At 42.0% G+C, this 72,089-nt stretch overlaps 1 protein-coding gene across 1 annotated transcript; it reads left to right on the top strand.

The window, feature by feature from the left end:
- Window positions 1-26,649: 26,649 nt before the first annotated feature.
- LOC126161591 (glutathione S-transferase 1-1-like) lies at window positions 26,650-44,031 on the top strand. The gene is made up of 5 exons (XM_049917538.1): window positions 26,650-26,781; window positions 37,461-37,664; window positions 37,897-38,038; window positions 42,885-43,049; window positions 43,730-44,031. Exons 2-5 carry the CDS (start codon window positions 37,462-37,464, stop codon window positions 43,874-43,876), a joined length of 657 nt encoding a protein of 218 aa, XP_049773495.1. The 5' UTR covers window positions 26,650-26,781; window position 37,461; the 3' UTR covers window positions 43,877-44,031.
- The last annotated feature ends 28,058 nt before the right edge of the window (window positions 44,032-72,089 follow it).

The raw sequence follows: 72,089 nt of genomic DNA, 5'->3' as shown, positions 1-72,089 counted from the left end.
TTTGCCATTACCACGTCTCTCGACAGTATTGCAGGACTATTGGTAAAAGTTAAACACTGAAATATAAATTTTTGTAGCATATTGCCCCTGGTCATTTACATTGCGGTATTCTCCCTACAGACACACACTGACCGTAGTGTAATTAAAAAAATGACATAACGAAAACTTTGCGGTAATCTTAAATTTTTGATCATGCCGTTGATCAAGAATATAAGAGAGTTGTTAGAAAAAGTGCCTAAACAGACTCTAATATGTGAGTCACGAAACTCGCACAGATTTTCTGCCACTTCGCTACGGCAGGCCTGCCAAGCTGCTGTCCTGCATAAAAATAACATACTTTGAAACGGCTGTGTTTGTGTACATGGAGGGGAGAAACACATTCAAAATAGGGCTGTATTTTAGAGCATATTGTGGCGTTATAAACTGAAGCACCAATCAAAAATTAATTCGGAAATATCTCTTTCTAGATTTCGAATGGATGCTGAGAGGTAAGTCTACAATGTTATGAACAACAAATGCTCATTTTACAGTGGCTAGTTGCACCTTCAGGCATGCGAGAAAATGTTTAACATTTCCATTCACTCGTACTGTCTCAGAATTTCTGCTCTTAATGAGAATCGCAAAATCTTAACCGTCATTTCATGATGCTACTGTTGTATGAAAGTGGCTTGACGTTTTCCGATTGCAGATATCCAATAGGGTCTACTTAGTCTCATTTCAGTTTCGCAAAAATATACGCGACGATGTATCTTTGGGGTTACCTGCTAGATCGAATAATGAAGCGTGTAGTTGCAAGCAATTACTACGGTCGTGTATAAACAGCCAAGAAACTGATAAATTAGTGTGTTATAAGAAGTTCATGAAAGCATGGAAATGTTCTGGATTGCATTCGGCTACATCATGTGGGTGTAAACGAAGAGATAATTATAATATTTTACGGATAGTGTAAAATGTGTTGTTGTCCAGTAAGCATACGTTGTGGATTTTTTTACAGTAATCATTCATTTTCACTTCCCAGGAGTAAGAAGTGTCCGAAAAATACGAGAAAGTCTGATCTTACGAAGAATGATAGCATCTGTACGAGAACATTACAATTTCTATTTTTGAGGCATACCAGTTCATGAATGTAGACAAGAATAAATTGTTTGGTGTCCCAAATCAAGCCCAGTTACTTTACTTAAACACAAATTGCCAAACAGCTGCATTTTGCCAGCACAGAAATAGCAAAAATTATTTTCCTTATTTAGACAGTATGGTATTAAATACAGAGATGGATAACTAACTCTCTTTCTTCAAAGCGATTTTTAATAGTATGTACTTACAGATTTCTATAAGAAGTCAAAACAAATCCCAGAAACGTGTGCACAAGGACGTTCATTATCATTACTGATGTTTATTTTGTACTTCGAAATGGATATGAGGCAAGTATAGGACTATTATTGTTTAGCAAAAATGGCTCAAATGGCGCTGAGCACTATGGGACTCAACATCTGCGGTCATCAGTCCCCTAGAACTTTGAACTTCTTAAACCTAACTAACCTAAGGACATCACACACATCCATGCCCCAGGCAGGATTCGAACCTGCGACCGTAGCGGTCGCTCGGTTCCAGACTGTAGCGCCTAGAACCGCTCGGCCACACTGGCCGGCTGTTTGTTAAGGACAGAAAGTTATCACAGTACAATTAATTGCGGTGGTAGCAGGAACTGGGTTTTGTGCAAAATGTAATGGAATATGTGCTAGCAGTGTTTTAAGATATGAAGAAGAAAGCCTCACAGGTGGACATGCTGGACGATACAGGAAAGAGGTTCTTCAAAAGATAGATACATTTTTGTTGTGGATTGGCAAGACAGCCAACCCACTACGAGAGGAAGCCGAAAGGCACGCGTTTTAGCTCACGCAGGCTGGCGTGAGGTCTGGAACAGGACAAGGAAGTTAGACTTTAGCAAAAAAGGACGTAGCTGTTGGAATACTTAACTTTAATCCGTAAATGGTGAACATCGCTCTTGACGGTACATGTTTTACAGCATCAATAGTAACTGGTAATGGCGCCTTGCTAGGTCGTAGCAAATGACGTAGCTGAAGGCTATTCTAACTATCGTCTCGGCAAATGTGAGCGTATTTTGTCAGTGAACCATCGCTAGCAAAGTCGGCTGTACAACTGGGGCGAGTGCTAGGAAGACTCTCTAGACCTGCCGTGTGGCGGCGCTCGGTCTGCAATCACTGATAGTGGCGACACGCGGGTCCGACGTATACTAACGGACCGCGGCCGATTTAAAGGCTACCACCTATCAAGTGTGGTGTCTGGCGGTGACACCACAATTTTGATATCTGGAAGCAGGAAAGATAAGATGAGAAGTACAGGCAAGGCATAGAAGCAAGGACAAGGCGAAAAGGGCGTTTTTAAGGGGAAGTATGTTATCTCCAATGCTGTAAAACTCTTGTCTAGCCCTGAATCTATTAACATGAACGAGATATTCACTGAAAAAAGAAAGAAAGCAAGAAAAACACATGAAACGTACTACAATCAGCGCAAAACATAAGAAAATACACGCCAAGCACGCGAATATAATCATATGTTCATTTTGAACACAAACGCATCCGGCTACAATTCATGTCTGATCTTACACAATTTACGAACGTGCAATTATGACTCTGCCATAGTGAACCGTAGCCCCATGTACCACAAAAAAATGGGTTCAAATGGCTCTGAGCACTATGGGACTTAACAGCTGTGGTCATCAGTCCCCTAGAACTTAGAACTACTTAAACCTAACTAACCTAAGGACATCACACACATCCATGCCCGAGGCAGGATTCGAACCTGCGACCGTAGCAGTCGCGCGGTTTCGGAATGCGCGCCTAGAACCGCGAGACCACCGCGGCCGGCCCATGTACCACACTGCACTGACATTTTATTATTACAGACTGACATTGACAGGAGATAGGACATTACTTTAATTATATTTTCCTTTAGTGACTAATAAATATGGAAATTACAGCAAAGCTACTTGGAGCGCTAGCATCGCTTCAGCTGTCAAAAGGTTGCACTGGTGCCCTACAGATTTTCGCGACTGTTTGTCTTAGAGAGTGGCCTAAAAACATGTCTTTTGTTTCAACTCTGCAGAATTCTCATCATGTAACTGTTGGACTGTGTAAGTCCGCCTATGAACGGTGCCTCCATAACAAAATCTCAGTTATTAAATTAACTAGTCTCCTGAAGACACGTTTCGACTACAGCGCGCTGGTCCGCAGAGAGAACACTGAAGAGAACTTCTCCTGTGATATGGCGTGTAGCGATGCCAGCGGCGCCGGGCAGCCGGCCAAGATGACCCGTGACGTGGAGGAAGGAGGAGAGGGGAGCGGGGCCACTGCCAAGGACTCGCTGGCCTCGCCTCAGGGTCCATGGTCGCAGTCCGCTTTACGTCACACTGAAACTCATCTACATCTACATTTATACCCCGCAAGCCACCCAACGGTGTGTGGCGGAGGGCACTTTACGTGCCACTGTTCAAAAATGGTTCAAATGGCTCTGAGCACTATGGAACTTAACTACTGAGGTATCAGACCCCTAGAACTTCGAACTACTTAAACCTAAGGACAACACACACATCCATACCCGAGGCATGATTCGAACCTGCGACCCTAGTGGTCGCGGGGCTCCAGACTGTAGCGCCTAGAACCGCTCGGTCACACCGGCCGGCCTTACGTGCCACTGTCATTACCTCCCTTCCGTGTTCCTGTCGCGTATGGTTCGCGGGAAGAACGACTGCTGGAAAGCCTCCGTGCGCGCTCGAATCTATCTAATTTTACATTCGTGATCTCCTCAGGAGGTATAAGTAGGGGGAAGCAATATATTCGATACCTCATCCAGAAACGCACCCTCTCGAAACCTGGACAGCAAGCTACACTGCGGTGCAGAGCGCCTCTCTTGCAGGGTCTGCCACTTGAGTTTGCTAAACATCTCTGTAACGCCATCATGCTTACTAAATAACCCTGTGACGAAACGCGCCGCTCTTCTTTGGATCTTCTCTGTCTCCTCCGTCAACCCGACCTGGTACGGATCCCACACTGATGAGCAATACTCACGTACAGGTCGAACGAGTGTTTTGTAAGCCACCTCCTTTGTTGATGGACTACATTTTTTAAGGACTCTCCCAATGAATCTCAACCTGGTACCCGCCTTACCAACAATTAATTTTATATGATAATTCCACTTCAAATCGTTCCACACGCGTACTCCCAGATATTTTACAGAAGTAACTGCTACCAGTGTTTGTTCCGCTATCATATAATCATACAATAAAGAATCCTTCTTTCTATGTATTCGCAGTACATTACATTTGTATATGTTAAGGGTCAGTTGGCACTCCCTGCACCAAGTGCCTATCCGCTGCATATCTTCCTGCATTTCGCTGCAATTTTCTAATGCTGCAACTTCTCTGTATATTACAGCATCATCCGCGAAAAACCGCATGGAACTTCCGACACTATCTACTAGGTCAGTTATATATATTGTGAAAAGCAATGGTCCCATAACACTCCCCTGTGGCACGCCAGAGGTTACTTTAACGTCTGTAGACGTGAACGTCACAGCAGGAGTTGGGTACGAAAAAATTTTGTTTGTCTCGCCAAAGTTACTTCCAACACTTCTGTTGAGAGTTACAGAAATACACACACGTCCTCACAAATACATACAGCACCACCACCTGATCTCTCTCTCTCTCTCTCCTTACCTCGCGGTCTGTTTCTCCCCCCCCCCCCCTTCCCACTCACACCGAATCAAAAGCACACATATGCGCAGGTAACGGCAAGGAGGAGAGAGAGAGGAGGCGGATGAGGAGAAAATGAGGAAAAAGAAGAACTAAAAATCTGCGCACGGTGTTGGTAGCTATACTACTAAACTAAAATAAAAATATATGGATAGGTGGGGCAAAGGACTTCAGTCGGCACAAACTCGACAAAAGTGCTAAATGCTTCGTTATGTTCGCGTTAGGCTCGATACCTCAATAGGTAAATATCAGACTACTAATTCTATAGCTTTGACTTGGAGCCTGACCAGTTCGACAACTTGTTAACGATTACGTATACTCGAGCGATACTTTGTGTATGTGTAAAATAAATACACCTGCTATGACTCCACGTTAAGCTGTACGTCCCACAACAAACGGCTTATGAACTGAGTCCATCATCGGTTGCAGACGTATCACAGTCTTCATTACGAAGGCACAGCGTCGTTTCTACCAACCTTCTGTTGCATGACTACTTTACTAATGAAATTCATGGAGTTACGGTGAGTCAAATGACGCACAGCTCTTAGTTACCGTAATGTTTATTTTTTGTGGTGACAAGGTATTTAATGTAACACCAACTTTCTGCAGCCCTGTTCAACCACCGCAATTCCAGTGGGGGAGTGAGGGATGTACTTTATGCCCACATTTAGAAAATATTGTAATCTAATCAGTTTCTTTATATTTTAAAATATTGAAATAATATTTATTGTTTTTAATGAATTCTTCTAGTAGATTCCTTACCTGTTTGAAATTTTTCAAATAAACTCAACCCAAAAATTATGGTCTCAATAGTAGACGTCGCTTTCCCAAATTAATGTCGTATTCAGTATTGCTACTCAAAGCTCAGGGCCTTGCTTATACATCGGTAACTCTTTCAGAAGTATGTTGGGAGTAAAAGTCAGCAACAGTGAAGGAAATTTGCAGTTTTAAAAATTTTTATGGTGGTCATAAAGCGGGTAGTACACGTTATTTAAAGTGCATTGATACTACTGAGAGTGTGCTAAAAGGAATGTTCAGTTCTGGGCCTTAATTACACAGCACTACCTTTTTAAAAAGTATTTTACTAATATAAATCAACAACAACGAATTTTGTTTTTTAGTTTTTCTCTTGTATGTGTAAATTACCCCCGCCACCAGCCCCCCCCCCCCCCCCCCACATGGTAATGCACATTGTGGAGAATGCCTTCGTACTGCTAGCATGATACATATGATACATATGGGAATCACGGCGGAATAAATAGAATACGTGTAAGACGCGGATACAGCCTTCCATCCCTACTGTTCAAGCTGTACATCGAAGAAGCAATGACGGAAACACAAGAAAGGTTCACAAATGGTATTAAAATTCAATATGAAAATGTACCTATGATAAGAGCGACTGGTAACATTGCTATCCTTAATGAAAGTGAGAAACAGCTTGCAGGACTTGTTGAATAGAATGGTCTACGGAACACACTATGGATTGAAGGTATACTGAAAAAAGTCGAAAATAATGGGGAACAGCGGATAAACTTTAAACTGGCTACCAGTGGACGAAGTGACTGAATCCTGATACCTTGGAACCAAAACAACGCTTGAGGGAGGAAGTAAGGAGGACATAAAAAGCAGAATAGCGCATGCAAAGAAGGTATTCGTTTCAAAAAGAGTCTACTAGTATCAAATACATGTCTTAATTTGAGGAATAATTTCTGAGAAGGCAATTTTGGAGCACAGAATTATATGGTAGGGAAGCAGACATCTTTTGACTCCCGGAAAAGAAGAGACTCGAAGCGTTTGACACATGACGATATGGAAGAATGTGGAAAATTGGGATGACTGATAAGAATTAAGAAATGAGCAGTTCCTCTGCATAGTCGGCAAGGAGAGGAAAAAAACTGGTAAGAAGGGACATAATGATAGGATACGCATTAAGACGTCGATGAATAACTTCCATGGTACTACAGAAGCCATGGAGGGTAAAATCTGTAGTGGAAGAAAGAGATTGGAATATATAGAACATACAAGAATTGTCGCTGAGGGCAAGTGCTACTCTGAGATGAAGATGATGACACAGGAGAAAATTCTTGGTGGGCCGCAGTCAGAAGACGCTTGACACCAAAAAAAGTTCATGACTGCCACGGTCCTTTCGATTACTACCCCAGGTCTCATGGAAGCCCAGGTGAGTGTCTCCTACAGCATGACACTGTCCCTACAGGTCTGCGTCCGTGGTATAGTACAAGTTTGGAGCAGCCAATCGACTGGACGACAACAAACGCGGACACGACTATTAACGTGGTGTAACAAAAAAGTTTCATCAGACCAGACGACACGTTTCCACTGATCCACAGTCCAATTTCGATGATCCCGTGGCCACTGCCATCGTAACTGACGAAGTCATTGGATCAACGTGGAAACATGTAGGAGCTGTTTGCTGCAGAGTCAACGCTGAACAATATGCTCTAAAACATTTGTTCCTGCACCAGCACTGAACTCTATCGTTAGATCTGCCACAGATCGCCGCGTGTACTACTTTACAGAACGGTCAGAGTACAGGCCTCTGACCTCCACGTACTGTGATGAGGCGTGGGCGTGCAACACTTTATCGTCTACACATGGTTTCACCGTCCTTCAACCACTTCTCATAAACGCTCACGACAGTGGCACGCGAACAGCCGATCAGTTTCGACGTTTCCGAAATGCTGGTTGCCATGTGTCGGGCCATAGCAATCTGGCCTTTGTCAACGTCGCTTATGTCAATGTATTTCCCAGTCTGAGGTCTGTATCGTCACTAGGTTCATTCCTAACTCGTCTCTACTCTGGTTACATACTTCCCTTGCTGTGTCACGTTCTCACAACGCCACCAGCCGGCATTATATCTCGTAGTGGGCAGGGGTCACAATGTTTTGGTTCTTCAGTGTATGTTCCGTATAAAGTAGGACATGGTATCCGCGCCTGCCGACAATCCCATGGCAACGGAACGCACGGAATTGACAAAGTTGGTAGACAGCGAACTGCGTTCGATGGCTGTCGACAGTGGGTGCGAGCGCCCTGTGACCTGAAGAGGGCCTCTGGTTGCCGAGGCGCCAAGTCAAGGCGGCCGCCGACTCAAGACAGTTCTGTGTTCACTAGCTTAGCAGCTTGACGTGTGAGAACTCGGTCACTTACAGCTTTGCGTCTTTTGGCGAATCGCTTCTTGTTTGATCTCTTGACTGTATGCGCAGTAGATTGTTCTTGCTTGTGTTCTGGTCTCAATTAGTTTTTCCTCTACGGCCTTCAAATTCCGTCTGTTGGCGCCTTGATACCCATAGGATATGGTACAGGATACGTAATAACACTTTGAAGCACCTGTGATTAATTTTGCGTGGTTTCTGAAAATTTCTTATAAACGTATGGCCCAATTCCAGCTGAGGACGATCTATGCGGCTCCAGTAGAGAGAAGCTACCTCTGTAGCCATGCCTGTCCTTTATCCCCAGCACGCAGTCATGTGTTTAAAAGGCGTCCCACTTGACCATCGACCAGCTAGCAGCTGGAACGCCGTTGTTTACTGAATACTGTCTCACTCGGTTGTGCCCGCCTTATGGATTCTTTGCTGTTCGGGCTTGGCTTGTAATTAGGTGCTCAGTTTACCGTTGAGATATTGAATTCAGACTTGCTACTGACGAGATGAAAAACTAGATTTGAATTGGTTGACGATGACCTGTATATTCTCAAGTACTTCCGGCAGTCGTTCTTCCCGCGAACCATACGCGACTGGAGCCGGAAAGGGAGGTAATGGCAGTGGCACTTAAAGTGCCCTCCGCCACACACCGTTGGGTGGCTTGCGGAGTATAAATGTAGATGTAGATGTAGATTTATGTATTACCAACCGATAAACGTTGTTTTACACGTCTTTTAGAGACGTATTAGGAAAATAATACGGTACTTGTAGTATGTCTCGATTTGTAAAGCGTCAGTCCAAAGTAGGGGGTATGGCATTGGTGAGTCGCTAGTGTTTCTTGGTACTTTCACAGAAAACAGACTAGGACAGAATGGTACTACAACATGAACGCAGGCTGAACAACTATGCGTCTAGAAGCCACGCGGTCTCATCTACGTGATGCATCTAACGAACTGCTTTTGTACAACGAGTACTTATTATTCAGTCTAACCTAGGTGCTGCTTTCAGATGAAACTGTGTTTGGTATAGAAGCTCCTTTTCTCTATATGGTCAAACAAGAACATTCGCTGTCATTCGTGTGGTCGAAACGATGTGTGCCGCACGCGATTCTGCTGCCCAATGTAATCGTTCCATGTACGGCAAAGGAATCATTATATTGGAGGACCTCGACCGATCTCATAGATTACTACGTTCATCTGTTTTAATAAAGGTCTTTGGCACTGCTTTGGCGCACGAGATAGAGTTAAATAGAATCTGCTTCTGAACTACTTATCTTAACCCTGTTACTTACTGATAACAGGCGGAAAACTACTGAATTAGAAATTATATTTCACTTCTCACCTCGTCCAACATGGATAAATCATCTCTCACGATAATAATTAAAAAGAATGAAAGATCACAATCACAGCAAGGGAAATCCTTTAGTGTGCAAGGAAGTAACGCAATTTACTATTATTTCAATAAACTCCATCCGATTCAATTTTTTACCAAAGCCTTTTCCAGATAGCGTTTAGTTGTGTAATATGATTGACGGCTTCCATCGAGAAGCACAACATACCATGATCGAAATGTGATCACGTCCCTCCACTGCCCGGTCCGCGTTATCCCCCCCCCTCTCCCCCTCTCCTCCTCCTCTAAAAGTTTTAGCCCTGACTGTACCTGTTCCACAATATCACAATACTAAATTCTAAAAAGCAGAAATAATCGAAAAACTAACCCACTCGACGGTTCAGCCAGCCAATTTCACTCACCAGAATTGTAAGCCTGGCTCTTTGATATCTCTTGTCAACTGCAGCTTCTGAAGATCTTCAAGTGTAACCTCTCGGCCAGTCAGTATTGCTTTTAAGATGTGATTAGCTCCTGTCTCGGAAGAGACTCGTATCTACTAGGTGTTGTCTTCTGTTACTGCCATTTACATGATAACGTCTAGAGGAATGGAAGACCCACAAAGAACTAGAAGAGCCCACAAATTCTTACAACAGCATTTGGATTGGCTTGGCAACCTTCCAGAAAGATTGAGAGTTGCCGGAGCATAAAGTAGAACAGTCGTAGTTAATCACAGAAAATACTTTTCAGTGCAGCTGTTTGACTACCTCGGAACAATATAAATCGGGGCATTGAAGTGAATCATGTACCTAAAAACAGAAACACTAAACGCTGGAGAACTACAAAACGGTACGCTTTTTGTGACATATCCTGGTGAACTGACTTCTGGCGCCTATGTCAGTTCTGGAGGACTGAAGGAAAAATATGTAAGACGAACTGTGCTATAGGTAATGCATTTAAGATCTCGTACAAGATTTCAAACATCCAACGAGTTACTCTATTACAGTGTCGTGACTCTTATGAAGGAAATGCTTTGAAATTCCAAGAACCAGTACTTACGGAGCTTTGTAAAAGTAAACCCCTTGCCGGTCTGACGGTGTAGCCCCGCTGTGATTATAAAATGGCAGTGATTAAAGTGTGAAGAGAAGTGTGCAGGCAACCTGTGTTCACTCGCAGCTCTCTCAAACGGAACAAACAGGCGAGTCATGAGGACGGGGAGTGAGAATAACACAGACTCTATGCGTCTTCTGATCTCAGCAGACTGAATGCGGATGTGGGTTTGCAAATGGAACTGTTAGCAAACAAAAAAATGTCGGGAACAGTCTATCACCAATGTTAGAGATGGAGGATATAGCAGTGCTCTCTCTATAAATTTTAGTGCTACATCTTCATTCAGTAGAAAGCGGTCAAACGTGTTGGAAATGACTCGTCGATGTCAAAGGTTGTAAGGTCAGGGTGTGAAGAGGCAAAATGATCGACCATGGAAAATGAGCTTTGCACATCCTACAAGGAGTGTTGCTGCGTCATTTGATGCACATGTATAGATCCAGTGCTCTGAAGATACTGCACTGAGGCACTCAAAGTGACCGCGCCATGCTTGTTTGCCCCTAGTCACGTTTGCCATCTAGTCCCAATAAAGGACTATTCAGCTTCATTCACGGTGGTTGCTCGACGCTGGAACTTTGAGAAACACGTGGCATGTTCCATTATGTCTGCTGTGAAATGGACTAACGTAACGCAAGGCACTACGCCAGCTTTGATCAGAACCTAAAAACGTCCCAGTCTGGCCTGGGCTCGTGATTCCACCGCTGACGGGCTAAACTTAATTTTCAAACCGGCCTAAAATAAGTGTCGAGCGTGTTAGACGCTACTGTAGTTTGGAGGCCAGCTATGTCATGAAGGCAATCAAAAAAGCAACTGCTACATCAAGAAAGTAGGTCTCCTCTTCCGACAACTCAGTAGTGTGGTGAAGAACGTGCAAGCATTGTCCGAACTCTGACGGATACAACTGCTTTCACATTCTCCTGGCTTAGGATATGACTACTCGGCTACTTGTTCAAAAATGTTCAAATGTGTGTGAAATATTATGGGACTTAACTGCTAAGCTCATCAGTCCCTAAGCTTACACACTACTTAACCTAAATTATCCTAAGGACAAACACACACACCCATGCCCGACGGAGGACTCGAACCTCCGCCGGGACCAGCCGCACAGTCCATGACTGCAGCGCCTCAGACCGCTCGGCTAATCCCGCACGGCGGCTACTTGTTCGTACAGTCAAACAATCACTGTTGTTATTTTATGGATTCAAATATAGACAGCACTAAAAGACATGCCGCGGGAACATATCCAGACCAGTACTGATTCATTATGAACTTGAAGGGTAGGACGTCAGCATATGTGGCTTCACACTACACTGAATTCTCAAAATCACAGATTATACACAGTTCTGTAATCTTATTCAATTTGCATTGTCACGTAGCACATTCGTAGTACAAAGTTCATTTCAGTTTCACATATCCTTACCGGTGCCCACTTTTCACAAACGTTAACATTGAGATGAAACATGAGGATGGTGCAGATATATAGCCCACTACTTAACTGTTTCTGTGTCGCAGTTGCGAATATGGACTACCATCAGCTTTATAATGAAATGACGACGATGAAAATCTGTGCCCGACCAGGACTCGAACCCGGATATCCCACTTATCTGGAGCGATAGCTTTACCATTTGGCTATCCGAGCACTACTCACGGCCTGACCCAAACTTCCATACGTCGTCAACCATTTGTCTACATGCCGTACTCGTACAACCATTATGTACATCTCCGTACAGGGGAGAAAGTCGTTTGCTCGGAGTCGGCGGATAAATACATGTTGCAGTGCCTGTATTATTCCGAATTGCTATGTAAAGTTCCTTCGGACATGAATGCACGTAATTGTGAACACTGGGCAAGCGACTTTCAAATAAATTGTCTCCTCTGTACGGGAATATACATAAATGACGTACAACTACAGGAAGTATACAAATGGTTGGCGACGTATGAAAGTTTAAGTCTCGACGTGATTCGCGATCGGATAGCCAAATGGTAAGCCTACTGCTCGCGACGAGGGGGAAATTCGGGTGCGAGGCCCGATCCGGCACAGATTTTCCTCGTCGCCACTCCATTACACAGCTGATGGTAGTCCATATTAGCAATAGCGAATACATTTCATGTATTTCATGACGGCTGCAGTCGCTGCAGTGCTTTACATCGTAATTCGGAATAACACAAGCACTGCAATACCGCATTGTAATTCCAATCCCAAAGAAAGCAGGTGTTGACAAATGTGAAAATTACCGAACTATCAGTTCAATAAGTCACAGCTGCAAAATACTAACGCGAATTATTTACAGATGAATGGAAAAACTGGTAGAAGCCGACCTCGGGGAAGATCAGTTTGGATTCCGCAGAAATGTTGGAACACGTGAGGCAATACTGACCCTACGACGTATCTTAGAAGAAAGATTAAGGAAAAGCAAACCTACTTTTCTAGCATTTGTAGACTTAGAGAAAGCTTTTGTCAATGGTGACTGGAATACTCTCTTTCAAATTCAAAAGGTGGCAGGGGTAAAATAGAGGGAGCGAAAGGCTATTGACAATTTGTACAGAAACGAGATGGCAGTTATAAGAGTCGAGGGACATGAAAGGGAAGCAGTGGTTGGGAAGGGAGTGAGACAGGGTTGTAGCCTAGCCCCGATGTTATTCAATCTATATATTGAACAAGTAGTAAAGGAAACAAAAGAAAAATTCGGAGTAGGTATTAAAATCCATGGAGAAGAAATAAAAACTTTGAGGTTCGCCGATGACATTGTAATTCTGTCAGAGAGAGCAAAGGACTTGGAAGAGCAGCTGAACGGAATGGACAGTGTCTTGAAATGGGGATATAAGATGAACATCAACAAAAGAAAAACGAGGATAATGGAATGTAGTCGAATTAAGTCGGGTGATGCTGAGGGAATCAGATTAGGAAATGAGACACTTAAAACAGCAAAGGAGTTTTGCTATTTGGGGAGCAAAATAATTGATGATGGTCGAAATAGAGAAGATATATAATATGGCAAGGAAAGCGTTTCTGAAGAAGAGAAATTTGTTAACATCGAATATAGATTTCAGTGTCAGGAAGTCGTTTCTGAAAGTATTTGTATGGAGTGTAGCCATGCATGGAAGTGAAACGTGGACGATAAATAGTTTAAACAAGAAGAGAATAGAAGTTTCGAAATGTGGTGATAAAACAGAATGCTGAAGATTAGATGGGTAGAGCGCATAACTAATGAGGAGGTATTGAACAGAACTGGAGAGAAGAGAAATTTATGGCACAACTTGACTAGAAGAAAGAATCGGTTGGTAGGACATGTTCTGAGGCATCAATGGATCGCCAATTTAGTATTGGAGGGTAGCGTGGAGGGTAAAAGTCCTTTGCGCACCAACGTCATTGCAACGCTTCAATAGTGTAGATGTATACAGGGTGTTACAAAAAGGTACGGCCAAACTTTCAGGAAACATTCCTCACACAGAAAAAAAAGATGTTATGTGGACATGTGTCCGGAAAAGCTTAATTTCCATGTTAGAGCTCATTTTAGTTTCGTCAGTATGTGATGAAATTGTAAATTTTCACAATCAACATGTGTGGGCTGACGAGAATCCGCACGCAAGTGTGCAATCACGTCATCAACACAGATTTTCTGTGAACGTTTGGGCAGGCATTGTTGGTGATGTCTTGATTGGGCCCTATGTTCTTCAACCTACGCTCAATGGAGCACGTTATCATGATTTCATACGGTGTACTCTACCTGTGCTACTAGAACATGTGCCTTTACAAGTACGACACAACATGTGGTTCATGCACGATGGAGCTCCTGCACGTTTCAGTCGAAGTGTTCGTACGCTTCTCAACAACAGATTCGGTGACCGATGGATTGGTAGAGGCGGACCAATTCCATGGCCTCCACGCTCTCCTCACCTCAACCCTCTTGACTTTCATTTATGGGTACATTTGAAAGCTCTTGTCTACGCAACCCCCGTACCAAATGTAGAGACTCTTCGTGCTCGTATTGTGGACGGCTGTGATACAGTACGCCATTCTCCAGGACTGCATCAGCGCATCAGGGATTCCATGCGACGGAGGGTGGATGCATGTATCCTCGCTAACGGATGACATTTTGAACATATCCTGTGACAAAGTGTTTGAATTCACGCTGGTACGTTCTGTTGCTGTGTGTTTCCATTCCATGATTAATGTAATTTGAAGATAAGTAATAAAATGAGCTCTAACATGGAAAGTAAGCGTTTCCGTACACATGTCCACATAACATATTTTCTTTCTTTGTGTGTGAGGAATGTTTCCTGAAAGTTTGGCCGTACCTTTTTGGAACACCCTGTAGATAGGATCATCTTTATGCAAATGGAGCTCCTCCGCATATTGCACAGCTAGTGAAGCAGCTGCTGAAGAGGCATTTTGGAAATGCTTGAATTATCAGCCGTCTTTTTCCTACAGCCTGGCCATCCAAATCACCTGATCTTAATCCATGAGACTTCTGCCTGTGGGGTTAACTGAAAGATGCTGTGTTCAGTGCTCCAATCACAAATGTAGGTGAACTGAAGGCACACGGCCGGCCGCTGTGGCCGAGCGGTTCTTTGCGCTTTAGGCCGTAACCGCGCTGCTGCTACGGCCGCAGGTTCGAATCCTGCCTCGGGCATGGATGTGTGTGATGTCCTTAGGTTAGTTAGGTTTAAGTAGTTCTAAGTCTTTGGGACTGATGACCTCAGATGTTAAGTTCCATAGTGCTTAGAGCCATTTGAACCATTTGATTTGAAGGCACACATTGCGCAACGCGTTCTGAACGTGACTCCTAAGAAACTCCAATCTGTTGTGGAACATACTGTTTCTCGATTTCAACTTGTGACAGGAAACGGTGGACAGCATTTTGAAGATGTCTTGCGCCAGTCTCGCCGGTTTAAAAAAACGATTACATTGTTGCTTTTTACGCGGTTTTTGGCCTTAGGACAGTTAAAATGTGATTTTTTTCCATCCGATATCCGACCTTTCCGTGGCGGATGGGCTTACCTAACTAACAGTGCCACAACTATTGAGTGCCATACACGTGCTGTCATGCACATCGGACAGTTCGGTTAGCTATCGTATTGCGATGCATCTGTCATTTGTAGCCGGTATGGCCTGGCGGTTCTACGCACTTCAGTCTGGAACAGCGCGACCGCTACGGTCGCAGGTTCGAATTCTGCCTCGGGCATGGATGTGTGTGATGTCCTTAGTTTAGTTAGGTTTAAGTAGTTCTAAGTTCTAGGGGACCGATGACCTCAGATATTAAAACCCATTGTGCTCAGAGCCATGAGCCATTTATAGCCGACCGCATTTACGTTCTAGGCGGCCGGAGTGGCCGTGCGGTTCTGGGCGCTACAGTCTGGAGCCGAGCGACCGCTACGGTTGCAGGTTCGAATCCTGCCTCGGGCATGGATGTGTGTGATGTCCTTAGGTTAGTTGAGTTTAATTAGTTCTAAGTTGTAGGCGACTGATGACCTCAGAAGTTAAGTCGCATAGTGCTCAGAGCCATTTGAACCATTTGTTTACGTTCTGACGCTTAGAGCGCCATATAGTTGAAATTTTCGTTAAATATTTTTTTCCATAACGTTTATCCCTTCTTCAATAATATTCCGTTCCAATTTGACGTCATCCTAGACTGCGGTTCTTTTTTTACAGCGTTTTGAAACTGCTACTTGAATTAAAATCACCCTGTCGTATTCTACATATCAGTTCACGTTGTTGCAGTTTTGTTGGTCAGTGGTTTTGTTTACTAGTGTGTTATCCAAAATGTGCTTGTGTAGCAAAAGATAGCAAATGGCAGCATTTGTACAGCTGAAGATGTCTATTAAAACGACGGCAAAGGAAGGCGTGCTTGCATGTAGGCAAATGTATCCATGATTTCCAGGTGACATGTTTTACAGTTTTCATTCCCAGCAGTGTAATTTAGTTGTGCATTATCCAAATATTACGTGTGTAATAACAGCTAGGAAATGTTAGTATTTGTAGTGTTACAGCTGACTTTGAGACGACAGTAAAGGAAAAAATGCTTAAGCTTAGTTATTTGTCTTCTTCTCGACGGACGACCGAGGCTAATGACTCCATCAGACAAGCTGATTACCATCAGTAACAACAAGCTCCGTAATTGCCTACGACCGAGCGTTGTGACACAGCGGTAAGGCAAACGACTCTCAAGGGGAGGAGTGTGATTCAAATGTCTGTTCAACCTTCTTGATTTAGGTTTTCAGTCGCTTCTCTAAATCAGTTTTGAAGAATGCCGGAACAGATGTTGCGTAAAAGTCACCACCGAATTTCGTCGAGAAGTTTCCTTGCCTGATCAGACAGTTCACGCAGCAGATCACAGCGGTTTCCTCCGTCTCCTTCCCTCTTCTACCTTCTTCACTTTCCGACTCAACCACTGCTCTGTGAATTGACTACTTTGTACATGACTGCGGGAAGTAGTTTGACCGCTTCCACAAAATGACTACACGTATATACTGTATATCCAGATACAGAGAGACTGACAATCGAGTAATCAGTATTTCCACGGAAAGAAGTGATACTGCTGTCTCTCAACAATCGAGGCTACGTAACTCAACAAGATATTTAGCTATGAAATGTCAGTAATTTGATTTATTACTTTTGTAAGTGTAATCACTGATGGACACGGTATCGCAGACTGAAGGAAACGGGCGGGGAATTGTTTTGACCTCGACTTGAGCTGAAGCCGCCCACACATTCTTCGCGAACCTTGGAATTCCAGTAACACAATGGAATGTCAGGCGGTCATGAGTGCCATTTCACTTCCTGCAACACAAGAGGAGAGTCGGCCGAAGTGAGCGGTTCTAGGCGCTTCAGTCTGGAACCGCACGACCGCTACGGTCGCAGGTTCGAATCCTGCCTCGGGCATGGATGTGTGTGATGTCCTTAGGTTAGTTAGGTTTAAGTAGTTCTAAGTTCTAGGGGACTGATGACCTGAGCTGTTAAGTCCCATAGCGCTCAGAGCCATTTGAACCATTTGAACAAGAGGAGAACCGTCGTTCGTTCCAGTATGTCATTAGTATACCTGAAACGGACGTACCAGCCCATAATTGGTACATAGTTTTTACCGCGAGGAGAACCGTCGTTCGTTCCAGTATGTCATTAGTATACCTGAAACGGACGTACCAGCCCATAATTGGTACATAGTTTTTACCGCGAGGAGAACCGTCGTTCGTTCCAGTATGTCATTAGTATACCTGAAACGGACGTACCAGCCCATAATTGGTACATAGTTTTTACCGCATATGTCTACGAGGCACATGATCTAGTGCTACGACCGAAATGAGGCCAGTCGAAGATGACATTATTTATGATGTTAGATTCAGTCTTAGAGGAGTAGCTACACACAGCCAGCCCTCAACGAAAAATCCGCCTAAATCTTCGCCGCCACAGGAAATGGTGTCTGGAATTCCAGGAGGCGCTGTACTGACTCACGCTATATGGGTGCCAAGCACAGATTTCCGTAACAGAAAAATAGCGTTGCACAAAGCCATTTCCAAATTTTTAGTTAACATCACAACTGCGTCAGAGCGCATGGCCGAGTAGTAATTCGGGCTAAAGTTATGTGCTTGTAAAACAAGATGTGAATAAAAAAAATGCTCTTTTCAAAGCTATTGGTCACATAGCTACAAAATTATTTCTTTACATGGCCAACATACTATCAACACTTCGTCACGTTACTGTATTTCCATGTTACTAGTGACATGCTTTTTTTATAAAGAATTGTGAGGCTCAAAAGCTTTAGCTCATCGATTTTGTTTGTAATTCAGTTACGACTAGACAGAAAATGAATCGTGCAAATGGAACAAAAATTTGAGTGTGAAGGTGCTACATTATTTATTTCAAAAAATATTCACCTGTTAATCTAGTATTCAGTCATATTCCACGTATATAGGTGACAATGTAATCGTTTGCAGCGGATCTAATAACGTAATTGATTGTTTATTTAAGATTTTCAATGAACTTCATGAAAAAATTAACTTCGCCTATGAACTAGAAAACGAGAATCGTTGTCTTAATTGCTTATAATGAACAGTAAGATCTCTTTCGATATTTTTCGGAAGGAGGCCAGCACTGACCAAATATTGCCCTCCAGCCCGACACATCCCCAATCTCATAGAAAAAGCCTTTATTTTCCATTCAGCCGTTCATCTGGGTGTTTCAACACTTTCACCTACCGAAAAGTTTAAAGGTGTAATGATTTTAACAAAAACTATAGCAGTTTTTATGGTTATGAACCTGACTTAGTCTTTGATATTTGCAAAGCAAAAATTAACAGCAGAGTCACTGCTTTAGGCAACATGCTAATAATGACAGTGACACCAGCAAAAAATTTTGCTCAGTACCGTACTTAGGGAACATTCCCTTCAAAATTTGGTCTACTAGAAAAACGATACAGACGCAAAGTCCCCTTTTCCACTAATAACAGCAGAAAAATCTAATTTTTCAATCTGAAATCTTCGGTTACTTCTTTTCATAATTAAGGGCTTCATAAAATAACTCTACAACATAACCTGTGACGTTCGTCCAGTTTATTTCATAAGACAGATAAGAAAAGCCATCAGTGTCAGACATTAAGGGCATTTGTTAGGAAGAACAGGTAGTAATGTACATAATTCGTCCTTTGCTGATGATATGTTTATAAGTGGCCACAAACCGAAGAATTGGGAATTTTTAAGCATATGACCGTTAATGATGCTCTGATTCTTAATGAACAGCTGCAATTGCGAAATGAAAATTTCTTTAACAGCTTCAAATCCCTTTTTGCAACTTTTTGACACACTGCCGTTCTTTGGTTGATTGACTTTATACACATTTCTCAAACATAATTTTCTTCCTCTTTTAATTGCATTTCATGGCTGTTATTCCTACAACGTTAATTCTGTTCATTTCGAGAACTTTAACACTTTATGCACTAGACATATGGCGCATATCTACTGCTGTTTCATTTTGTAGCATTTCCAACACATGGCGCGCATTGCGCTGTTTCAACGCACCGGCGTACCGGTTGAGTACACTTTCAGACTAATCAAATGAATTCGCAATTGCGAATAACGACTGCCACCAGGTGTAGAATGGAATTACGACAGTGAAAATTTGTGCTGGACCGGGACGTGAACTCGGATCTCCCGCTTATCGTGAGCTGTCACCTTACCGTGCGGCTATCCGTGCACGACCCAGAGGCAGCCCCAAACTTCCATGCGTCTAAGACCTGGACTCGTGCTTCGATTACGTATACTCCCGTACAAGTCAGACGTTTTACTTGAAAGCCGCATATCTCCTGATTCTGTTTTTTAACTTTTCTGTAGGCTGCAGAGCGGCGTATTGTGCTGCTGCCAGCCCCCCCCCCCCCCCCCCCTCTGTAGGGGGAATCGAAATGCATGCATGTCCAAAAGAACTTTGCATCGTAATCAGAATAACACAGGCACTGCTATGCTATGCTTGTGGTTTTAATGTTGACATTACAAGAAAACTTTCACTTATTTGACTTGAGCACTTCAGCTCATTTGGTTTTATTCTCTCTCCATGCAATGTGAATCTATATACCGTAAGCAATAACTGTTCTATTTTAATACGTCTTGTACTACTTAAGGTTTCTGAAATGGTTGTTATTCTCATGTGTAAATTTAATAAAATTTTATTGTTAACTAAGGTATGATGAAGATCTTAGTCGGTATCGAAACCACGTCAAAGCAATAAAATCTGTGCAACCGGTTGGTTGTTTTCATTCTTCATTAAAATATTTCATAAGTATTTAGTATTGCAACAGACTTCTTTAGAGAGAATCACGGAATCTGCGAGAAAAATAGCAATGGATTTTCATCTTTGTGTTCCTCCATTAAGTTATGTTCATGGACGTTACGTGCCTTCATGCCGGTTAGTATGCACCTTTTATGAAGCTCGCACCTAACATAGGCTGCACGCTAGCGGAATGCAGAAATAGCGAAGGTGAAGGGCGAAGCTTGAAGGACAGCCCATGGAGAGCAGCCAACGACGTGCCTATCCTGTTTAAGTAGTGTCAGCTAGGTTGCGTTGTTAGTCCACCTAGTTTTCAAGCAGAGGAAGACAGTAACCCTATGGATCCAAGAAAAAAAAAGGTATAATAAAAACGGAAGGAAGTAACTATCACAGGCCTACAGGAAAACTGTAAACGCTCATCAACTTTGATTTCAACAAGGCTCAGGCCAAGACGAATGAGGACGGGCGTGGAAATCAGTCATTTCTTTTTCATGGACTCATCTCAAGTCTTCACAGTGTCAGTATGCTAATCAGAATTTGGTAGTGTTAGTGTTAATCTGAATTCGGTAATATTAGTGGGTGGAGGGTGGCGGAATTCCTTACCTCTCTGGCGCGGGGTAGCCGACAGGTCTAAGGCGCCTTGTCACGGTCCGCGTGTCTCCCCCCGTCGGAGGTTCGAGTCCTCCCTCGGGCATGGGTGTGCGTGTTGTACTTAGCGTCAGTTAGTTTAAGATGAAGTAGTGTGTAAGCTTAGGGACCGATGACCTCAGCAATTTGGTCCCATAAGACCTTACCACAAATTTTCAAATTTGCAACCAACCGCTTTCCTTGTACGGAAATTGTGTACTCTATGTCTCTGCGTCTAGTGCCAACCTATGTAAAAGTATGTGAATGTTTTCGAAATGTAACGCGAATCGTATAAATGAAGCGGAACGTGGGTACCAGCCCGGTATTCACATAGTTGGATGTAGACATCCGCATGAAGGTCACATCCAGGTTTGCCGGACCGTGCGAGGTGGCGCAGTGGTTAGCCACACTGGACTCGCAGTCGGGAGGACGACGGTTCACATCGGCATCCAGCCATCCTGATTTAGGTTTTTCGTGATTTCCCTCAATCGCTTCAGGCAAGTGCCCAGATAGTTCCTATTAAAGGGCACGGCCGACTTCCTTGCCCATCCTTCCGTAATCCCAAGGGACCGATTACATCGCTGTTTGTTCCCCTCCTCCAAATCAATCAGTCAACCAACCATGCTTGTCGGCACACCAGCCTTCGACGTTAATCGGCCACCGGATTTGACCCGGGGGCGGCACTCCTACCGAATCCCGGGAGCGGCGTGTTAACGCTTACGACTATCCGTGCGGGTAGGGAACAAACTGATCACGCCCACACTGAATGCCCTTTCCTGGCCTTCGTAGATTCATGGAAACTACGGAATATCTAAAAGAGGATGGTCAGCCAGCAATCGCCTCAAATGCATTGACCCTGCGCTACCTCGCTCGGTTTGCATCGTCAGTCCTGAAATTCGGACATCTGCCACAGCCGCTCTGTTGGCGTTATTTTCAAAGGGATTTGGACTAGTGAAGTCACGCATCGACCAAAAGAAACCGAGCTCTGAAGATAGGTTGCTGCGCTGACGTAGGTTTCCTATAAATGTGGTAAACAGTGAAAAGAATATACTTGCTCAATATTGATACTTCATGCCTTTCCGGAAATAAGGAAAGCACAAGAAAAAGTTACACGGAAATAAGAGATGTAATGAGAACACGAAAAACGAAATACCATGCAGAAGTAAGTGTGAAATTACTACTAAGTTACTGCTGTATCTCTGGAGACAAGAGAGTGGTGGGTACACTCATTAAAGCCTATTAATTACTTTGCAACGAATAACAAGATGTGGACGGGAGTCACTCGCGGAAGCAATGAAAGTGAAATGGAAAATCTCGTTCTGAGCGGATCAAGCAAGCTGATTGGAACGAGTTATTGCTAACTGCACAGGTTGTCCTACCTGGCCCCTAAAGCCTGTAAATGTGGTTCTATAACAGCACTGCTTTTTTGATTGACCACTGTGTGTTTAAGATAAAGTTTGCAATGCCTGCCATTTATTTTTAGTTTTCCCTGCACTGTAGCTCTCAATAGCTGAATCGTACCATTCTTTGTCCTGTAGGTACGTACAATTGTCTCCACAGACGTGACTAATGCAAAATTCGCAGTACATTGAAAGTAAGTTCTCCAGTAAATCTCTTAATTTGGGTTATAGTTCTGCGGAATAGTACCATACCGTAACGAATACTATTTCGTTTTTGCTACAGACTTTTTGATGATACCATAGAGGATGAAATTCATCAATAAACGTATTATTTCCGCTGCAATCAAGACAGTTTTTCTTTCGAAAAGCCATGGAGTGCGAAGAACAGGTGTTTTTTTTTTGTTTTTTTTTTTTGTTTTTTTTAAATGGCGACTCATATCTGATTCAGGGTGCCGAATAACACTAGTAATGCTGTCATGTCTTATTTAAGTTGAAAAACTGGATACATTTACATTTTGTATGGTTTTAGACCAACAGGAGACAAGGGATATTTGGAGAGTTGTTCATTGCTGCATAGGTGATGGCCAGTTGAATCCTGCAAAACTGTAATCAAAGAACTCTTCCTACAACGTGTTACAACACGCCACTGCCAGTGGTGGGCAGCGGCACTGGTTGAAGGAGACAATATCCTACTCTGCCAGCGAGGCCACACATGGGCACGGCATCACTTCCACAATAATGGCAGCTGGCAGTCACAGGACTTAACCTGAACTGACATGGACCCCAAACATTCGATCAGCAGCCAAGAACAGGTCGCATTAGCGTTCTATATGTGGTCTCCTACACGTTTTCAAAATTCTTCCAATAAACAAAAGCCTATCATTCGCTCTTCCTCCTACAAACCCCACATGCTCATTCCATTCCATATCTTACTGCTTTGGAAGAATTCGGTAGCACTGATACTGAGATTTAACTATCCCAATCAATGAAGTTTTTCTCAAGTATTCAAGTATGACTTCCAAGAACTGGGCTCTTGTTATTTACAAACACATACATATGTAGTAATTGATATTTCTTATACTACAATAATAATAACAATAAGAATAATAATTTATGCTTGCCTGCATTGCTTACGAGAAGTACTCTTTTTTTTCTAGGAGCTATCAATAACAACGAGAGTGAGGGAATGGATTGACATCACAGCTGCAAACATCCAACGGAATGATCTATTCTTCATCCCACCCCAGGCTACGATGCCTTTTTGCAGTACAAGTTCATGACTTATGTTACCAACTGTCGAGGGTCAGATAAGTGGGTAGTAATAGAATCATTTTTGCACTTTAGAAGGACAATAATTTTATACTTCCATGCATAGCTTAAGAGGCCTCTTTTGTTTCTAGGTGCACCCAATAACGACATTGCCATGGACGACATTGATCACCAAGCAAAGCTGAATGTTGCGCTAAGAGACAGCATTAATTGATGATGAAATGTGATCAATATATTCCAGGACGGAGGATGAAGAATTACTACGCAAGTACTAGATATTTTTATTATTCATACCTGCGTACGTTGATAGTGCTTTTTCGCATAATTAGGCCACACACATACGCACACACACACACACACACACACACACACACACACACAATATATTTACCACTTCTTCCTTGCACGAATTTGGAACTGTCTGATAGTGGGCTTGGGCAAACAACATTGCAGGTAATTTGAAGAGAAGGTCACAAATGAGACTGATCAGCAAGCAGAGCTGAATACGGTGACAAGATACAACATGGCAATAGGTAAGGAGATGGAATCCATGTCTTTTAATAATATGGACACTGACAATATTCTAAGGAAATACTAGAAAGTAGTATTTTGGTATTTTGTCGAAAACTGACACTCTTGTGGCTGTATACAAAATATAAGCTGACTCTTACATCGAAGATAACAGGAACCAGCCACTTTTTACAGTGCTGTTTATTTATTTAAACAGCGCCGTTACCGGTTTCGAACATAACAGGTTCATCTTCAGACGGCTAGTTCACGTTAAGATTCATTTTACATTAGCTTTCACTTTTTGTTTTCTCAAATGGTGAAATTTCCTTGAGGTTGTGGTGCTCTATAACCAAAACAGATGTAAGACAATATAGTTTTAACTGTAATTATGCCTCATAACTATTTTAAACGATGTTAATAAATCGTTACAGTGAAGATGTTTTGGTTACTTACGTTGAAAAATACGCGCCATTAAGTTCCAGTGCTGACTGTTTGTGATCATGTAGCAGCAAAGACTGCATGTTGCACTTTTTTTATGTATATGGCTACACATAATCTAAAGTACCGAAATTTCGCCACATGGAAGTATGTGTAGAAAGATGGCGATATTGCGACCATAACAATGCCAAAGACTTCCACTCTTGGACATGTTTCGGTACATACATATATATGACAGTAGGAATTTATAAATTACTAATGTTCAGTTACTTACTATTTGTATTACAAGAGAATTGATTAAAATTAAGATAAACAAATAAATCAGTCAATTTGTCATAAAGTGATACTACAGTAATATTATGTAAATTTTATGGTATACATTGCTTTGGTTTCAATGTGTACCATGATATTTGCATATCACTGTAGTAACACTTTATGATGAACTGACTGGGTTACTTGTCTATCTTAACTGTAAAAGATTTCTTTCGTTTCAGTGTGTATCATAATATAAATTTAAGTGATTGTTAATCAACCAGATAAAACTCAAGATTCTGAAAGCGTTACATCCAATTGAATTATTAGAGAATTGCACATCCTTGTGATATACCAGGTGATCAAAAAGTCAGTATAAATTTGAAAACTGAATAAATCATGATATAATGTAGATAGAGAGGTACAAATTGACACACATGCTTGGAATGACATGGGGTTTTATTAGAACCAAAAAAATACAAAAGTTCAAAAAAGTTCCGACAGATGTCTGATCAGAATAGCAATAATTAGCATAACAAAGTAAGATAAAGCAAAGATGATGTTCTTTACTGGGAATGCTCAATATTTTCACCATCATTCCTCAACAATAGCTGTAGTCGAGGAATAATGTTGTGAACAGCACTGTAAAGCATGTCCGGAGTTATGGTGAGGCATTGGCGTCAGATGTTGTCTTTCAGCTTCCCTAGAGATGTCGGTCGATCACGATACTCTTGCGACTTCAGGTAATCCCAAAGCCAGTAATCACACGGACTGAGGTCTGGGGAGCTCGTGGTCGCGCGGGATCGTTCTCGCTTCCCACGCCCGGGTTCCCGGGTTCGATTCCCGGCGGGGGTGAGGGACTTTCTCTGCCTCGTGATGACTGGGTTAGTTAGGTTTAAGTAGTTCTAAGTTCTAGCGGACTGATGACCATCGCTGTTAAGTCCCATAGTGCTCAGAGTCATTTGAACCATTTTTTTTTTCAAGCATGACGAAAGTGGTGGCTGAGCACACGATCATCACCAAACGATGCGCGCAAGAGATCTGTCGGACATTTTGTGAACTTTTTTTTGTTCTAATAAAGCCCCATGTCATTCCAAGCATGTGTGTCAATTTTTACCTCTCTATCTACATTATTCGGTGGTTTATTAAGTTTTCAAATTTATACTGACTTTTTGATCACCCGGTACTTAACAAGACATACGCGTGTTACACAGTGGGATTATTTGACAGTAAGAAACACACGAATAAAATTGGTGAAGGATCGAAATGGCGTCGTGCTCCTCCACCTTGCACGCTCGTCCAACCCTTAATGGGAACCAGCTTAATAGAGACAAGGAATCACGCAACATGCCGCTTACTACGAAACAGCAAATAGAAACAACTGAACACAATGGCTATCACAGCACGCAAAAGGTACTGCGGAACTGACGAAGCAAAACGGACAACAAAACCTTTAGTAGTGTTATGTACAACTGATATTAAAAAGTAGCTGAGGCAGAACACGAATTCAGCTGGCAGCATGAATTTTATTATACGATTTTTCACTGGAAAAGCTTTCTCTCAGTTTGTGGAGTAACCCCAAAATATGATAACGTATGACATAATAGAGCAAAAGTCAGCGAACTATGAGAGTTTTTTTCGTCATTATGCCTCCATTGTCACCCACTCCAAGAAGATGCGAAGTAGAGGTGCACGTATAATTTATTGCGACTAAACCTCCCTCAAAATCATGGTCAGATGTTGGTCATATACAATGAGACCATGATCAAATGTTGGGAGCCCTTGTTAATACCGCGCAACATTTCCGGGCAATGAAGGCTCAACGATTGACTCATCGGAGCACGCCTCGCAACCGGAATGAAAGCTTCAGTCTTCCAGTAACCTCCACTACTTACGCCCTTTCATTCTGAGTCGGCTGAATCGCCTACGCGCCCGCCGTATCTCGGCTGCCTGTGGGATCGCCAAGTCATACGCCCCGCGGGGATGCCGCCACGTGGTTGGTCAGCGTGCCGCCTCTCCCCCGCCGCGGTCCGCGGCTGCTGGCCATGGCCGCGTCATCAAATTCTCCTGATACTGTTCTATATTTAAGAGCGGCAGCAGACACGTTAGTTCTACAGTTGGATCGGCCGTGATATCCACGCAGTGCACTGTGGTAGCAGAATTCATCATGTAAGTGTTCACTTCTGTTGCTGTCAGTGAAATCTGTTGCGTTTCTACCTCACCGTCTGACGCAGAACGAAAACTTACTGAACGTTCGCGAGGAAGCGTGCGCGTGAATTTGCTGAATGACGGGGTGTATTGATATCATACGTTCTCACACTTAGGTTAGTCCCGGTGTACGTCATACATAAAAGAGCGGAGAATGGAATACAGCCCATATGTTAGGGATGCCCCAGTCTAAGCCGTGCATGATCTCATATAAAACATTATTAACCTCTTCATTTCCTCCGTCTCAGGAGCAGCGACGTAAGCGCAAAAGATTGCTAAGTGAAGGGATGCCTGGCGGGGTCGGAAATTTTCTGTGTGTAATATTCTCCTTACGTTCGTATAGTCATAACTGACAATACAGTGTTGAGATGGCTATATGAGCCCGTCCCGAAAGCCAATAAATTTTTAAAAAATAAAATAAAATAAATAAAAACAAATTCAGTTCCAGTGCTTATTTATCCGCTTAATATTTCTGTTAGTTGTAATTGACGATACAGAGTGCCAAAAGTTGTTGAAGTAGATAATGACACATAGCAGAACGTAAACAAATCATTAGCGCTTATATCTTTGGCGTTATATGGGCTCTGTACGCAGATACACATACAGGAAGCGAAGAGTTTAACATCAACCCAAACGTCTTTGCATATGATGCTGTTGAACTGTTATCCGATAAAAAGCTGCATAAATATTCATAAATATCTTCATCGGATTTCTAATTTGTACACAGATTGGCAGATCAGAAATTTAAACGACCAGAAATTTAAAATTGTGCTCTTCACAAGGCGCAGAAAAGAATTTTTCCTATGATTATAGTATGAATGAGTCACTGTTGGAATACAGTCTGAAGAGATATGAAATGGAGTGGTAACATAGGTTCATTAGTAGAAAATTCTTTACAATAACTCGTGCGACCCCGTCTATTGCTCAAACAGAACTAACGGGAGTATTGAAAGTTCAGAGGATGACAGTGCGAATGATTACACGTTTGACTCCCTCGAGAGTCACAGAAAGCGCGTTTTCACGGCCGGTATCTGCGTTATTGCTGATAATTCCATTGCGGGCATTACGTAGCGGTTCAAGGAATAATTATCTGTCTGGCGTTTCGTCTTCCCATGCTGCCGACATCATCCGCGGCTTTAACGATTCAGATAGGTGTTACAGTCTCATACAAGCTCAGCAGCCCGAACTATGAATCCACGCAACGGTCGGTTAGTGACGTCATCAGACTGCTGTCTAGCCCGCATCTCGTGGTCGTCCGGTAGCGTTCTCGCTTCCCACGCCCGGGTTCCCGGGTTCGATTCCCGGCGGGGTCAGGGATTTTCTCTGCCTCGTGATGGCTGGGTGTTGTATGCTGTCCTTAGGTTAGTTAGGTTTAAGTAGTTCTAAGTTCTAGGGGACTTATGACCACAGCAGTTGAGTCCCATAGTGCTCAGAGCCATTTGAACCATTTTTTAGACTGCTGTCTAGATGGCGGCTTGTTGATGGGAACTGGGAAGTGGGAGTGGGGGGGGGGGGGGGGGGGCGAGCTGGCACTCTGGCTTTTCAATCCATCTGCTTTCCTATGAAAATTGTTTTATGCTTTTTTGTATTTCTATGGCCTCTCTGTACATCCTAACGTAGTAACTACATATTAGATCTTGCTAAAACCGTAGTGTCGGAGAAGGGATTTTGTGCTTTCCCAGTCCTAGAGCGTGATCTATTACTACTGATTATTCCGTCTTACTCAGACGACAATTGCTCCTGTAATCCGTAAGGCGGGTGTTAATGCTTCTTTTCGTAGTTCTAATCTATACTTGGTCGCAAGTGCGAAGGGCTTTATGTACATCTGCTGTGGCGAGCGTCGTCCGTAGATTCTTTGCAGTGTTCAAATTTAGCGCACCTACCTTGTTCGTTTAAAAACTGTATCAATACCATGTATTCTGAGTGTTTTGCTGATGCGATCTGTGACAGGTTTTACAAATGGAAGGAAAGCTTCCCTTTTACTGTTTTTTTTGTATTGGAATTACTACGCCTTTTAGGATACAATTCTGGATTTATTTCTTTGTATGAGTAGTCGTTTCTTCTGCAGGCCATTCTTAAATCAAGGAGATCTTCTTCCAGGCCTGTAGTTCTTAGTTTATTTCAGCCCGGTACACCAATGTTTTGATCACTCCTATTTTCTGCTTGCGATGATTGTAATTTCTGTGAAGGTATCCAGTACTGGAAGACAAAACGCCTAGACTGAAGACTATGCCTTGGACCACAGCCTAATGCCTATAATATAAATATCAGCAATAACGCAAATACCTACCAGGAAACCCTGTAGTGTATGATTTTGTAACTTTCTTATAGACAGGTATGATCTGTGCTCTTTTCGTACAACTAGGCACATCTTTGTTCAAAGGAACAACGGTATATCATGGTTTAAATGGAAGCTAGGCGAGTTGAAAATTCTGTATAGAATTTAACAGGGATCCCGTTATAAAAGATAAAGCCTTCCCACCACCCAGTAAAGGTCGGAACTTTACTATAAAATGCGGCTTTGAAAGGTGTACCTATGGTTTTCCCGTAGCACCCGCGGGACTAAGCTGGCACATTGACGTCGAATAAGATGAATCTTGCAGTAGTGCCATTTAATCAAGAGTTATGAATAATTCAGCCGTGTGCTGCTACAGCTACAGCATACCAGTTGAATATGTGTGCAAGGGAAATCGTATTCACTTTACATGGAACTATTGGCAATAAGGCAAATAATCGTATGTTTTTGCAAAATGCTGAAGAATGCAGAGTTGCTTCTTGTAACAGACCAGAAGGTATCCCGTCTGCTTCTCTGTTTATTTAAAGTAACAACGTCAATGAGATAAAATATTAGGGCATGTAAACGGAGCGAATAAAGACGAATAACATATTTATAACGTGCAACAGCTGAGTGCTGCTGAGCTCACGTGGGACCAGGTGGTTCAGTACTTGTGACACCATACTCGTATTTTGCAGAAGTTGGGTTTAAGTCCCCATCAGATCGTGATAGGTAAGTTTCCCTGCAGTCGGTTATCTACATACAGGGTGTTTCACAATTCAAGTCACACATTTATAGAGGTTGTAGAGAGGACTTAGTAGATAACGTTTTACATAGAAACCCATGTCCGAAAATGTCATCCCACGACGCTACAGAGCATCAAAGGTATAAGCGCTGGCGCCTGTAAATGTCGGTTACATACTTGGTGATTTCGTGATGATACTACAAAATTTCTAGGATGATGGAGAAGGATAAATGTATCAATTTGAGATAAGGGTCCCTGTACCGGAAAAGAATTAGTCGAAAGTTATAAGGGAAAACCGTTCTGATACCTCTGACATTGGAATACATGTACTGGTATTGTTGTTGTTGATAAGATTTTAGGATAGGTAACTTTCAGAAGTGCTAGTACAGACCAAAGCAAGAAAAACTGTCCCATAAACATGGGCTCTAAAATGCATACCGGAGAAGTTAAGAGCACTTGTTCAATAGAGAAGATACACTACTGGCCATTAAAATTGCTACATCACAAAGATGACGTGCTACAGACACGAAATTTAACCGACAGAAAGAAGATGCTGTGATATGCAAATGATTAGCTTTTCAGAGCAATCACACAAGGTTGGCGCCGATGGCGACACTTACAACGTGCTGACGTGAGGAAAGTTTACAACCTATTTCTCATGCACAAACAGCAGATGACCGGCATTGCCTAAGGAAATGTTGTTGTGATGTCTCGTGTAAGGAGGATAAATGCGTACCATTACGTTTCCGACTTTGATAAAGGTCGGATTGTAGCCTATCGCGATTGCGGTTTATCGTATCGCGACATTGCTGCTCGCGTTGGTCGCGATCCAATGACTGATAGCAGAATATGGAATCGGTGGGTTCAGGAAGATAATACGGAACGCCGTGCTGGATCCCAACGGCCTCGTATCACTAGCAGACGAGATGACAGGCATCTTATCGGCATGGCTGTAACGGATCGTGCAGCCACGTCTCGATACCTGAGTCAACAGATGGGGACGTTTGCAACACAACAACCATCTGCACGAACAGTTCGACGACGTTTGCAGCAGCATGGACTGTCAGCTCGGAGACCATGGCTGCGATTACCCTTGACGCTGCATCACAGACAGGAGCGCCTGCGATGGTGAACTCAACGACGAATCTGGGTGCACGAATGGCAAAACGTCATTTCTTCGGATGAATCCAGGTTCTGTTTACAGTATCACGATGGTCGCATCCGAGTTTGGCGGCATCGCGGTGAACGCACATTGGAAGCGTATATTCGTCATCGCCATACTGTCGTATCACCCGCGAAACCATACATTTCAGCAGGATAATGCACGACCGCACGTTGCAGGTGCTATTCGGGCCTTTCTGGATACAGAAAATGTTCGACTGTTGCCCTGGCCAGCACGTTCTCCAGATCTCTCACGAATTGAAAACGTCTGGTCAATGGTGACCGAGCAACTGGCTCGTCACAATATGCCAGTCACTACTCTTGATGAACTGTGATATCGTGTTGATGCTGCATGGGCAGCTGTACCTGTACACGCCATCCAAGCTCTGTTTGACTCAACGCCCAGGCGTATGAAGGCCGTTATCACGGCCAGAGGTGGTTGTTCTGGGTACTGATTTCTCAGGATCTATGCACCCAACCTGCGTAAAAATGTAATCACATGTCAGTTCTAGTATATTTGTCCAATGAATACCCGTTTATTATCTGCATTTCTTCTTGGTGTAGCAATTTTAATGGCCAGTAGTGTATGTTTCGCAGCAGCGAAGAGGAGGAAGTGCTCATAGATCCTCAGGTATGCATTTTGGAGCCCATTTTACTGGACATTTTTATCTTACTTTGGTCCATACTACCATCCCTGAGAATTACCTACCTTACAATCTTGGCAACAACCGTAACAATATATGTAGTCAATCGTCAGAGGCCGGGTTCGATTCCCGGCGGGGTCAGGGATTTTCTCTTCCTCGTGATGACTCGGTTTTGTGTGATGTCCTTAGGTTAGTTAGGTTTAATTAGTTCTACGTTCTAGGGGTCAGATGACCATAAATGTTAAGTCCCATAGTGCTCAGAGCCATTTGAACCATTTGAACCAATCGTCAGAGGTATCAGAACGGTTTTCGCTTATAACTTTCGACTCGTTCTTGCCGGTACAAGGACCCTTACCTGAAATTGATACATTTATGCTTCTCCGCAATCTTAGAAAGTTTGTACATCATCAAGGTATCACCCTGTATACACATATATTCACTGGCTCTGTAGCATCGTTGGATGAGGCCTTCGGACATAGATTCCTGTGTAAAACTTGATCTACTAAGTCCCCTATACAACCTCTAGAAGTGTGTCACGTGAGTTGTGAAACACCCTGTATATACTTTGCAAGGCCGCTACACAGTGCATGTCGTAGGGTACTTTGTACCAAGATTAGTATTTTTGTGTCCCAGTCCATTCGCGTATTGATCGAGGGGAAAATGATGGTTTGTACTCATCTGAGTGGACCCCAGTATGTCTTATCATCATGATCCTTAAGAGAAGTATAGGGTGATTGCAGCAGGTTTGTTACACGGTTTACACTGTCTTCCTCCAATGCTGGCTCTTTAAATGTGTCCAACAGACTCTCTTGAGAATGTCATCACCTTTAAATGCATAGACTTCAATGGCTGGAGTCAGTTAGCATAAAAGTTTTCTGGGTATGGTACCACACAGTATGGAGAACAACAGTCACTGCAACCATGGACAAACTGGTCTCATTCAGTATCAATTATTTTCCAATATCACACTCACCATTCTCCCGCAGATTCCCATTTAAGCTCCCTAGGAATCAATTCCTTCTCTCTCTCTTTAATTTCTGTCTGTCTTTTCTCTATCTTATCTTGAACTAACAACTTGTTATGAGTCTAACAGGGCTTGTTTTAGTTTGTTCTGGGTCTGTTGTCATGCCCACTTCGTCGTTACTCTTCACATGAGATCCACACTCCACAATTGGTTGTTTCTGATTTGCGTTACAGAGTCGTGGCACTTTCTCAAAACCTTTACAATGAATCTAGGTTTTTCATCGATTTTCCTTATTAGTGACTTCACTTGTTTCTCACATTTCATCTCACTGCTTAGCGTTAGCCATAAATATGTAACTGATGTGATAATTATTTGAAAGCTGGGATGGTTCCTTTGAAACAGACACTGAAGCTTCCCTCCCAGTCCTTGCCCTGTCAGAGCTAGCACTCGGTGTCTAATGACTTTGTCATATTCCTTCATTTTTTCCTTTGCTATCTACACAGTAAATATTAACCGTTGACAAAGGTAATAAATTAAGTTTAGTGTCCTATTTTGAGTTTTTTATATTCAGACCTGCAAAATTTATAATTATTCTGATGACTCCACAAAATTCGTTTAGGCTGTTGTTGAGCATCCTCAGCACTCCAGCAGTGCTAGTCCAGTAAATAGTAAAGCTCTTAGAAATTGTGCTTATTAACATAGATTTGTTAAGAAGATACCACAATGTTCGCTTCATTGACAGATTTTTTTTGCACATGAATAATACTTTATTACTGGTCTGCTGCTTGAATTTCAATAAATTCCCAACAAAATAAATGTTTTAGGTGTAACTTATTTTTTTCAAATATCAGTACAAGCCAAATTGCACACTCCCATTTCTCTGTACTGGAATTAATGGCAGCACTTCAGAACAGTTTGTTGCAATCTGTTTGTTATATGCATGTACTTTCAGGCCTATTATTCATTATATTTTTGAAAGTGTTTTATCAACTGAGTGGGCAGGGACATGGTTTGCAACGAAGTTGCTTTATGGCACTGGAACAGGTGATTTTCTTCCGTCCAGTTGTCAGTGGAAAAGTTTCACTTCATAAAGGGAAGCAGTTGACATAATATACGGAATTTTGTTGATGTTCGGAACATACAAACATGTTCAGTTGTACTGTATTGCTTTGTCTAATTATCACCCAAACAACATAACAATCAATCTAATACTTTGAGACTAATTTTTAACTCTTTCTGAGGAAAGATTGTTCATTTGCTCCTGTTAATACTAAACTTACTAAATAAAGCACAAATTAAGTGATTACTAAATTCTTTGGCAAAAATCTGGATCCATAATTGCAACGAGTCACCTTTATATTGTTTCCTGGTCATCCTAACTTCTGTAATGTCAGTTCAATATATTACACTGAGGTGACGAAAAGTCATGGGATAGCGACATGCGTATATACAGATGGCTGTAGTATCTCGAAGACAAGGTATAAAAGGGCAATGCATTGACGGAGCTGTCATTTGTGCTCAGATGATTGCTGTGAAAAGGTTTCCGACGGAAATCAACAGACTTTGAAGGCGGAGTGGTAGTTGGAGCCAGATGCATGAGACGTTCCATTTCGGAAATCGTTAGGGAATTCAATATTCCGAGATCCACAGTGTCAAGACTGTGTCGAGAATACTACATTACAGGCATTACCTCTTACCACGGACAACGCTGTGGCCGCTGGCTTTCACTCAACGAACTTGAGCAGCAGCGTTTGCATAAAGATGTCAGTGCTAAACAGACAAGCAACATTGCCTGAAGTACCCCAAGAAATTAACTTAGAACGCATGACGAATATGTCCGTTAGGACAGTGCGGCCAAATTTGGCGTCAATGGAGTACGGCAACACACTACCGACGCGACTGCCTTTGCTAACAACACGACATCCCCTGCAGCGCCTCTCCTGGCTCGTGGCCATATCGGTTGGACTCTAGGCGACTGGAAAACAGTGGGCTGGTCATATGAGTCCCGATTTCGGTTGGTAAGAGCTGATGGTAGGGTTCGAGTAGTGTGTAGACCCCAAGAAGTCATCCTACCAATATCAACAAGGCACTGTGCAAGCTGGTGGTGGTTCCATAATGGCGAGGGCTGTGTTTACATGGAATGGTCCAGATTCTCTGGTCCAACTGAACCGATCATAGACTGGAAACTGTTAAGTTCGGCTACTTCCAGACCGTTTGCAGCCATTCAACGATAGATTTTTTATGTATGACAATACGCCGTGTCACCAGACCACTACAGTTCGCGGTTGGTTTGAAGAACATTCTGGACAGATCGAGAGAATGATGTTGCCATCCAGATCGCCCGACTTTAATACCGTTGAACATTTATGGGATATAATCGAGAGGTCAATTCGTGCACAAAATCCTGCACCGGCAACGCTTTCGCAATTATTGACAGCTATAGAAGCATCATGTCTCAGTATTTCTGCAGGGGACTTCCGACGACCTGCTGAGTTCATTCCACGACGAGCTGCTGCACTAGATCAGGTTGTGACCTCACTGTATACCCTTTGATTACACATTGTTTTCTTTCAGAACGATGTAGTCAGTACCATCTTCCTTCCTCTCTAAGGCTTGGACTAGTGGTGCTCTAGAAACACAGCATTTAACATGACACTTAAAACTGTGTGTCAAATGTTTGTAATTTACCAACTGCTGGGGCTTTAGTTATTATGACTGAGCTCACGGAATTAGAGAAGGCAACCTGATATCATGCGAAATATTTTTGAAGGTGAGAAGGCAGAAAATGTGTTGAGTTGGAACTAAATGTTTGGCTAGATGAGTGGAATGTTACATTGCTTGATGGGAAACAATGTAAGTGGCCAAGTGGACATAACTATAATATGGCTTTATATCAGTTAAAAGTTTTTATTGTGTGCAAATGTTTGAGAAGAAGATTACTTAAAATTTTCAAATGTTAAAGATGTTGGACATGGAGAAGTATTTTCTCCTTTTCTGTGCTAAAACTTTACTCTTTGACTGTATCGTTTCTGCGACTTATTCTCTACAGCCGATTCACTGCTGACAACCTAGATCGGTCACAAGACGTCGATTCTGGCTTCACTCGCTATAAATAGCTACACTAAATAGCATAAAGTAGCTACCTATTCAGATGGGTCATTACTGTAGTTACACTTTCCAGCCGTATTACTCTTCATCACACCACTAACAGTACCAGATATCCATCTAACTTGCATGGATAAACTGCTAAGCCCGTTCATTGTACTACTGACAGTGTGCTATCCATAGTAGCAGACAGTAGCTGATACTATAAAGCAGTTACCTAAGTAGTTCATGTTCACAGACAGAAGAAATAATTTGGCTGTCCAGCAGTCTGTGATGTTTGTGACAAGTGCTTACTTCTTTGGTGACGGATGGTAATTGTTTTACCAGCTGATCTGCAATTTGCATCTCATGTACTTCTTTCCATACTGTATGATGTTATTGTCAATGTTCGTGTAGCACAATAAATAATTAAGATGACTTATTCTCTGTATCAATGGTAAATGCAGTTGTAAATGCGGAATACTCAATTCTAGTAACACGTAATGATGTTCTATGACATGAAAGGTTACAAATTAAAAGTACAACACCATTAAAGCATCCTTAATTGAGCTTTGCTATTTTCAATAAAAAGAAATGTAATTTTTCTTTAGGGCTTTGGCCCCACACACTTTAGTTTTTTGATAACCTGTCATTATTAGAATATTATGTTTCACGTACCTTTCGTCGTTTGCAGACGCGCAGCGCCGCTCTGCAACACGAAGCTGAAATGCTGTGTTAAAGTGCACCAAAATCTTGACGGTTACGTGAAAGGTTTTGATTGTTGTGCACGTAATGTTAATTTCTTTTCAACTGCGAGTTTAAGCAGTCTAGCATGTTTGTATTTAACGTATAAGACATAAAATGTAGCAAAGCTAAATGTAGCGCGCATTAAAATCCGACCAACTTCATTGTTCTGTTAATGAGAAGAGACTCTAGGATTTCTGAGAGGTCAGCATTGAAATCTTGTTATAGAACTGATTAAAATTCTTCGAAAGCGAGTGACTTCTTATTTTTAAGCCGTGTGGCGTAATGAAAAACTTAAGATTAAAACTGCAAATTGTTCAGTAATAATTATGAGATGCCTTTCCCTACACTACTGAAAGGAAAACACAAGTTTACGCATTTATAGAATTAATTATTATTATCATGAGAATTCATTTTCTTACACTATTAGTAATAAAAGCATACCGGTACCATTCTCATCACGAATCGTCAATGGTGACCTTCTACAATCAAGAAAAAAACTAAGAGAGTTTTTTCTCTTTCTTCCTCGTTAGAGGACTCTCTATTCATTTTTATCTTTGTTCACAGATTACCCTTGAAATACAAAGTTTTCGTATTTCATAGTTCTTTTTCTATATTATTTTACAGTATTTCGTAGCAATAATTAGAACACATCGTCTTTATGGCTTTTATCAATATTTTCGTTATTACGATTGTTTTTATATCGTCGCACTAGTTTCGTAAATTTTCGTAATAACGTCATGGGGATGGCACACTCAGTAGTCAACATTTCCCTACCACGTTTTCTCTCATTTATGGCATTACTGTACTTGATCTTAACAGTACATTCTAAATAGAGCCCTGCACCTTCTTTAGTTTATTTCATTTCTACGACTATCAGTATTATTACTAGATCTCCTACTACTACTGACAGTGTTGAGTTTCCACAAGGTAACAAAAGTTTTAGTAGCAGAAAATTACATGCTAATATAATGATTGCAACATTAGGCAAACATTTTAACAGTGTCCTATTTCCCATTCCAGTATGCCTTCTATGGACTTGTATTATGTTCCGGGCAGTGCTCCTTGCAGAGCAGTCCAGATGGTTGCAAGAGCTGTGGGTGTTGATCTCAACTTGAAACATGTGAATCTTGTGGCAGGAGAACAGCTTCGACCAGAGTTTCTGAAGATGAATCCAATGCACACAGTTCCTACAATTGATGACAATGGCTTTTACCTTTGGGAGAGGTAATTATCTAGTTTTCTGTTTTCTTTAAGTTGATATAAATAGGTCAGAGGCGAAATTCTTAATGCTACTGTGAGACACATATAGGCTAACTATAAAATAATTGTCTTGTTACAGTTAAGGAGCAATGTATACCTGTAAGAGAGTGATAATAATCTATTTGAATACAATCCTTAGATCTTTGTTTGAACTTTGTATTTTGTGACACCCTTCTTACACCATAATTTTCAACAGCCGTGCCATAATCGGTTACCTGGTGGATAAGTATGCCAAAGATGATTCACTCTATCCTAAGGAAGCCAAGAAGAGAGGATTGGTGAACCAAAGACTGTACTTTGATGTTGGGACACTTTACGCTAGATTTGCTGATTATTATGTAAGTCATCTCTGATACTTGCACCTAACAAGGTACCTTTTTATAAGGCACAATGAAAGTATTGTTAGTATGTGAATAGTACCAAATTCTGCAAGCCATATCAAAATTTATAATTGTCGTCTGGTAGAATATATTATTTAGGACAGGGTGTCAAACTTGATGTGTAACAAAACCTTTTATTTACCAAATGCTACTAATCTACAAATACCAGCCCCCTCCCTCCCAGGGGGCTCACAGCTCTCTTTCTGAATACATGTGTGACAAGCATTTGGCTCCTAAGTCACTGTGTACATTTTCTGTTCCATTCCTGTGCTGCAAATCGTACTCTCTGATTGTATTGTTTCTTCAACTTATTCTCTAGAAATGATTCACTCCTAAAAACCTAACTTGCTTATAGGACATTGATTCTGTCTTTGCCCACTATGTTCCATTATTTTACACTAAATATTTGAGTTAATTTATGTTTAGTGTCCATGTGGGGAAGTATGCGCTGTACCCAGAATGTCTGGATGCACCAGATCTCTGGGCTCTAGCCACCATGCCAAGTAACCAGCGCCGTGTGGTGTCTAAGGGAAGAGTCACCATTTGCAGTAGGCGGCATTATGGCTTATATTTGATGTCGTGAAGTGACCATTGTTATCAGCTATTAACTGCTTGGCCCTGCAGTCTCTTCAAAGTGACTACAGTTCAGCATCGGCTGTTATGACCCTAGGAAGATTCACTCCAAACAATATGTAGATAATTATTCCTCTCACTTCATGGTTTGCACCTGAAAAAATAGAGGTCCTCTCTCTCTACTAAAACAGAGTTGTTTTGTGGAGAATACTGAAAATGTATTTGGTGGACGCTCTTCCTTTAGCAAAGTACAGAATGGTTCCATCTTAATTAAGACGGCAAATCCTACCAGATCTGGATATTACTCTCTTGTAAACAAAAACCTCAACAAGGTGCAGGTACTAATTGTTCACTGACATCTAAAGCTGCAGACAGATGAAGAACTATGCAAACACTTGAAGAGGTGAGGAACCAACTTCATATTTCCTGTATGTCAACAATACAGATGCATTCATCCTCATTTTTGAGGGGGATTCTCTTTTCGAACAGAGCAAAATCGTATGTTACTACTGCAGTGTGAAGCCATATTTCCCACCTTGATGTGGTTTTGTAAATACCAGCACTTCAGGCATACAGCTTCCCAGTGTATTTATGATCCAATTTGAGGAGACTGTGGCCAGCCATTTCACAAAACGTAGCGATATATACAACCAACTGTCTGTGTCAACTGTGGGAACAGCCACCATCCTCAGTCCCAAAATGTGCTAATCTGCTCAAGGAACGTGAGAGACCTTTGTATCTAATCTCAATGATATCAACTTCTGCCACCATTGTAGGCAGGTTGTCAGCAGTACCTGGTTATTCACTCTCCTGATTTCGACATGTGGTAGTCATACAAATAAACCCGACTGTTGGTATGACATGTCCTTCCCTTTCATGGTTCCTGTGGAATCATCTTTGGGAACCCTCCCTGCACCTGGCTGGAGTAACAGCATCCTCCTCCAACGACTAATGATAACAGAGTCTTGAAAAAAGAGACAGCATTGGTCGTATATTTTTTTTACTATCGCAAAATCGATTTTAAAAAATATACGACCAATGCTGTCTCTTTTTTTAAGTATACCTGTTATCTGGTCGTAGTGCACAGTACAACATGGAGTCGCCAATCGATAACAGAGTCCTTCTTGGGAATTCTGTAGGCAGATATCTTCAGAGACCTGAAACCAGGCCACGACTTTAGAACCACAGCCTGAGGGTCACTGAGGTGGCATTCTTCTTCCATTCCCACACCCTAAGCAGATAAGCTCTGACAGGAATTTAGACTGTCAAAAATGATGAGTGAGGACAAGAAAAATAAATCTTAGGAGAAACCTACTCCGATGACCGCAGAGGTATAGAATCCCTGCCCTTTTGCCCCTCCCCCCCCCCCCGACTCGCACACCCACACACGCTGCCAATCTCGAAGGTGACGTTCCTTGCTCGTCGTTTATGTTATTCTACCCCAAAAATGACAGGCAGCATTTCTGGGGCACGATGTGTCCTCTTGGACCCTTCACACTTGACCAGAACATCTCTAACATATTGATCCAATGGAACTGCAATAGATATTACTGTCATCTGCCAGAACTACAACAACTACAACTAACTTCCTCTTCTTCAACCAATGATCACTCTCCAGCTCTTTGATGTTACTGTGCATTTAGTCGGAACTGTACTGTTCCTGAGAGAAAATCTGGAAGTGTCTGTACGTTGGTTCTCATAGATGTCATCAGTGAATAGGTTCCTCTCTGTACTGTGCTGGAAATGATAGCAGCGCAAGCGCAACAGACTCCAACAGACATTGTTTTTAGCATTTATTCACCTCCAGATGGGGAATTTACTTACTTTGAAATGACCATCTTAATCCAACAACTCTCCCCCTTTCTCGCTCTTGGGGATTTCATTGTGCTCCACCTCTTGTAGGGAAGTACCACTTCATCAGGTAGAGGCCTTCTGGCCTACCAGCATCTTTCCAGTTTTGATCTGCATATCCTCAATAAGGATACTCTCACCCACTTCAGTGTCAGCCGTAGCACGTTTTTGAGTATCGACCTTACAATCTCAATCTTGTAAATTCGCTACAGTGGTTCTGACAGTGACCACTTTCCAACGATACTGTCACTTCCCTGTAGCTGCTCAATAAACCAAGTACCACTTTGGGCTCTTGAAAGAGCCCAACATGGTAATTGGTCTACTGGCAATGTATACTTCTGCTGTCGCCTTTGCCTCCTCTCTGCGAGATTGCATCAGCAGGATTGTGGGAGGCGTCTGTGATACGATCTCCCATGCCACTGAAACAGCTGTTTCCCTTTCTACAGAATTCGCTCCCCCTTTGCCCCACTGCTATTCAGAATTGTTGACAGGTCAGGCAATGCCCCAGCGACACCCTTTCACCAGACCATCTTCCTCATTTTTAAGCAACTTCATAAAAAGGTGTACTGTTTAATTAAATACAGTAAGGTGTAATGTTGGGCACAATACACTCCCTCGTTGAAAGCATATCCCTCTTTATCCCAGGTGTGGGCCAACCATTGTAGTACTCTTGGTCGCAAACGATGAAAAACTGTTCCAGGTCTCTTCCTTCGTGGTGATATTTTTACCAATGCATAGGTAGTTGCTGAACACCTTGTGACCCATGGTGGGACAGCGTTTTGTCGTCTTCTTAGCCATCTACACTTTGAATAAATGCCAAGCTGAAGATATCTTCTTATCCGTCACCCCTCATGTGCCAAATTAAATAATGAAATTTCACTGAATAGAAGTTGCTTCAGGCTCTTGATTCACCATGCAAATGGCCCCAGACCCTGATTATAATCGTAATCAGATGATCCAGCATCTGAATGTTACTGAAATACTCCATCCACTCAGGATCTTCAACTGTATTTGGCTAAATGTTGTTTTCCCTTCGCAATGTATCATCATCTCAATCCTTAAACCAAATAAAAACCCAGCATCTGTCTGATAGGCTTTCTCTAAATACCAGCACCTCACTGTAGTCTTTTTGACCTACGAAAGGCATATGACACCACTTAGCATCATCACATTTTACTTACACCCCATGGCTGGGGCTTTCAAGACACCCAGCTGCCAGTTTTTATCCTACCACTTGTTTTGGGTTACAGTTGCTACAAATTGCCTGGTATCTGTGGACAGATTACACACCTATATGTTTCATGTACTGCTAAAATTTCTGATCAAGGTATCTGTTAGAGCTTCATTTCTACTTTTCATTGATTCTTTTATTTGAAAAAATTCCTTGCAGGATTCCAATCTCGATTAACTCTGGGTTTTTTTCTTGTATTTGTAATGGTATATACTGTGATATTTTCAGCATTACACCTTTTATTTTAGTTACAATGTGTAAAATTAGTGAGTTTACACTCTACTTTATTCTTATTATTTAGTAATTAGGCTGTAAGTGTTCATGAATTCGCTTGTTTTCAGATCTTCAAACCATTTACATCAAACTGAAACGTCCTGGGAGATTAAAAATATGTGCCAAACGAAGATTGAAGCCGGGGAACTTTGTATTTCATGGGCAACTGAGCTATCCAAGCATGACTCACAACCCATTCTCACTGCTTTGCTTCATCCAGTACCTCATCTCCTACCTTCAAAACTCCATCAAAGTTCTCCTGAAAAATTTGAAGGACTAGTATTACCAGTAGAAAGGGAATTGCACACACATGGCTTAGCTACAGTGATGAGGACGGTTTCCATAATGAATGCCCATGAAAGGGAAAGTTTCCAAGTTCAAGTCCTTTCATCTGCCAGGAAGTTTCATACCAGCACACACTCTGCTATAGAATGAAAATTTACTCTGCACATGAAGCAAGCTGAACTTAAAATAAAAACTCACTGATATGTATTTGATTCTCATATTTATTCATATTATACTTCAGGTCCAAAGAATGACTGTATTCATTACTCTGAACTTCTGAATCTAACTGATGTGATCCCCTAGATTCCTTATTTATATTTAGTCTGCTAGACATCTGTTCTATCGTTTGAACCATCATACTATTTCTGTATAGATAAGACAGCATCTGCATTTTGTAAATTATAACAATTGCTTACGCAGCAGGACTCCACAGACCACTATCACACTCATCAGATAGTCATAAAAACTCTAATTTGAAAGCCTCAAAAAATACAGTAAGCTTTCTGAATGTGAAAAATTCCTAGTTAATGATATTTATAGGGTGGGTCATTGATTAATCCCTGCTACTATTAATCTAATACATTGTTCTAGTATCCTGTAATTTTCGCTGGAGGGAGCTATAACCCAGAGAATTTAAAGAAACTGGAAGAAGCATTTGAGTTTCTGAACAAATTCTTAGAAGATAACGATTGGGCTGCTGGTAACTCCATCACTATTGCTGATTACTCCCTAATGGCATCAGTCAGTACAGCAGAGGTAAGAGCTTGTTTGCAGGAAGTGAAATATTACTTCTGTTTTGCCATTTTTTACGTCACAAACTTGAGTAGGTATTGAAGAATTCATGCATTTGAGCTATTTTTTATCCCTTGCCGTATGGATATGCATAGTATTCAACCAGATGAGTATCGATCTTCTCATTTTTGTGTATCGGATTTTTATTGGGACATTCTCTTGAGAACTAATATGTGTACAATGTCCCAATCACAATGAAACATTAAAGGACAGAAATAAAATTTGAATGAATTCTATTTAAACTGCAGTCATAACTGAAAGAAAGAAAAACAAAACATTGTGACCGCTTTTTATTAATAGGTTCATATAAACATGATGTATGGAAAATATGATGATTAAACATCGTTCCACAGTGTTTGCATGTACTGCAGTTACAATACAATTTTACAAGCTAAAAAATTAGAAGACATCACCTTACATAGATACAGTCTTCAAGGAATGAAATTTTAATTAATTGTAAGATTATGAAAGAAGCAATAACCAGTATAAACATTTAAATTTCAATTTCTGGACATTGCCATAGGATGCCAATAATGTTAAGCATAAAATGGACGTTAATTGTATTCTCATATTGACTTAGAATTAGCATTTTTAACTGACTGCTCGATTTATGAACATTTCTGTGTCAATATTTCTTTTTCCAGATTCTTGGCTTTGATATAAAAAAATACTCTAAAGTTGCATCCTGGTTTGTGCGTGCAAAGAAGGCAATTCCATCTTATGAAGAAATTAACCATGCAGGAGCCTTAGAATTTAAGAAACTGCTTGATGCAGCGATTGCCAAAAAGTAAGACTGAAACTACAGAAGAAATTGGTGAAAGACTGTCAATGCAGATAAATTAATTTCATCACATAACATTGCGATTTGAGATCACAAACATTGTATTATACTCCTATTTACTTTATACCGATAATACGAGGAACAATTAAAATATATTTGATGTAACGTTTTTAAAAATTGATGTTATTTCATAATCACAAATCCTGCTAATGCATGATTCGGCTATATGACCAAATAGAGATGCACAATCAGGCCCCTGACACTTCCAGGTGCTGATAACACTATTTTACACAAGTATGCAGCATCTCCATGTCACTCACAATGATCGCTCACTACCTGACAATGTACATGCCGCTTGTATACCCTACCAGACCTAGCACCAACAATAAAAATGAGCAACATTAATGCACTTTAGTGGCCATTGTGTCATAGAGAACTGCAGCTCTAAACATTTACATACCCACCAATGGTGTGAATGTGTATGACACTATGTTGATATCAAACCATATTTTCTGGATGCTTTTGTTGTAAGGCAGTGTATGATATTTCTATTTAATTCCATCCCCAAATGCTCGCAGCCAAATTTAAAAAGACTGTTATTGGTGTACTGCTTTTCCTTTTTACTTACAATAAATTGTTAATATTTCCCCAATTACCAAAAAGTTTTACAGAAAGAATGGAAATTGATAAGGCCTAAAATTTAAATGATCCCATTGTAAGTACTTCAGTTTGTTTTAATGCGTAGTATATATGTACAGAACAATTAAACAAAACAAGAAATTCTCTTGTCAGTGGTCAGATTATTAGAGATGGAGCCGGAGATGGAATTCAATAAGAATTAGGAAGGCACCAATGGTGTGAATGTGTATGACACTATGTTGATATCAAACCATATCTTCTGGATGCTTTTGTTGTAAGGCAGTGTATGATATTTCTATTTAATTCCATCCCCAAATGCTCGCAGCCAAATTTAAAAAGACTGTTATTGGTGTACTGCTTTTTCTTTTTACTTACAATAAATTGTTAATATTTTCCCAATTACCAAAAAGTTTTACAGAAAGAATGGAAATTGATAAGACCTAAAATTTAAATGATCCCATTGTAAGTACTTCAGTTTGTTTTAATGCGTAGTATATATGTACAGAACAATTAAACAAAACAAGAAATTCTCTTGTCAGTGGTCAGATTATTAGAGATGGAGCCGGAGATGGAATTCAATAAGAATTAGGAAGGCATTCACTTGTGGTCATGTCGAAATAAGTCATTTAAAGGAGGTGTAGATCTGGATAACAATGTAGATTAATAGCCAGCTTCTCTAAATGTGATTCATTTGCTGTAAACATTATACCAAATCATTCAGCTTAACACAGTGAATCTCAGTGATAAGGGTACAGTTCAATCCAGCATGTCGAAACATGCCCTGAAATTGTTTATATAGGAAGAATACACCAAAATAAACACAATGTCAAAATTTTAACTGCTAAGACACACTACAAGTATTCTTTAAAAATATTGAAAAATTCCAAATTCGTAGATTGCAAGTTGGCTGGAGAAATGTACACCCCTACTGTAGTTGTATCAGGCAGTGCAAGTTCAAAATGTCAAGCATACAGCCTCAATTAATGACACATTGGTAAACAGATAACAAGGCACAATGTGATCGTTAAATGCAAAGCAAATGCCACTTTCCATCGTTAGTTTCAGTGACTCAGGTGTTCACGGTTACTGTTCACTCAAATTTGTAACTCATTTAATACACATAATAATTAGCAGTTGCCTTTGCAATATCACTAAGTGTTAAAGTGGAGGTGAAAACTGATTTATTTTCTTTCTGTTTCCTTCATACATCCTTGCTAATAGCATCTGTCTTTGTGCAAGTTATGTAGCTTCACAGTAATGTGTCAGTAGAGGTACAAAGCAGGCATCAGCACAATTTGTTAGTGCGGGATGCATACATTCAGGGTAAAGTATACATTCAGGGGTGAACCTATTGTTCTCCTTTGATTGACAGGTCCTTAACCTACTGTTCTGCAAAGAGGATTATGAAGCTGTGGGGATTATCCTTCATTTGATTGTTCCTCCCCTTACCCTCCCCCTACTCCTCCCAAACCACCACGGAACCTCCCCCTCATCGATACAGGTACACTTTCTGGCCTGAGTTAATCTAATAGCCTCTTCTCATGCTATGAATTTGAAGGACTACTTGATTAAATTGATCAATTAATTACCGCCTCCCTCTCTGACAAAACCCTATCCCTGCCCTCCCAGCACCACCCCCACCTTCAAATTGGTGTCTCTATGCTGGAGAGGAAGGATCTCATGAGAGGAAATTTAGTTACATAGCAGAGGGTCTACAGTTTATTTATAAAAAAATTCATTTTGCAGGGAATGAATCTCTCTTACTCATCATTCTCTGTTGTTTGGGAAGATACAAGCCTTGTAAAATACACCGAAAAGAAGTAATTACAGTAGATCGATCGCTTTTTTTCATTCCAATTGCAACCAGAATACCACCATGAAACATGTCACACGTAAGTACACTGTTACAAATCTTTCAATCACGAAGCATGCACCATCCACTGCCAGCCATCCACTAGCCCAAACAGAACGCTGGCTCGCGCCACCACACTCACAGGTCGCTCGGGGTACCGAAAAGCGATGCATATGGCAGTGGCTGCGCCACGGGCCAGTGTCCAAGAAAAGTCCGCTCAGGCCCTGCGACTGACAAACAGGATGTCACGTTAATCCCCGAACAAAAGCACCCAAGAAATTCCTGTCGAAACATGTTCTCTCTCTCTCTCTCTCTCTCTCTCTCTCGTCCCTTAACATGCCACTGCTGGGTCTACACGCGCCGTCGTTCGTGATCGGACCGAACTCCAAATAAAGCACCGTTTAGCCTGTGAACCCCTGCGGAATGCTGGCCAACAAAGAGACACCTTTCTTCCAACGCAAATGCCTGACTGGGAATCGATCCAGCAATACTGCTGAAGTTGATAAATAATTAATTCCCGGTCACATGATCGTGATGTTGGGGATATAAGGAGGAGGCAGTAACTATTTCACACATACAAATTGACAACGCCACAAAGCTAGTAGCAGGGCAACTCGAAATACACTATATAAAAAGATCGTGGCATAGAGAGAGAGAGAGAGAGAGAGAGAGAGAGAGCTGTAATTTGCTTTGCAGATGACATAGGAACTAGCATGGGATATTTCATTCCGCCATGGACTCTAAGCTGCCTAGGCCTTCGTTGGCTCTTTTCTTGTGCTGCATTTCACGAACTGCTACAGGAATTGTTAAATCTGGTGAGAAATATCACATCTTGGAGATGTCACAAATGGTGCTTCGGAAGATGTGCCATGGGAAATATTAATTAAATCGTTAATATAGCACTGAAACAACGTGCTTCACACAGGTTAAAACAACTTGAAATTAAAAAAAAAAGGATAGAGACTACACAGTAATTTGTGTGCATAAATAGTTTGTGTGGATAAACAACAGTGTCATATTTTTAATGAGAAATTTCATGAAATAATCCAAACCTATTACTGGTTGATGTCACGATTGGAAGCAGTGATGTATGAAATGATAGTTGGAATTTTAAATTTCGGCGTGAATTTACGAGGGCTGTCCAGAAAGTAAATTCCGGTTGATCGCGAAATGGAAACCACAGAGAAAATCAGAAATGTTTTATTTGTAACGGTTAGCTACACCTTCCAGCTGCTTCTCTACGTAGTCGCCGTTCTGACTTGGACATTTGTCGTAGCGTTGTACCAACTTTCTAATACCCTAATCATAGAAGACAGCCGCCAGAGCTTTCCGCCAGTTCTCTACGCTGGCCTACAGCTCGTTTTCTGTGCCAAAATGTCGTCTTCATAGCCAGCTGTTCATGTAAGCAGAGATGAAACCCAGAGGGAGTCAATTATGGGCTGTATTGTGGGTTATCAAACATTTCCAATTGAAAACGATGCAGGAGCATCTTCATTGCCCCTGCAAAATGCGGTTTAGAATTGGCTTGAAGAAGAAACCGCACGGCAGTTATGTAATGTTGGCTGCATAGCTTCAGGCGAAATTTCTCACCAGGCCCTCGTACTTGGCGGGAGACACTAATTTCTAGACATCTTTACGCGCCCACTGTGAGCTCAGAAATGAAAAGAGCGACGTGATGCTATCTACGGCCATACTAGAGACACTGCCCAACACATCTGTGCAAAACTTTATCGGATTTTCATAGTCATTTCCATTTCGCGACCGATCGGAGTCCCTGACCACTATAGATCTGCTAAGGGTAGTTTCTTTTTTAAAGTACTGTAGAGATCCTAACTTGACTGGTTCTCTCAACTACACCATGACGAAGACGGAGGGAGGAAAGTGTGTACCGGTTGATAGGATAGTAAAAACAACAGATAATAGCTCGATGAATTGAGAAACACGATCCATTCACGGATAGATGACTGAGATCGTTAAAAACATTTTTTACATCCCCGCACTCACCTTCCGGACGCCCGCACGCACAGGGCCGCAGTACAGTGCCAGCACTCAGAGATCAGCGATAAACGCAGCCCAGGACCGCAGCCCTGGTAGCGCGTGTGTCAGAGGGAGGCCCACAACAGGAGGACCTGAGTGGTAGGACCTAGAACGCTATCAATACTCCTAGCGTAAACACTCGTCATATTGAAACTTCTCAAATTTCCAAGCAGTGTACACGCGACACACACTGTCCCGAAAGCGGCTCAACGCGAACTGGGTATTGGTTCACTCTTAACCCGTCCAGAGGGAGCTGCGAACCAAATCGTCTTATGCCGAAAGCTGGCTCTGACTCTCTGAACTGATGCACAAAGGATGGGCCAGACCCAGCCGGAGTGGCCGAGCGGTTCTAGGCACTACAGTCTGGAACCGCGCGACCGCTACGGTCGCAGGTTCAAATCCTGCCTCGGGCATGGGTGTGTGTGATGTCCTTAGGTTGGTTAGGTTTAAGTAGTTCTAAGTTCTAGGGGACTGATGACCTCAGAAGTTAAATCCCATAGTGCTAAGAGCCATTTGAACCATTTGAACAAAGGCGTCTGCTGAGATGGTGTTTCCGGCTCCGACCGACCAGACTCACAAGAATATTGGGAACTACGCACATATTTAATCAGTGTGATTACAATTAAATGTTGCGATTGCAGCTGCAAGCTGACACCGATCAATTTACTGGGAATGTCTCCTCTTGACAGCTGGGGTTCTGGAACGAATCTCACTTTGAAATTTCAATATTTATAGCGCACATTATTTTCCACGTAAAATCTCTCTCGTACTCTTACGGCTATCGATGCGCTGAATCTATACCTTCCTCACCATAGGACACACTCATTTTCTCTGGACATGCCTGAACATAAGCCACAGTAAGTTTACACTGCCATATATACACATTTCACACAAACAGTGCAGTTATCGTTTATCGTTTATATGTGCACAGCAACAGAAAAAATTATTATATTCCCGCACTCACACCGGCTACGTGTCCCGATTTTCCTCAGTTTTAGGAAATTATGTGACGTTTAAGCCTTCCAGTCAGCGCTTCTAGAAGGTGTTGCATCCGCCAAGACTCTCTCGAATAAGTGCTGTAAAAACACAGGCATCCAGCACTATGCAATAATCAACGGCTTACCCGTGGATGAAAGTGTTCGAAAGACATCACCTATACGGGCTGGTGTACTGTAATCTACGCCGGAGTCGATAGTGTAACAAGAAAAACGCGAGGAGACGCTTAAGGGTGCCGCTGAGGGGACATTTCGTTATAGCTGTACTCCCCGTCCTTTTTGTATACTATACCAGATCCAGTTGACCTCTTGCATTGCTATATTGTGCAGCTGTTCACGCAATGAATCAACCACCCCTTACGTGCCGATATACTCCTCAATACGTTGAAATCACAATTCACCACGTCAAATCTATCCTTCCCTTACGACTAGACATACGTAATTTTTTTTTTTACCTGAATAGTAATTTGATTACTTCACACAAGCGTCTGGTGATCTGGTGATATGTCAGAACATAAGCCACAGCACCTTTAGGTTCTAGCATCAGCATAACATTTCTATCATTTATAGGTGTATAAAAAATTATGATACATCTACTCTTGCACCAGCTGGGTGTCGTTTTCGCACTGCAAAAAAGCCTCCCGCCATCACATATTTGTCAAGGTATAAAGGACGTGCATACAATTTCAAAATCACCAGAGTCCGTTTGGTTTATCAGTTTAACCACTTCCACGAAATATTTCCGTACTTTTCATACTTGTAAATACAGCCAACACACAGTGGCGTCTCATATACAGAGTTATTACAAATGATTGAAGCGATTTCACAGCTCTACAATAACTTTATTATTTGAGATATTTTCACAATGCTTTGCACACACATACAAAAACTCAAAAAGTTTTTTTAGGCATTCACAAATGTTCGATATGTGCCCCTTTAGTGATTCGGCAGACATCAAGCCGATAATCAAGTTCCTCCCACACTAGGCGCAGCATGTCCCCATCAATGAGTTCGAAAGCATCGTTGATGCGAGCTCTGGCACGTTTCTTGGTAGAGGAGGTTTAAACACTGAATCTTTCACATAACCCCACAGAAAGAAATCGGATGGGGTTAAGTGGGGAGAGCGTGGAGGCCATGACATGAATTGCTGATCATAATCTCCACCACGACCGATCCATCGGTTTTCCAATCTCCTGTTTAAGAAATGCCGAACATCATGATGGAAGTGCGGTGGAGCACCATCCTGTTGAAAGATGAAGTCGGCGCTGTCGGTCTCCAGTTGTGGCATGAGCCACGCGTGAAACTTGCCCGCACGCGTTCAACCGTTTCTTCGCTCACTGCAGGCCGACCCATTGATTTCCCCTTACAGAGGCATCCAGAAGCTTTAAACTGCGCATACCATCGCCGAATCGAGTTAGCAGTTGGTGGATCTTTGTTGAACTTCGTCCTGAAGTGTCGTTGCACTGTTATGACTGACTGATGTGAGTACATTTCAAGCACGACATACGCTTTCTCGGCTCCTGTCGCCATTTTGTCTCACTCTCGAGCGCTCTGGCGGCAGAAACCTGAAGTGCGGCTTCAGCCGAACAAAACTTCATGAGTTTTTCTACGTATCTGTAGTGTGTCGTGACCATATGTCAATGAATGGAGCTACAGTGAATTTATGAAATCGCTTCAATCATTTGTAATAGCCCTGTATACTCAGAGCGCCAAGTCGGGGTTTATGTCAGTGCATTCCATGCATAGCTACCGTAGATATACCAATTACCACCCTGATCATACAGATTTCCCATGACTGAGAAATCACTGCGAGTGCAGTATATTCTAGGGTACGTCCACTCAGAGTTAATTTTCAGGGGCCAAGTGAATCGGTGGAGAAACCGCAAAACTGTTGTAGTCTAAGCACATTTTTAAGTTCCTGTTGCTAAGCGCCGCACCTCTTTAACGCTTTGGAGCAGGAGGAGAATCACCGCGAGACGGATTTGTTGTTGCAGCTGGCGAAATAGAGTTTTTTTTATGAAAAAACAAAATAGCCTGTCAGAGCGTCATACAAGGATTTTGTTTTGTTATGTGTGCGAGAAACGGCGACTTAATGATACGGACCTGTTTAAATCCCATATCGTGTATGCGCGGGAGCTCAGTTTTCAAAAAAAGAATAGCATGTTACGTAGAAGCCTCCTGTAGGCTTCCACGCAAAAGATGCTTTGTTCCAAGCGTACAATAGTCTTCTGTTTGCCCATTTCAGCGCGCGAGCTGTATCTAACTGAATAATCACTATGAATTCATCGTCATTCAGCTATTCAACCTCAAGTGTGTGCAGGATATCTGAGAATAAGGTAATGCCTTTATTCTGATAATGAATTGGAGTTGTAATAGTGAGTGTACTGTGCAAAGTATGGCCATGCTTTAGTTATCGCTATTAAAAAGGAACTGTGACTGCACAACTCTGCTTATTGAAGAACTGAGACGTATCCACACATTGGAAATAATATTCAAGAGCTCTTACTTCCGTAATATGTTACGACAATTAGCCTTGAAGACTACGTATTCGCTGGGAAAAGAGAATGTTACCGCTTACAGCGTGTTTGAGCGGGTGAAATCAACAAATGTGTACTCTCGGATATTTATATGAAACTGATTAAGAGTCGTCGCCACTTGAGCGCTTTTGATTACTACATGTTCCGTACACAAGTTGTACCAGTTCTATGTGATATATATTTTATTTGCTACCTGATGTATTTAAAACGGATGAACTCGTTTCAAAGTATGAGGCCGCTTTAAGCATTATGACTCGAATGCGCGATGCCACGAGATTGATGTTCCACCATCAGTGTCCCTTACGTCACTTTAGTCTAAGCTTTACAGCAACGTGATTCTCTCTTTCTCTGAGTCGTATCGCGGTTGATTTGTTAATAAGGTGCTTGATTGCTTCAAGTGAACCCAAAGTGATGAAGAGGAAGTGTTCATTCCAAGAAAAATATCCAGACGAATGGTTCTTCATAAAACGAGGGAGGCGCAACTATGAAGCAGAATTTGTAAATGTAATTTGTAAGTGTCATTTTTTGCGGAAGGGAGGAAGAGTAGATGTTAAGCATTATTTAGCTGACGTAAGGCACAAATCAAACGTGCACTCCAGAAGCACTCAAAGAAATGGACAGTTATTTTGTTTCAAATGCTTTGAAACAGGTGCAATTAGTAACGGCAGCGAAATTAGTAATGTGCTGTCATACCGTTAAACATTAGTGAACTGTATTTTCACGCTAAGCTCCAAACTAATGTTTTTGAAGCCACAAAGAAAAGTGAGACGTTGGGCATAACAAAATCAACAGCAACTGAGGCGTAATTGTTAGCGCCCGACACTGTCAACAAACAACTACACACTGATCTTTCAAAGTCTTTTTTTAGCTGCAGCTGTTCGCAACTAAAAGCGGCATTGTTCCAATCCTTCACATTTATAAGCGGAGAAGTAATCCGCTTTGCCCCGTTTTCTCCTTCCCAAATTATCTCTCTTTTTGGTCAATTTGATAGAAATGTTCCGGTTTGTTACACAGAAATAATGGCAATCCTAAATATACAGGGCTATTACAAATGATTGAAGCGATTTCATAAATTCACTGTAGCTCCATTCATTGACATATGGTCACGACACACTACAGATACGTAGAAAAACATAAAGTTTTGTTCGGCTGAAGCCGCACTTCAGGTTTCTGCCATCAGAGCGCTCGAGAGCGCAGTGAGACAAAATGGCGACAGGAGCCGAGAAAGCGTATGTCGTGCTTGAAATGCACTCACATCAGTCAGTCATAACAGTTTCAACGACACTTCAGGATGAAGTTCAACAAAGATCCACCAACTGCTAACTCCATTCGGCGATGGTATGCGCAGTTTAAAGCTTCTGAATGCCACTGTAAGGGGAAATCAACGGGTCGGCCTGCAGTGAGCGAAGAAACGGTTGAACGCATGCGGGCAAGTTTCACGCGTAGCCCGCGGAAGTCGACGAATAAAGCAAGCAGGGAGTTAACCGTACCACAGCTGACGGTTTGGAAAATCTTACGGAAAAGGCTAAAGCAAAGCATTTCTTAAACAGGAGATTGGAAAACCGATGGATCGGTCGTGGTGGAGATCATGATCAACAATTCATGTCATGGCCTCCACTCTCTCCCGACTTAACCCCATGCGATTTCTTTCTGGGGGGTTATGTGAAAGATTCAGTGTTTAAACCACCTCTACCAAGAAACGTGCCAGAACTGCGAGCTCGCATCAACGATGCTTTCGAACTCATTGATGGGGACATGCTGCGCCGAGTGTGGGAGGAACTTGATGTCTGCCGAATCACTAAAGGGGCACATATCGAACATTTGTGAATGCCTAAAAAAACTTTTTGAGTTTTTGTGTGTGTGTACAAATCATTGTGAAAATATCTCAAATAATAAAGTTATTGTAGAGCTGTGAAATCGCTTCAATCATTTGTAATAACCCTGTATAAGAAGCTGAGTTTAGTGTTATCGCGATATGAGGACCAGAATTACCTACATTTAATCTTACATTCGGTTTTGTCGAATAGCAAAAGTCCTATAACCAGCATGACACAGGCAGTGCTCGCAGACCGGCGCCGACCTGTCCAGTGCGCTCAGACTAGCATTCATCTGCTGGTGGGGAAGAGCGCTGCGTTCTTATTGGCTCCCTGGGGGAGTTATGGGTGGAGGGAGCCGGGGGTATATATAGGCCACTCCTTCCCCATTCGCCCTCATTCTGTCGTCAACCACCGTAATGTGAGGTCGTGAGAATTAATCATAAGTTCGCTCCTTTTTTGCATGTATGTTACCAGTTTTGGTGAAAAATGAACCATTCAGTTGCATTAAATGCCATCGATAGTACCAGTGGCGGCCAACGGCAGAGACCGTTAGTGCAGGATAGGAAATTATCTGGTAAGTACAGATTCAAATCGGTAACTGTAACTCCGCCCTTAGAAAATGTAGTCCATCAACAAATGAGGTGGCTTGCAAAACACTCGTTCGACCTACACTTGAGTACTGCTCATCAGTGTGGGATCCGTACCAGGTCGGGTTGACAGAGGAGATAGAGAAGATCCAAAGAAGAACGGAGCGTTTCGTCACAGGGTTATTCGGTTCCCGTGATAGCGTTACGGACATGTTTAGCAAACTCAAGTGGCAGACTCTGCAAGAGAGGCGCTCAGCATCGCGGTGTAGCTTGCTGTCCAGGTTTCGAGAGGGTGCGTTTCTGGATACCTCCAGAGGAGATCACGGATGTAAAATTAGAGAGATTTGAGCGTGCACGGAGGCTTCCGGCAGTCGTTCTTCCGGCGAACCATAAGCGACTGGAACAGGAAAAGGAGGCAATGACAGTGGCACGTAAAGTGCCCTCCGCCACACACCGTTGGGTGGCTTGCGGAGTATAAGTGTAGATGTAGATTTAGAACCATGGACCTTGCCGTTGGTGAGGAGGCTTGCGTGCCCTTTGCGATACAGATAGCTGTACCGTAGGTGCAATCATAATGGAGGAATATATGTTGAGAGCCAAGACTAACGTGTGGTTCCTGAAGAGGGGCAGCAGCCTTTTCAGTAATTGCAGGGGCAACAGTCTGGATGATCGACTGATCTGTCCTTGTAACATTAACCATAACGGCCTTGCTGTGTTAGTACTGCGAACGGCTGAAAGCAAGGGGAAACTACAGCCGTAATTTTTCTGAGGGCATGCAGATTTACTGTATAGTTAAATGATGATGGCGTCCTCTTGCGTAATATATTCCGGAGGTAAAACAGCCATCCAGTCGGATCTCCAGGCGGGACTACACAGGAAGACGTCGTTATTAGGAGAAAGAAAACCGGCATTTTACGGACCAGAGCGTGGAATGCCAGATCCCTTAACGAGCAGGTAGGTCAGAAAATTTTTAAATGTTAAAGATAGATATAGTGAGAATTACTGAAGTTCGGCGGCAGGAGGAACAAGACTTCTGGTCAGGTGAATACAGGGCTATAAATACAAAAGCAAATAGAAGTAATGCGGGAGCAGGTTAAATAATGAGTAAAAAAAAGGAGCGTGGATAAGCTGCTATGAACAGCATACTGAACGCATTATTGCAGCAAAGATAGACACGAAGCCCATGACTACCACAGTGTACAGGTTTATATGCCAACTAGCTACGCAGACGACGAACAGATTGAAGAAATGTATGATGAGATAAAAGAAATTATTGAGTTAGTTAAGGAAAACGAAAATTTAAAAGTCATAGGGGGCTCGAATTCGATAATAGGAAAAGAAGGAGAAGGAAAAATAGTAGGTGAAAATGGAATGGGGGTAAGGAATGAAAGAGGAAGCCGCTTGGTACAATTTTGCACACAGTGTAACTTAATCATAGCTAACACTTGGTTTAAGAATCATGAAAGAACGCTGTATACGAGGAAGAGGCCTGGAGACACTGGAATGTTTCAAATAGATTATATAATGGTAAGACAGAGATTCAGGAACTAGGTTTTCAATCGTAAGACATTTCCAGGGACAGTTGTCCCTGACCATTGGTTATGAACTATAGATTAAACCGAAGAAACTGCAAAAAGGTGGGAATTTAAAGAGATGGGATCTGGATAAACTGAAAGAACCAGAGGTTGTAGAGAGTTTCAGAGAGAGCATTAGGGAACGATTGACAAGAACGGGGGAAGAAATACAGTAGAAGAAGAATGGGTATCTTTGAGAAACGAAATAGTGAAGGCAGCAGAGGATCAAGTAGGTAAAAAGACGATGGCTAGTAGAAATCCTTGGGTAACAAAAGAGATACTGAATTTAATTGATGAAAGGAGAAAATATAAAAATGCAGTAAATGAAGCAGGCAAAAGGAAAATAAACGTCTCAAAAATGAGATCGACAGGAAGTGCAAAATGGCTAAGCAGGGATGGCTAGAGGACAAATGTAAGGATGTATAGGCATCTATCGCTAGGGGTAAGATAGATAGCGCCTTCAGGAAAATTAAAAAGACCTTTGGAGAAAAGAGAACCACTAGTACGAATAACGAGAGCTCAGATGGAAAACCAATTCCAAGCAAAGAATGGAAGATAGAAAGTTGGAAGGAATATATAGAGGTTCTATACAAGGGCGATGTACTTGAGGAAAATGTTATGGAAATGAAAGATGAAATGGGAGATATGGTACTGCGTGAAGAGTTTGACAAAGCACTGAAAGACCTAAGTAGAAACAAGGCCCCAGGAGTAGACAACATTACATTACAACTACTGATGGCCTTGGGAGAACCAACCCCAACAAAACTCTACCATCTGGTGAGCAAGATGTATGAGACAGGCGAAATACCCTCAGACTTCAAGAAGAATATAATAAGTCCAATTCCAAAGAAAGCAAGTGTTGACAGATGTGAAAATTTCCAAACTATCTGTTTAATAAGTCATGGCTGCGAAATACTAACTCGAATTCTTTACAGACGAATGGAAAAACTGGTGGAAGCCGACCTCGGGGAAGATCTGTTTGGATTTCGTAGAAATGTTGGAGCACGTGAGGCAATACTGACCCTACGACCTATTTTAGAAGGTAGATTAAAGAAAGACAAAATTACGTTTCTAGCATTTGTAGACTTAGCGAAAGCTTTTGACAACGTTGAATGGAATATTCCCTTTCAAATTCTGAAGGTGGCAGGGGTCAAATAGAGGGAGCGAAAGGCTACTTACAATTTGTGCAGAAACCAGATGTCAATTATAAGAGTGGCACGAAAGGGAAGCAGTGGTTGAGAAGGGAGTGAGACAGGGTTGTAGCCTGTATATTGAGCAAGCAGTAAAGGAAACAAAAGAAATATTTGGAGTAGGGATTAAATAATTGGAGAAGAAAAAATAGCTTTGAGGTTTTCTGATGACATTGTAATTCTGTCAGAGACAGCAAACGACCTGGAAGAGCTGTTGAACGTAATGGACTGTGTCTTGATAGGAGTATATAAGATAGACATCAACAAAAACAAAACGAGGATAATGGAATGTAGTCGAATTAAATAAGGTGATGCTGAGGGAATTAGGTTAGGAAATGAGACACTTAAAGTAGTAGGTGAGTTTTTCTATTTGGGGAGCAAAATAACTGATGATGGTCGAAGTAGAGAGGATATAAAATGTAGACTGGCAGTGGCAAGGAAAGTGTTTCTGGAGAAGAGAAATTTTGTTATCATCGAGTATAGATTTAAGGGTCAGGAAGTCTTTTCTGGAAGTATTTGCATGGAGTGTAGCCATGTATAAACATGGACATTAAATACTTTAGACAAGAAGAGAATAGAAGGTTTCGAAATGTGGTGCTACAGAAGAATGCTGAAGATTAGATGGGTAGCTCACCTAACTAATGAGGAGGCACTGAATAGAATTGGTGCGAAAAGGAATTTGTGGCACAACTTGACTAGAAGGAGGGATCGGTTGGTAGGACACATACTCAGGCATGAAGGGATCACCAACTTAGTATTGGAGGGAAGCGTGGAGGGTAAAAATCGTAGAGGGAGACCGAGAGATGAATACAGTAAGCTGATTCAGAGAGATGTAGGCTGCAGTAGTCATTCGGAGATGAAGAGGCTTGCACAGGGTAGAGTTGCATGGAGATCTGCACCACCAGCAACAGTAACAGCAGTGGCATCAGCTGCAGCAGCAGCAACAGCAGCAACAGTGGATGCAACTGCCCAGCAGCAGCAGTGGCAAGAACTGCAGCAGCAGCAGCAGTAGCATCGTAAGTAGTATATATATCTTTCATCGAATATGTTATATGTTGCGACCAACGAGTCGAGGGACCAAAATCTATAAATGTTACTTTTTCACTAAGAATCCGTATTGTTGCACTATATGTCCTGTTTAACAGTTTCCCTCTAAAAAAATTCATCGTTTACGTAATATGTTGTTGAGGATTTCGAGAATCAAAATCGATAAACGTTACTTCTTTTCCCATTTCACTAAGAATTTCTTATAGTTTGAGTATATACATACATTAATTTTTTTCATCTCCATAGTACTGTGTATACATAATTAAATTTCATCGTACATGTAATATGATGAATATTCCTTGTTGTTATAGATGATTACCTGGTAGACGAAGAAGGGGGACAGGGAGGGGTATGTGCTGGAGATATGCAGGAGCCATCACAGATCTCACGTAAGTGAATATAGTTTTGTGTGTGTGTGTGTGTGTGTGTGTGTGTGTGTGTGTGTGTGTGTGTGTGTGTGTGTGCGTGTGTTTTATTAGATCATTATAGCTGCAGCGATGTAGGGGAACTGGAGAGATGGATCTTCCCAAATTCAGGCGAGGGTGAAATGCCATAGTGGTTGGAGGAGATGGAGGAAGACCTCCGCCGTCGTGAGGAGCTGAGGGAACTGCCAAGGAGCCAGAGTGAAGTAGGTGATACATACCCATTCCGCATACAAACAATCAGTGCTCGTTCTTTCCTTGCAGCAGCAGCAGCGGCAGCAAGCAATGTCTGGGACTGTGTTCATTATTCAACACCGGCTGCGTCAATGGAACAATTCCCGCAATACGCCGTGGTTCGGGTACCGAGGGCAGTGAAGACTATAACATCGGGATAAACTCCCGTGTAGCACGCTTCGCCAGCAAGGGCGCCTCTAGTCGCCGCGCAGGAAGCCGCTGCCGCCCCCACCGCCGCCGCCTCCACCGCCACCCCAGCACCGCTCTGGCGTCCATCAGGCTGGCTTCCTCAGGCTGGCAGGTCAAGGCTGCAGCAACCAGGCTGCTAGCAGTGGCCTGATTCCACAGCGTCCCCTCCTCCTCCGTCTACGCCATCACATTCTCGCCGATCTCGTGAGGTTCAGCACATACCCCTCAACATATCACTGCAAACAACTTCATCGACTAGTTGTAGTTATAGTATTAGTAATAGCAACGATCCTGTGGCTAGTGTCTGTTCCCTCTCCCGTCCTTTTAGTGGAGGACATCAGGTCAGTTATTGCAGAGGCCTCTCATTTACGAGGATCAAGAATCCGGCAGGAGGATACCGCGACGCTGTTGGTTTTCTAAGGGCATGCCTTCCTGTGGTGGAACTCCTCAAGGTAGTCAATGATCCGCGGTATCCCGCCATTAAATGCAGAGCAGTCTCTCGTATCGAACTGTCGCAGCCCCCCCCCCCCCCCTCTCAAAGCTGAGTCTAGCATTGAAGAGACAAGCGTTCATTATCTTTGAGAGACAAAAGGCGTGATGACGCGAGCACGTCAATCGCCTAGCGGTTTCGTAAATCCACCTTGAGTGCTATACTGGCCCAGTTTTCCGAGATGGAAGTGAGAAGGTCAGCTAAAGCACTCAGCCGAATACTACACCTTCTAACAACCCTACAACAACAAAGGTCAAAAATTAATTACGATTGTAGTGTTGCTCATGTTGCTAAATATTGCATTTTCGGGCAACAACAAAGTTATATTTTGCGGCAGGTGTCATTAGAGCACAGTTAATAAAGTCATTTCTTGAAATAATGGATAAACTAGGCACTCATCTTTTCGTGTTTCCCACGCTGGTGTCGTTGTGAACCCATGGCTCAATCGTCGAAAATCTAGGTAATGATGATTTCAAGCTCGGATGCAAAGAGGCCTAGGTGTTATTCTGCGATATTCAAAAGTTTTATAGATGTGTTTCATAAACCATTCTTGAAGATTAAACTTTTGCAAGTTAGGACAATGGTGATGTAAAAAAAAGTAATCAGCACTCCGAATTTAAGTTACACATCTTTTTTATTACTTATGTTGGAATATCACGTAACTCGTTCCAAAACATCACTTCACAATATAAAACATAATTGAAAATATCTTCCTCACTGTTAAAGTTCACATGTCATAAACTGACTACAATTTGCGACTTTTTAACATGACGACCAAAGCTTGACTCTCTAATAACCGCTTACGCGCCCCAAAATCAGGGTTACAAGTACGTCAAAGATCATAGTGACAAAAGAAAGAATACACATAAGAATAATATCATTGCAATATATACATATCGATGTATCGAAGTACCTCTACATTAATGAAATCAAATCTGAATGTTGTCACAGAAATATGTTAACTATTTTACAGAAACACAGTGGAATATTGCTGGTATCGAGAGGTTGAGGTGAGGTGCCGTAATGGTTACGTAATTCAAGTACCATTACAACCTGGACATCCAAACACGTGTCTGTGATCCGATAAAAGGGGGATCTAGCAATGGAGAGCTCTCTAAAGATATAGTTGACAAGAGGGAATGCATTAATGTCGAAAATGGGATGGATCAGGCTTGTTTCGCGATAGAAATTACGAGAAAAATCCGCAGCGCACATCTTGACATTCATAATGTTATAAATTCTATGGTATCGAGTTCTCCGTCAAGACCCACGACGTACTTAAGTTTCAGGTGCAGAATACTGGAATATCGGTTTATGTTTATGGTCTCGAGAAAAAAAGCAAGTCAGATGACCCGGACAATGATATTGTCATGGGCCCCCTCCATTTCTCATAACTGTCCGGTGAGCGTAAGATGCTTGAAAACATGCTACTCTTCTCTGAATATGATAATTATCATTATGTTTGCATCAAAGACATGTCCCGCCTTGTCGCCTCCCTGATGAATAAATATAGGGGTAAACAGCATATTTGCTTGAGGTGCCTGAATTATTTTCCCTCAGACAAGTTATTAGCGGCACATGTGGTCGCCTAACGATCACACAGAGGCTGTAGCATTGCTTAAAGCGTGCATTTAATGTTGCAAAGAATTGTTCGAAACATAAATGTCATTTTCTTTCCGCATCCTGTAGTAAGAACAGTGGTGGTACAGTAATCGTAACTTCACCCTTTTTTTAAAAAAAAATGTAATATTGTCTGTTCTTTGATCCAGCTGACTAAATTTCTCTTAATTTTAGAAGGTGGTATTTCGTTCAGTAATCCGATGATTTTTGTTGTGGTAATCAAATACTACCCTTTATTTGTCTACAACTCATATACAAGCATATAAGTACTTGTAACATCCCCTTAGCCCTTCAGATACGTACACCACGTTTAGAGGTGCCACAGCAAGATGATTTGTGGTATCAATCACTTGAATGTTGAGGCCTCATTAGTTGATTTTCAACAGACACAGTTCGATAGAACTACACTGTATTAACACATTTTCGTTACACAATTACATATTATGTACCGCTAAATAACCGCTTAAGAGCAAAGCAACTTTTCTGCGAATATTTACAAGGAGCATGCTATAGCTCATGACGGCCGTTGGTTGAAGTCCAGAACTCGAATGGAAGTTATGCTGAGGCGCAGCGCCAGTTGCCACCCTGAGATGTGGACACAGCAACAGGTAATTTCTTCATAATTTAAACAAATGAACACGCTCTGCTATACTATACTACGATACCTTATTAAGTTTTTTACGTAATTTCTCTATGTACGAAATACACAAAAACTTTCTCCTCGTGTAACGTGTCCTTTAAGATATCGTCTTCAACTGCTGAGCAATACTGACTGTTGGTTGCTTCTGTACTGCGCTTGTGAACAATGTCGTGAAACAAAACTTCAATCTTAGTGAAATCCTGAATTTGAAATAGTGAAAATGAATCAAATTAAATCCCAAAAGAAACTAATTATATAACTAGTAAAAACTATTTTACTGAAACTCAATACTCAGTTTGTTATGAACGTTACGTAACATGAAATACTATGTTTGATTTGAAATAGCCACAAAATAAGATACTGCCCAACTCCGAGGAAAATAACTGTTTAAGGTTACTTTCGCTGTTCTCTGCAAATTAATCTGCTTACTTAGCACAACTCCCGAAAATTCTGACTGCGTACTGGTTGCTCACTAGAAATCAAAATGAGATCTGCCCCGAAATGAAAGTAGCTTACCTCTTGCTCACATTGCTACTTTGTGTCTGATGTACTGGCTTTCTCGAAAGCAAATTGAAATCAGCAAATGCAGCAGCTAAAGGAAAATTATCTACCCGCTACTAAATTTTTCTTTCCTTGTCCTAAACAATCTGCGGCTGCATGTCACGTTCGACAAAATATTTAAAACATGACTAAGAATGATGGAGTAGGGTTTTACTTCAAAGAAAAGCGGTCTTGAAAACTAAACTTTGAATATTATCAAAAGGGACTGTACAAGATAAGAATACTCGAACAATTACGAAATTTACTCATTAAAAAATTACGAACGTTTGAACCAATTGCTTTATTTGTGGCGTAATGAAAACAAAGGGACCAAACTAACACTAATCATCAATACTATGCCGCACGGGGTAGCCGAGCGGTCTTAGGCGCTTTGTTACGGTTCATGCGGCTCCCCCGTCGGAGGTTCGAGTCCTCCCTCGGGCATGGGTGTGTGTGTTGTCCTTAGCGTAAGTTAGTTTAAGTTAGATTAAGTAGTGTGTAAGCTTACGGACCGATGACCTCAGCAATTTGGTCTCATAAGACCTTACCACAAAGTTCCAAAAATCAATACTATTAGCTATCTAAAGAACATAGATTTCCTGCAGTTAGTAGTTCTGACAAACAAATATTTTATTCTTGCGTGTGCATCGGTTGCCTTGAAATATTTCTCCAAAAATCTTCTCCATCCACGCAGTCAAGAAAATATCTTTACAAAGTAGTTTTCATCTCCATAATAAACAATTCCAGATAATTTCTCCCAGAGTCACAAATATCAGATCTCCTCCTCTAAAACTGCGCCCCTAATAAGAACGTCCTGCCGGCCGTTGGTGGCCGAGCGGTTCTAGGCGCTTCATTCTGGATCCGCGCGACCGCTACGGTCGCAGGTTCGAATCCTGCCTCGGGCATGGATCTGTGTGATGTCCTTAGGTTGGTTAGGTTTAAGTAGTTTTAAGTTCTAGGGGACTGATGACCTGAGATGTTAAGTCCCATAGTGCTCAGAGCCATTCGAACCATTTAAGAACGTCCTAGCGCTGCGCAAGTGACTAGCGACCTACTGCACTACAGATTATTTCAAACACAGAGTCAAGGATCTTATCCACTTCTCGTGCAGCGCACTCATGAACCTTCGTCCCAGTACCGTAAAACTGAAATATTTACAGTGGCAGAAAACATATGAAAGGCTTACAACCTTCCTCGCAGTTTACAAGAAATCCTCACAGAGCAAAGTACATGCGTATAATGTAACCTAACCCGGTCGCCAACAGCGGGGAAAAAAGGCAGATCACCGAGCTCACACGGGAAACCAAGGCGGGAATGTGAGGTCACATAGCAGAACATTTTCCAAAACCAAATCCATGGGTAGGCGTAGGTCGATGTTGCGTCAGTGGCGAGAGATGGTTGACACCTTAACGGGTCGTATTCAGGTCAGGTCTCTAGCCGGAATATATCGTCATTTGGACACATACTTCGGCGGTCGACGTGGCCGCCATCTCCAGGTGAGTAGGCCGTCGCATTAACTCGCTGGAACTGAAATCAAACACGCCGCGGCGGCTCCTCTATACAACGACCTTGCGTCCACTGCGAGTGCACAAACATAACTGCTCTCAAGCGCAACGACCAACAGCGCACCGTTGGTGAAAACTCGCGGAAACGATAAATCGATATCAAATACTAATGACAGTTTTTGGTAACCGAAAAAAGAACCGTTGTTTCTCAATATCAAACACAACAGTGTTCCAACTCTTCCTTCAAGGATACCCCTTTGTCACGTAGCCGGATTTCAATGGCAATTTCACTACACAGTCCCATTACCGCGACGTAGGGGCAATCACTTACGTCTCGTCATACAACATTTTGTGTCCTTCAGTTAGACAATATTCCGCCACTGCAGATTTTTCTGCCTGAAATAAATGCGTGTGGTGATGATGCTCCACGCAACGATCCTGGACCGTACGAATCGTTTGTCCAATATAGGCTTTCCCAGAATGGTAGGGAATCTTGTACACCCTGAGCTTTCTCAAACCCAGATCATCCTTCACTCTGTCCAACAGAGCTCTGGTCTTACTAGGCGGACGGAATTCACTTTTAATATCAAATTTCTTTAAAATTCTACCTATTTTTGAAGATACGCTCCCCGCAAAAGGTAGGAATGCGACCCATTTGCTTGTATCTTCTCTTGGTTCCCGCGAAGGTCCAATCTGTAGAACACGACGGGCCTGACTGTCAGTGATTGACACAGCTTCTAGATGATCCAGTTCTTGTGTGAAACTATATGTATCTGAGGTGGCGTAATCTCTTTTTACCAATGTACTTAGGACCCTATTGCGTTGGTACGATGGATGACAACTTGATGCATGAAGATATCGGTCCGTATCCATGGGCTTACGATAAACACTATGTCCTAATGTCCCATCATTCCTCCTGGAGACCAAGACACCTAAAAACTGAAGTTTTCCATCCTTTTCAACTTCCATTGTGAACTTAATATTGGGATGCAGAGAATTAAAATGATCTAGGGAGCGATCCAGAGTATCCCTCCCCTGTGCCCATAACATAAACGTTTGACGTATATCCAGAAACAAGTTGGTTTTGAAAACGTCATCTTCAGTACCATGCTCTCAAAATCTTCCATAAACAAATTGGCGAATATGGGGGATAATGGAACCCCACAGCCACTCCATCAGTTTGTTCAAAGTACTTGTCATTAAATGTCGACATCAACAAATAGAAATGCCATGTGGCTAGGGCCTACCGTCGGGTAGACCGTTCGCCTGGTGCAAGTCTTTCGAGTTGACGTCACTTCGGCGACTTGCGAGTCGATGGGTATGAAATGATGATGGTAAGGACAACGCAACACCCAGTCCCTGAGCGGAGAAAATCGTCGACCCAGCCGGGAATCGAAACCCGGCCGGTAGATATGACATTCCGTCGCGCTGACCACTCAGCTACCAGGGGCAGACATCAACAAATGGCGACAAAGCTTAGTTGTTCCTTTGTCCAATTTTTCACCAATTAACTGCAAAGAATCATCAAGAGGAACTCTGGTAAACAGAGACACAACATCAAAAGTAGTGAGCAACGGCGTGTTTGATATCAGTTCCCGGCGAGTTAGTGCGACGGCCTACTCACCTGAAGATGGTGGCCAGGTGGACAGCCGAAAAACTGTCTCCAGATGATGACTGTTCCGCCTGGAGACCCGACATGAATACAACCAGTTATTACGCCGGGAATGTTTACGGAGCGACATCCTAATGAGTTATCTGTAAAAGCTGATCTAGCGGTAGGAGCAGCCGCACCTGTATGGACAGCTTCCTCTGTTTACTTCTATGGGTGCTTGCTTGGAGGCACGGCCCACTATTGGCTCCGGTTCTTCCGGGTTCCCGTGTCTACCGGAGCCACCCCTCCGAGTCACGTTTATCGACAGCATAGCTAGGCTAGTCATTGGTGGATGCGACGGACACAGCAGTTTTACAGTGTTTGAAGAAGATCTGTCGATGATGGCAAGGAAAGATGGAAAAACAATGTACATTTAGGTAACATTCCCTTAGGTATTCCACAGAAAGGTGGCAGTGCACAGCCGTGATTCATCGCTAAACACAATACGACGGCACTCCAGGAGGCCTTGGTTTCCGGTCAAGGCACCTCTCCAAACGCTTCATTTAGTGTTTCGGTGTTAATGGCAGCGTACGGATGGGACGGTGGAGCCCGCACAGGATACGGTGGCCGATGCATAGTGACCAGTTTTCGACCAAAGCGCTTGACGCGTTCATTCGTTTGTTCGGAAGGGGAGGCTGACATTATCAGCCACCTTTCGGCCCGTCGGCGATGACAGAATTGAGGCGCATATTCTCCAATCAGCAACCAGGAACCAGAAGGTAAACAGTTTTAACTTTGGTTTCAGTTATACTGTTATACGTCAGGTTCATTAAGACGTGTCCATCATTTCGTTAATGGTCACAGTTATTGTGATATTTACGAGGAAGTAAGACACCGTGCGATATTCAAAATAAGTTCTCAATGAAAAATGAGGGTCGTAATGATTTTGCATTTGGTGCATATTACGTAATATGTTGCTGTGTATGAAGTTTAGCTAACCTATTGGATTTCTCTTTCGACTTGGGTGGAGGTCTCTATTTGTCACGAGTCTTGAGAAAATTAATCTGACGTAATACACTCGTGTGCGATGAAGCCGCGCCAGCGATAAAGCCAGAGTGAAATACCCACAACTTACCTCATAATTCATAAGTTTTCGATATTGAAAGGTTTTGTCAAATGATAGCAGACAAAGAGCAGAGTATTTTTTGCTTGGCTATTATGCAAAACTTTATTACTACTGTGTTATTCCACTAACTACAGATTTTTTTGATGAAAGATGTAATTTTTAAGGCCATTGATAGCTGGTGAAACGAGAAACGCTATGGGTTTCGGAACAACAAGTAAAGGCATTACACGTTTATTTTTATATCAAGACTGTGCTTTTTCATTATCTTCAAATGGCTCTGAGCACTATGCGACTTAACTTCTGAGGTCATCAGTCGCCTAGAACTTAGAACTAATTAAACCTAACTAACCTAAGGACATCACACACATCCAAGCGCGAGGCAGGATTCGAACCTGCGACCATAGCGGTCGCTCGGCTCCAGACTGTAGCGCCTAGAACCGCACGGCCACTGCGGCCGGCTTTCATTAACTATTGACATTATTTTTCCTCAGTTCTTTACTGAATAAAATTAATGAACTACTGTTTCAGAATTCTCTCGCAATTGCATCTGCACAACATGTTAATGAGGTAAGACTGTGTATCTCCGCTGTGTTTTGGCAAAAGAAGAACGTTTCAACTTGGCAAAAAGAGAAATGTGTACGTTTTACTCGAAATTCGTCACTCCTGACACTTCGCTGAAAGTTACAAATGATTAACAAACCAAGGGAAAACAAATCGCTACATTTTCGGTGGTATTCATTTTATGTACTAACCAAAGCAGAGGTAACGGATGTTGTTGAATGGTTTCCATGCAAGTGGGGCCACGGTGGTGCCCCACTTAATATTTACAAGAAATGTGAGTCTAGGTTTCAGTTTAGAATGCCCCTTCCCCTCCACCGCTCGCCATTTCCCCTACAGCACCTGCAAACTACCCCCACCACCATTGTTATCCTCACGAGTGAGATTTTATAAAGAAAAAAAACGCTAAACAAGAGGTTTCTCATTGCCTCTCATGGCTGTGTGCGCCGCCATCTTGGCAGGTGACCTTGAACGAGCTTTGCCGGCCACCACCAGGGCCGCGCAGGATTGCGCTCTAGTTTTAACAGTCCATCTACTGTCCATGGTATTCTGCATGGACTCTAATTCGCTAATCCAGTTGCTGCTAGTCTGCAGGTTGACACAGAATTTTGCAGGAAATCCATTACTGTTTTCAGATAGCAGGCACAGATGTGAAGGTATTAGGATAATCCTGGTGCACAATTCAGGGATCCACCCTTGTAGTGGTCTGACGTGCTTGACCATAAACTTGACAATGAGAATGCTTGCCCTCACATTCGCACACAAACAAAATCGGACCACTGTCACATCTGAATGCCCCACAAATCTGGATGCTGCATGAGTCGACCAGCGGGCCAAATGGAGACCCACAATGAAGTCCCTTTCAACCAGTTGTCAGCTGCTGACAATGCTGTCTCACACAATTACACATCGCCTTTGTGTCCTTCATAGTGATCATTCAACATCTGTCACTGTTCGTACCCCATATATATCCTAGCAGACCTGGTAACAACACTAAACCGGAACAATACTAATGCAGTCTGGTGGCTGCTCTATCTGTCAGAGAGAAATGGAGCTCAAATCACTTACATACTCGCCGATGTTGTGCATGTGAATGAAGTTACACTGACATCTGAACATGTGTTCTGGGTGCTTAACTCTTTTTGTCAGGCAGTGAAGCTTTGGCTCACATTCTACCACAGGACCTGACAAACAAATAGACAGTACCTTTATTGTGAGCAAGTTTTAATGCAAAACCAAGAAATACTACACTTTACCTTCACAATTATGAAATCAAATGTGGTGAGTGTTCGATCTGTTCTCGATCAGCAATCACATATATGTAGTAATGGCGACTTTGTAGTCATGAGCAATTACTAACAAAAATAACTAGTACCGAACACTGTGTAAGCACGGATGGCTCGACAGTAGTGAATACACACAGTTTACATGTAAAATTTTTACCTTCGTAAAGCTAGTGTTGCGACAATACCCATTTGACAACATTAACGTTTACTAAAAGGACTCTAAATCATGAGACCCATGACTTTCGCACCTGACTACAATGACAGATTTCGGTACTTTTCTGCACCTGGCAGTGGCTCTTTTAACCAACGCACACTTCGACCCAGCGAAAGCTGCCTGCAATAATGGAATCTTAATGTATATACAAAGACTTACATTTTGTAAAGTATTTTTTCATTGTCATGAACATCAAGAAAAGTTGCTTGTGTCTTTAAATGATGGCATAGTCAGAAATTAAAATATTGATATTAATGTTTCTTCCCATTAGCGCGCAAGGATTTTCCGTGCCTAAAAATCACGAGAACTATTATAGAATCGATGTTTCACTCTGCAGCGGAGTATGCCATGATATGAAACTTCGTGGCAGATTAAAACAGTATGCCGGGCCAGGACTCGAACTAGGAACTTCTGTGAAATTTGGAAGGTAGGAGCTTGGGTAGCTCAGACTTGCTCATGCAACTCATCTACTCAGAGTCGTATTTCAGAACTACTTACTACACTTTTTACGAATAGCTGCAGTGCTGAAGCGGTGAGCTCTACTGCAGCATGCTCTTTGCAAAATATCTTTCTCAAAAATCCTTAGTTCGCAGTTTTGAAAAGACAGTATGGTTACATCGTTTCCGTTTCTGGTCATTAACACAGTCTGGTGCATACCCACTCCTCCTGAGTCGGCCTAACATTATAGACGAAGCGTGGTGACCGTTATGGCCATGGCGGTCCTCTGAGGCAGTTGACACGTTGCATGCGACAGTAATAGCAGTCTAACACACACAGATACTGCGACAGCAGAATAATTTCGTTTATAATGATTTGTAACGACGTTTTCACAAATGAAAGCGTATGTACTACAATAAAAATCGGTAGTTTTTTGTTTATTTATTGTGTGTGTGTGTGTGTGTGTGTGTGTGTGTGTGTGTGTGTGTGTGTGTGTGTGTGTGTAATATGCTGTTTGTATTGTATGACGATGAAGATGAGAGAAGGGAGAGGGCGAAACCCGGTGCCAGCATGTAGCCTATAACGAAAAACACGAAGGGAGCCGTCAAGCTAAACGTCCCCACCCAATGGATCACCAGTGTCACATGCCCCCACTTCATGAGACATTGCGGAATGGTTTGGTATTTAAACCACGGCATTAGCGAGAAATCTGGTGATCAAGAACTTTATGCCACCACCCCCTCCTCCACTTTCCGGACAAATACTGGCAGAACAATCAGTAGTGACTTAAAAACTACAACACATTTGTCTTCCTTTAGTTTAGTTAGTTAATTAGTTAGTTACGTATTCCATTGATCAATCTCACAGTAACCGTTATGACGTGGAACGTGTCAAGTACATAAGAAATGCACACATAATCAAGGTTTTTAAAGCTTAAAATTATTATTACCGACCCCATTCCCTTAAACGACACAAAATGCATATATTATACCTATAGATTTATTTATTCCTATTCAAGATTTCATCTATGCTATAGAAGGAGTTGTCAAGGAGATACAATTTCAATTTATTTTTCAGGCTATTTTTGCTGTCTGTCAGACATTTTAGTTCATCTGGTAATTTATAGAAAAGCTTCACAGCAGCATATTTTACCCCTTTCTGCGCCAAAAGTAGGTTAAATAGGGGATAGTGTAAATCTTTCTTTCTTCTGGTATTGTTATCATAAACGTCACTGTTATTTTTTTAAACTGATGTAGCCACGAACAAATTTCATTACTGAATAAATGTACTGTGAGGCTGTTGTAAGAGTTCCTAACCTTTTAAACATATGCCTACAAGAAATACGAAATGAGCCGCACACGTTTTTCTAACCACTTTCTTTTGAGCTGTGGACACTTTTTACCTAAGTGTTGAGTTACCCCTAAATATTTTTCCGTATGACATCAGAGAGTGAAAGTATGCAAAGTATGTTAGCTTACTAATTTTTATATCCTCAAGATTGGCCATTATTCTGATTGCAAAAACTGCTGAACCTAGTTGCTTTAGGAGATCCAAAATATGAATTTTCCAATTCAGATTCTCATTTATACGTGCTCCCAAAAACTTAATATATTCTACCCTGGCTACTGATTTCCGTTGATGTGCTATATTTATTGATGGAACTGTACTCCTTGCAGCAGAAAATTTTATGTACTGTGTTTTTTTTTCAAAGTTCAGAACAAGCCCATTCGCAGAAAAATGGGCTCTGAGCACTATGGGATTTAACATCTGAGGTCATCAGTCCCCTAGAACTTAGAACTACTTAAACCTACCTAACCTAAGGACATCACACACATCCATGCCCAAGGCAGGATTCGAACCTGCGGCCGTAGCAGTCGTGTGGTTCCGGACTGAAGCGCCTAGAACCGCTCGGCCACCGCGGCCGACGCAGAAAACCAATTAATAACTTTTCCAAAGACATTATTTGTAACATTTTCTTTTGTAGTTTCTTCTACTGGATTAATGATTATGCTTGTATCATCAGCAAACTGTGTCAGTTTAGCTTCTTGTTTCGTGTAAAAAGGTAGGCCATTCACATACATCAAGAACAGAGGGGGACCCATGATTGAACCCTGCGGAAAAGCTAATGTAATTTCACTCTAGTTAGATGAAGTGGCCAAATTCCTTAAATAACTTTAACCATATAAAAAAACTTTTTGCTTCCTGTTCTGTAGATATGACTGAAACCATTCATATGCTGTTCCATTTATACCATAAAATTGAAATTTCTGTAACATAATGCCATGGCTCACACAATCAAATGGTATGGGTAAATCACAGAAAATTTCTATTGGTGACATTTTACTGTGTAAAGACACTATTATGTGGGCAGTGAAACTGTATATTGCTGTCTCAGTGAAACAGCATTTTTCAAATCCAAACTGTGATTTAATTAGTATCTCATTATTGTTGATATGGTTAACAACTCTTAGGTACATTACTTTCTCGACAATTTTTGAAAATGCTGTAAGCAAGGATACTGGCTGGTAATTACTGACATCTGAAGTGTCCCCTTTTTTATAGAGAGGCTTGACAATGGCATATTTTAACCTGTCTGGGAAAATAACTTGAGTTAGTGATGCATTACAGATGTGACTCAGAACATCAACTGTAACTGCTCCACATTGCTTTAATATTTTGTTAGAGATGTGATCTACTCCTACAGAATATTTATTTTTCAAAGATTTAATGATTTTCCTTGTTACACAAGAGGTTGTTAGGAGGAAATACATGTGACTAAGATTCTTTTGACTACTCTCACCAATTTCTTCACCTACACTTAAGAAAAGATTGTTAAATAGGTTAGCTGCTTGTGTACTATTGGTTAAGATGGTCTCATTCTCTTTAATAGTAATAATACCTGCTCCAGAGGTTACTTTTCCTGTCTCTCTTCTAACAATATTCTATATTGATTTGATTTTATTGCCCAAGTTGTTAATTTCATCTCTAACATACATATTTGTGGTTTTCTGACAACTTTTCTCAGTGTGTTTCAATAATTTTTATAGTGAAAATAATGTCTGGGTCTTTATTAAATCTTGCTGCCTCATACTGTT

Source organism: Schistocerca cancellata, chromosome 2, assembly GCF_023864275.1.
Source record: "Schistocerca cancellata isolate TAMUIC-IGC-003103 chromosome 2, iqSchCanc2.1, whole genome shotgun sequence".
NCBI classification, from domain to species: domain Eukaryota; kingdom Metazoa; phylum Arthropoda; class Insecta; order Orthoptera; family Acrididae; genus Schistocerca; species Schistocerca cancellata.
Note: the sequence above shows the minus strand (reverse complement) of the source record. Positions and strands in the feature narration are given on the sequence as shown.

Bases quoted from the DNA above. Each gene is read 5' to 3' on its own strand.
- LOC126161591 (XM_049917538.1), top strand. From the start codon at position 37,462: ATGCCTTCTATGGACTTGTATTATGTTCCGGGCAGTGCTCCTTGCAGA. The intron at 38,039-42,884 runs GTAAGTCATCTC...ACATTGTTCTAG, and splicing joins CTAGATTTGCTGATTATTAT to TATCCTGTAATTTTCGCTGG. The intron at 43,050-43,729 runs GTAAGAGCTTGT...TTCTTTTTCCAG, and splicing joins CATCAGTCAGTACAGCAGAG to ATTCTTGGCTTTGATATAAA.